Source organism: Myotis nattereri, assembly GCF_964212035.1.
Source record: "Myotis nattereri genome assembly, chromosome: 8".
Classification (NCBI taxonomy): domain Eukaryota; kingdom Metazoa; phylum Chordata; class Mammalia; order Chiroptera; family Vespertilionidae; genus Myotis; species Myotis nattereri.
This window is the reverse complement of record NC_138083.1, coordinates 33694370-33764096: the sequence shown is the minus strand read 5'-3', so window position 1 is coordinate 33764096 and position 69727 is coordinate 33694370. Positions and strand designations below refer to the sequence as shown.

At 53.0% G+C, this 69727-nt stretch overlaps 2 protein-coding genes and 1 pseudogene across 5 annotated transcripts; 1 reads left to right on the top strand and 2 right to left on the bottom strand.

Moving 5' to 3' along the window:
- Nucleotides 1–1836: 1836 nt before the first annotated feature.
- ID1 (inhibitor of DNA binding 1) lies at nt 1837–3867 on the bottom strand. The gene is made up of 2 exons (XM_081097736.1): nt 2533–3867; nt 1837–2289 (listed from the first exon to the last, which is right to left on the bottom strand). Exons 1-2 carry the CDS (start codon nt 2944–2946, stop codon nt 2248–2250), a joined length of 456 nt encoding a protein of 151 aa, XP_080953862.1. The 5' UTR covers nt 2947–3867; the 3' UTR covers nt 1837–2247.
- Nucleotides 3868–27803: 23936 nt separating this feature from the next.
- Nucleotides 27804–66860, bottom strand: HM13 (histocompatibility minor 13). Of its 3 annotated transcripts, none has more exons than XR_013996292.1 (13): nt 66549–66860; nt 56862–56960; nt 51996–52078; nt 45895–45983; nt 43890–43975; nt 43659–43784; nt 42915–42972; nt 39890–39973; nt 37024–37060; nt 35093–35195; nt 30935–31020; nt 29031–29233; nt 27804–28206 (listed from the first exon to the last, which is right to left on the bottom strand). XR_013996292.1 is itself a non-coding variant. In XM_081096749.1 (13 exons), exons 1-13 carry the CDS (start codon nt 66774–66776, stop codon nt 28107–28109), a joined length of 1326 nt encoding a protein of 441 aa, XP_080952875.1. In that variant the 5' UTR covers nt 66777–66860; the 3' UTR covers nt 27804–28106. The 3 variants fall into 3 exon arrangements, 2 of the variants coding, with proteins under 2 accessions (XP_080952875.1, XP_080952876.1); XM_081096749.1 differs by having other exon boundaries at nt 29087–29233; XM_081096750.1 differs by lacking the exon at nt 29031–29233 and having other exon boundaries at nt 66549–66842.
- LOC308523616 (small ribosomal subunit protein uS15m-like) lies at nt 62100–62990 on the top strand (annotated as a pseudogene). The gene is made up of 2 exons: nt 62100–62168; nt 62281–62990. The product of its transcript is annotated as a small ribosomal subunit protein uS15m-like (transcript).
- Nucleotides 66861–69727: the final 2867 nt, after the last annotated feature.

Here is a 69727-nt window from a genome sequence, read left to right as displayed (position 1 = left end):
GCTTGCGGGAGGGGGGGGGCACACCCGGGAGGGAGTGGGGGCGCACGTGCACCTCTGAGGACACTCCAAGGACACCAGGCGACAATTAACAATAATGTAGAACTGGCAAACACTACGGGCTAAGTGCTCTACTTCATTTTTTCTCTACAAGTTTATGAAGTCAATGCTATAAAACAGCAGCGGGGTGGGGAGTGGGTGGGAAGCAGCGAAGGACTTAATTTACCTCCAATTATTGTGTCCTTTGATAAAGTTCCTGCGGTGCTTGGGGAAGGGGTGGTGCCTGGCTTTTTTAATGTTTCAATTACAGTTGATACAATATTAGTTTCAGGTGTACAACGTGGTGGTTAGACAAGGGCTGGTACCTGCCTTAAAGTCAGTGCCCACCAGACGATAAGCTTTTATTTATTTGCTGCTCATCGCCGCTGAGCCTGTTTCTGTTGTAAACCCAGGATCAGAATCCTGCTGTTAGCCCCACAAGAAATCCTCTATGTAAAGGGCTGAGCTCAGAGGCAGGCTCATGGCAGTAGGTGCTATGTCTTTTATTCTATTTTTATTTACTAACACAGCCTATTAACAGTCTTGAGCTTCTCTGGGACAAGCGTTTTGCCCTTTTGGGGACTCGGTTCCTCCCTGTGTAATGCATGGGAGCTGACCTGGTAGGGTACATGGAGTTGGTGTCCCCAGGGCCAAACAATTGCCAGGAAAGTTGGCACTTGAACTTTTCAGGAAGGGTTTGCCTGGATACAGCAGCCCCCACCTCCACCCCAGACCAGCAGAGACCCAGAAATGCCAGCCAATCTACAGAACAATTACACACTTAGGAACCCCGTGTGGTTCTGCAGCCCCCAGACACACCATCTCATCCATCAAGCCAGCCCCATGCAGAGATGCCCACAATGCATTTAGGCAGAACACACAAGCCCAAACAGCTGGAGGTTGCACACTTATCTGCAGAACACATGTGCACATATTTGCCCTTCTGCATACACCCCAGGCCTGGACACCAACAGAGGACCCAGCCCCACGGGGGAGCTACCAGTTCATGCATGTCACACACACAGGCTCACTCTTATGCACTCCCCCATGACTACAAACTCCACACACGTGTCCAGGCAGATAGGCCCTTGCCAATGACACCTTTTTCCTGCTCAGGAGCTGGGGACTGACTCACCCACTCCTCAGAGCCCACACAGGAGCCCTGGGGGGGAGAGAGGAGGTTCCTGTGAACGGTTGGCATAGCCAAGCCAGGGTGAGGGGGCCGGCTCCGGACCCAGAGCAGGTGGCCCTGCAGCTGTGCTGAGGCTGGCCCTGCCAACCTGCTCACCCACTTGGACAAGCCTAGAGCCCCCGGGCAGCCTGCTGGGACCCAAGGTTAGGCGGCCCATTGGGGAGGCACCTCCTACCGGGGAATGGAGCAATGGAAGTCCTGCCTCAGACAAGCTGGGGCTCTGGGTAAGTCCCTTTCCTCTGGATCTCACTTCCTCCATCTTGGCAAGTGTGCAGGTGGGCCCAGTGACCTGATTCTCCAACTCAAATACCTCTCAACCCGGAGGGGCCTCGGCAGGTTGATCTGCATTATAAAAGCCTCCCCAGCTGCCTCAATGACCTCTTTGAGAAACCCTGGAGTATTTAACTGTATGACAATAGGGAACAGGAAAATGACCGGTGATGGGGGAAAGAATACTTTAAAAGACACCGGAAACACAGTTCAGGTCGGTGAAAGGGACAGTCCAGATGTGGCCTTCCAGCCCCCCCTCCCAGCGCCAGCTGCACAGAGGGTCAGGGGCCACCCCCCCACCCAGGCCCCTCCCCTCAATCCAAAAACACCGCAACTTTACCATCATCTAAAGTATTTGTTTAATAACAACAGAAAAAAAAAAAACAACCCCACAGAACTATTGTAAAACAATATTCTCAGTCGGTGATCATTGTAATATACAATACAAAGCAATAATTTCCTCAGAAATCTGAGAAGCACCAAACGTGACCATTTTTTAAAATGTCTGCTTTTCAAAAAATAGAAACACACGGGGGGGAACTCCCCCAAGTCTCTGGTGGCTGATAGGTGTGGAGGGAAGGTCGGCCTGTCCCGTCAGTCCCCCAGCCCTGGGCTGGATCCACAGGCGCCCAAAGGCCGCTGATCCGTCTTGCTCCTCCCCAGCTGCGGCAGGCGCTCGGGAGGGCCAGAGAGCGCTCGTTCCTCTCGCCCCTGGAGGGCTGGGGTCGGCGGGGTCTGGAGCACGCGCTTCAGCGACACAAGATGCGGTCGTCCGCCGGGACACACGCCGCCTGTGAATCGAAGAGAGAAGAGGTGAGACGGGCGGGCGGGCTGGAGGGGACGAGGCTGCAAGCCGCCCCCTCCCCAGCAGACACGAGAAGGAGCGCTTCTTGCCATGTCCTTGGGAACCCCGACACAGCCAGGGACCCCAAAGGATAGGGTCGGCGGAGGGTCCAGTTCCCCCTCCCTCGCCGGGACTCAGTTTCCCCATCTGTAGGAAGAGAACGATCTGGTGTTCCAAACTCGGACCTCACCTCGGCAGCCAGGGCGCTGATCTCGCCGTTGAGGGTGCTGAGCGGAGCCCGAGCGGGCAGCCCCCGGGCCCCGGGGGTCCCGACTTGAGATTCCGAGTTCAGTTCTAACTCCAGGTCCCAGATGTAGTCGATGACGTGCTGGAGGATCTCCACCCTGCTCACCTTGCGGTTCTGGGGCAGGGTGGGCACCAGCTCCTTGAGGCGCGAGTAGCAGCCGTTCATGTCGTACAGCAGCACGTTGACCTGCTGCTCGTCCAGCAGGGCGGGCAGGCGCGCGCCGGGGCCGCCGGCGCAGCGGGAGATGGCCACGCTCTGCTCCGACAGGCAGCGCACCACCTCGCCCGCCGCCTTGCCGGCCTTGAGCGCGCAGCTGGGGCCCGCGGCGGCCGCGGCGCTGCCACTGGCGACCTTCATGATTCTGGCGTCGGGGTGCGCGAGGAGGCGGGAGCTGGGCGTGCAAGAGGAGAGAGACCTCCGCGCGGCAGAGACGGTTGTAGAAGGCACGCTCCGCACCCCGCAGCCGGGTCATTATAAAGACGCCGCGTCCCCGCCCCGAGGGGCGGGCCCAGACGTTCAAAAGCAGCCAATGAGAGGCCTGGAGGTGTGGCCTCGAGCGCCTCCGGGCCCCGCCTCCCGCTCTACTATTGTACCCTGGAGGGCGTGGAAAGGGGACCCCGAATCTCAGAGAGAGAGTGGGAAGGCACGGGACAGGGTGGCTACCTGGGGACCTCGGGGAGGAGGCAAGGAGGCTAAATCGATATTGCCGATAACAAAGAAACCAAGAATCCGTTTTCCCGGGTTCGTTTTCTCACCTCTCCAGCTCCATTTTACAGATGAGAGAAACTGAGCCCGGATGAAGAAGCGGCTGGCTCTGGGTCGCCCAGAGAGCCGGGGCTTCTGGATCCTGTTGGAAGACGACTTCTGGGACCCTGATCTCGCGAATATTTGGTCCGAAATTAAAGCGGGCCCTCCTTTCACACTCTGAACTGGGTCTCGTCTCTCTTTCCCAATTGCCAGGGAGTGTTAATGTCCTGGGACCAGGGGGACTTACCCAGGCCCCTCGGGGTGGGAGCACTTAATTTGGGAAAGTCTTCCCCTAGGACTGGGGGCTGGGCCTCTGAGACCTGAGCTGGATAGATGGCTTCCAGAGTGGGGCTGCATCTCCTCATTCTACTCTGAATTTGCAGCCCCTTGCAAAAATTCCCTAAATCTGCATCAACTAGTGATTTTTAAATTTTTCTCCCTTTTTTCCGGAGGTTTCCCCTCTAAAAAAGATTTCGGATCAGGTTCTCCCACAGCGCGGCAGCTGCAGAGCTCGAGTCCCCCTCTCCTCCCACCCTCCCCCCGCCGGGCTTCCCGGGCTGGTCTGTGTCAGCGTCTGAACAAGAGGCTCAGACCGTTAGACGCCAGGCCCGTGACGTCACCCATTCATAAAACCTGGACGGGCTGTCAGGCTGGCGCCGCGCGGGCGGTCGCCATGGAGACGGCAAACCCGGCTCCCGGCGCTACTCGGGGCCCCGCCAGTCACCTGCGGACCTCCGGCAGGAGGCCTGGGAATGTGCTCCTCACGGGCGCGGTCGCCGGGCAAGGGTCACCTTACCTCCCCGCCCCACACCTGGAATCTCCCCACCAGGCCCACGGCGTGGGCCGCTTGGGAGGTTTCCTCACCGCCTCCTCCCCATCCAGTTCCCCTTACTGCCTGGGGAAAGGGGCCCGAGTTCCGATTCCAGCTCTGCCGCTGGGTGAATTTAGTTGTGTCTCAAGCCCTCTGAGCCATACTATCTGCCTGGTATTTTGATGATAATCACACAAGGGACGATTTATTGCGTTCTTACTTCCTGCTAGGCAGGCACTGTGTGAAGCGTTTGCCGGGATCATCTTCTGGAGTCCTTGCTACAACTCCAAAGAGAGGAGCTGTTTGGTTTCTTCATACAAAGGAGGAGACTGAGGCTCAACAAGCCTCCCAGGAGCCACACTGTAGTAATGGCTGCATTGTTAATAACAAGGGCACTTCATTGTAATGCAGCCACGTCCAGTCTGCCTCCAGAACCCGAGATGGACCAGAGCTGTGGAAACCGCATAGCCACCCCAAGTGTGAGGGGGCTAAAATTCTGCGCTCACACAGGAGGGGGTGATATTACCCCCCCCTACACACACACACACACACACAACAATTAATTCACTGGGTGTCAGGTTTCCTTTTTCTACAGAAGTTTGCAGAAGGGGGTCAATAAACCAGCCCACTGCATCCACATGAGGAAACCAGGAAAACTGATCAGGGAGACTAGCTTCAAAGGAGAGACATCATCAATTAATTAGCTGGACTCCCCATCCTCTTATGACACCCCGCATGCTCTCCAAACTCCCTAGGCTTGTTTTGCAATCCTCTAATGATTGGAGAGAACATTTTGCTGTGCAGAAGAATTGCTAAAGAATTGGAAGGACAATGACCAGCGGGAGAGGAAATTATAATATTAATTTACTATTGAGTGATTATTAACTGACCTAGCAATTCTTTTTGCTGGTATCAATTCCAGACACACATGCGCATGCGCGCGCGTGCACACACACAGGCACAAAGATGTCTGCTCAGCCCTGGCTGGTGTGGCTCAGTTGGTTGGGCATCATCTGTGCACCAGGAGGTTGCTGGTTGGATTCTGGGTCAAGGGCATGTGCCGGGGTTGTGGACTCGATCCCTGATAGGGTGTGTGCTGGAGGCAGCTGATCCATGTTGCACTCTCACATCCATGCTTCTCTCTCTCTCACTCTCAGTGCCTCTCTCTCTAAAAATCAGTAAACTACTGTTTTTTAAAAAGAATGAGACATTCCTTTTAAAAAACTGTCTTCCCAAAGATGTTCGTTGAGGTGCTATTTACAAGAGGGGAAGTTAAAATAACCTAAATATCCAGCAACAGTGGTGTTATATAAGGATGAATGGAACATCAGTGCTGTGCACTGGCCCTGCGGCAGGGGAAGTTTGGTTCTGAGAGATATCTAGATGCTGTTGGAAGAGGAAGCAAGAGTTAGACTGGGGGTTAAGGTAGGACCTCTTGTAAGAAAGCAAACATACTGCGCCTAAGTACATGTGTATCTGGAAATGAATTTAAAATGAGAGGAAATTATGCTGCGGAAAATTTCAAACACAATACTGTGTGCTTTCTCTCAGATGAAGTTCTAAAACTCACAACTAATGTACGATGAAAGAAATCAGAATGGGGGCTGCCTCTGGGAGTGGAGGGTGGGAGTTGCCAGGCAAGGGGTGTGAGGGAACGTTCTGGAGTGATGGGAATGTTCCCTGTCATGCTGAGGTGTGCATGACACCCCCAATTACACAGTGTAAGAGTTAGTCAAAACACATTGAATTATATAGTTTTGTGCATTTCACTGTATTTAAATAGCACCTCAATAAAAAATATTAGAAAGAGAAAAAAAAGGATAAATACCAAATTACTACTGTTACCACTGTGAAGAGGAGTGAGGGGAAGGAGAACAATGTGAAATTAGGATTTCACTTTTTTATCTTCACATAGGTATTTGATTTTTCCCCCCTTAAGCAGTCTTATTGAAGTACTAAGAGGCCCAGTGCATGAAATTGTGCACAGGGTGGGGGTTCCCAGCCTGGCCTGCACCCTCTCGCAGTCAGACCCTCTTGCAATCCAGGACCACTGGCTCCTAACCGCTCGCCTGCCTGCCTGCCTGATTGGCCCTAACCACTCTGCCTGCCTGCCTGATCGCCCCTAACTCCCTCCGCCTTGGCCCCTGCTGTGGCAGCTTCGTTGGGGATGACTTCTAAAGGGTCATTCGGCTGTCTGGTCTAATTAGCATATTACTTTTTTATTATTATAGATAATTGACATACACAAAGTGTATATATTTGAAGTGTATGACTTCATAAGTTTCTCTCTCTCTTACTCATGAACTATTGCCACAATCAAGACAATTATATACTTAATCAACCCTAGAAGTTTTCTTTTGCCCTTCGTAATCCCTCCCCACTCTTCCACTCAGTGTCCAGGTAACTGGTTATCTGTTTTATTCTATAGTTTGCATGTTCTAGAATTTTATATAAATGAAATACAGTATATATACACAGTATATACATACATAATGTATATACAGTGCGTACTCTTTATTGTAGCTTTCTCAGCCTACTTTTTTTTTCTTAACGCAGAACAATTATTTTGAGATTCATTCATGCTCATTCATTTTTGTTGCTTAGTAGTAGTGTATGGATATACCACAATTTGCTTATCCATTTACATCTAAGTTGTTTGTAGTTTTGGGTTAGTACAAATAAAGATGCTTTGAACAGTTGTATACATGTGTTTATATGAATCTGTGCTTTCAGTTCTGTTAGGCAAACAGTAGTGGGATGATTGGGTCACCCAGTAGGTATTTACTTAATTTAATAAGAAACTATTCAAATGTTTTCCCAAGAGGTATATCGGCAGCGTGGAGGGCCCAGGTCCCCCATGTCCTCTCTAATGGCTGATGTGGTCAGTCGTTCTCAGCAATTCTTTTTTTTTTTTTTTTAATATATTTTATTGATTTTTTACAGAGAGGAAGGGAGAGAGATAGAGAGTTAGAAACATCGATGAGAGAGAAACATCGATCAGCTGCCTCCTGCACATCTCCTACTGGGGATGTGCCCGCAACCCAGGTACATGCCCTTGACCGGAATCGAACCTGGGACTTTTCAGTCCGCAGGCCGATGCTCTATCCACTGAGCCAAACCGGTTTCGGCTCAGCAATTCTAATAGATGTGTGTACTATCTCACTGTGGTTTTAATTTGTATTTTCTTTTTTAATTTTTAATTTTTATTTTTATTGACTTTTAGAGAGAGAGAGAGGAAGGGAGAGGGAGACAGAGTGAAACATCGATTGGCTGCCTCCTGCACGCCCCCTACTGGGGACTGAGCCTGCAACCTGGGCATGTGCCCTGACTAGGAATTGATCTGGTAGCCTTTCTTTCTTTTCTTTTTTTTTTTAAATCTTTAATTTCTTTATTGGTTAAGGTATTACAAATGTGTCCTCATCCCCCCATTAGCCCCTAACTCCCCCCGCCTCCCTCATGCTCTCATCCCCCTGTTGTCCATGTCCATTGGTTTGGCTTATATGCATGCATACAAGTCCTTTAGTTGATGTCTTCCCCTTACGCCCACCCTCCCCTACTTTCCCTCTGGGGATTGATAGTCTGATCGCTGTTTCTCTCTCTATCTGGTAGCCTTTCAGTGCATGGGATGAAGCCCAGGCAATTGAGCCACACTGGCCAAGGCTTTAATTTGTATTTTCCGAGTGACTAAAAATATTGATCATCTTTGTAGGTGCTTATATGTCATCCATATATCTTCTCTGGCAAGGTGTCATTCATTCTTTGCTCATTAAAATATTAGTTTTAGATAATTGTAGTTCACATGAAGTCGTGAGAAATAATAGAGAAACCCCTTATATCCTTTACCCACTTTCCCTAATGGAAGCATCTTGCATAAATATAGTACAATATTACAAGAAGATTTCACATGAAATTCAGATTTCACCTGATTGACATGCTTCCCTTTGTATGTGTATTTAGTTCTGCAGTTTTATCGCGTGCAGATTCCTGTGAGCACCACCAGAGTGAAGACACAGAACAGCTCCATCACAGGGATCCCTCGGCTAAAGATCCCTTTAATCATTTGTCCATTTCTGTTCACTTGGTTTTTGTCTTCTTATTATTGAGTTTTGAGAGTTCTTTATGTTTCGAATACAAATCCTTTATCAGATATATGAGTTACAAATATTTTCTCCAGTGTGTCTCATCTTTTAATCTCCTTACTGGTGTCTTTCGACGAGCAAAAGCTTTAGATTTTGATGAAGTCCAATTTATCAATTTTTAATATTATGAATCGTGCTTTTCTTGTCATATCTAAGAAAGCTCTACCTAATCCAAGATCACAAAGATTTTCTCCTATATTTTCCAGAAGGTTTATAGCTTTAGGTTTTTATAGTTTTAGGTCTCCGATCCAATATACATAGGTATTTCTTGAATACATTTTTTAAACAGAAGTGTATTCGTGAAATATTTTGTGTAATAAAAAGCCAACTTTAAATGTTTAGTATATCTCACTCTGGCCTGACTGATGGTTGGGATGAGGTGGAATGTCAAAGACACTTTGCAGACAAGTAGGAGAGAGGGTCAAGGAACAATTAGAACCACCCCCCCTCCTCGCCCTCCCCCCGCTCCCGCCCCAAATAACATTCATGAGCATCCACTTCCTGCCAGGTCATGTGCTAACTACGTGAAGACTATATTATGGCCTGGCCAGTGTGACGCAGTGGTTGAGCATGGACTTATGAACCAGAAGGTCCCGGTTTGGCTCCAGGTCCGGGCACATGCCTGGGTTGCAGGTTGGATCCCCAGTAGGGAGTGTGCAGGAGGCAGCCGATCAATGATTCTCTCTCATCATTGATGTTTCTCTCTCTCCCTCTCTCTCTAATAATCAGTGGAAAAATATCCTTGGGTGAGGATTGACAACAAAAAAATAAAAATAATAAAAAATAAAAATACTTTATTAAAAAAAAGGATTCCTTGAGATTAGGATCCCAAAGCTCCTGTGATGGTCTTGAATGTAGTAGGTGCTCACTAAACAGTAGATAGGAATAGTGTCTGTTCAATTTCAGGCCAGGCCCCCAGAGCTCATGTGGTTTGCAGTTTTACTTCTGGGGTTTTTTAGTGAGCCATGTGAGATGAGCTTTCAGACCCCATGACATTTTCCCTTCACGGTGTTCCCCTCAAACTTTCCAAGTGAAATAACGACACCCCCTATACACATACTCATCCTAGGTCTGTGGGGGGAAAATGGCTTCATTTCATTCCAGAAAATGTTCAGTACTTCCAGACATGATTTTTATCTCTTACATTTTTAAGGCCTGACAAAGAATTTAAACAAAGACTGTCTATTTATCTTGTTGCCAAATAGGCATTTTTCTGGCCCTCTCTCGGGCAGTGTGAATTGAGTGAGCATTTGCCTCCCAGTCCTACCACCCCTCTTTTGGTGGCCAGGAAGTTTGGAGGCCTCTTTATTTTTATTTTTTAAAATATATTTTTATTGATTTCAGAGAGAAAGAGAGAGGGAGAGAGAGATAGAAACATCAATGAGAGAATCATTGATCAGCTGCCTCCTGCACGCCCCCTACTGGGGATCAAGCCCACAACCTGGGCATGTGCCCTTGACCAGAATGGAACCTGGGACCCTTCAGTCCACAGGCCAATGCTCTAGCCACTGAGCCAAACCGGCTAAGGAGGACTCTTTAAATGAACCTACATGGCCCTCAACCAGGATTCAAGCTAGTAGTCTCTTGGGAGGCCCTTTATACACACCTGGCACCGTCTGATTTTCACAGCTGCTCCCGGACGCTGGTAACAGCTGTATTATTTTTATAATGCACCATTCCACAGATGGGAACATGGGGGCCCAGAGAGGGAAAAGGACCAGCCCTTGACACCTTCCAATCCTGGCTCTATCATCGACAAGCTGTACCTCAGTCTCCTCATCTGTAAGCTGGGTTCACGTTCACTGTTCTCTGTGGAGTGGTTATGAGAGTGAAATAAGCGGTGCCGAGAGGCACCGGCAGCACCTGGTGATGAATGGACATGTGTTTTCATGATTTCTCAGTCACCACATCACCTTTTCGGCCTCCGAGGTCTCTCCTCGGCCTCCCGGGCTCGAGGCCAAGGCTGCCCTTTTCTAAGGGCTCCGTCTGTATCAGGCAGAGCGCCAAGTGTTAACCGGCGACTGGTAGTCATAGGATATTCCTTTCACAGTTGAGGCCATTGAGGCCCAGAGAAGTTGAGTGACTTGCTTCCGGCACACAGCTGGGATGTGGCATTGAACCCAGGCGGTCTGTCTCTGAGGCGGTGGCCGTGGGCTGAAGGCTTGTGTGCGTGCGTGTCTACACTGCGGAGCACATCCTCGTTGATGCGTGTTCATGGCCAGCATGTTCCCCGCTGCCCCTCCCGGGAGTCTTGGCCTTGCAGGCTCCAGGGCGGGCCTGCCCTGTGCCACGTGACCCGTCCTGGCTGCTCTGGCCCTGGCCCGGCAGCTGCTCCCCAGATGTGCCCACAGCGCGGTCTTCCAGCCGCCAGGCCGGCGCCTCTGGGCTGGGACTGCCGGAGCTGCGGGGGAGAGACCTTTGGCTCTGGCTGTTCCCACCGCCCCCCCTTCCCTGCTCCTTGTAACAGGAGACCACAAGCACCCCCTCCACACTCTGCCCCAGCACTCTGCGCTCAGCCAACACCGCCTCTCTGCCCATCACACAGAGAATGAAATCCAAACCCCTCCCCGCCTGCACCCCTGTCCGCCACCGCCAGCCCCCTCTCCTGCCCGGCCTTTCTCTCCCCGGCCCTGTGGTCTCCTTTCCTAAACTGGCTGGGTCCTACCTCAGGGCCTTTGCTGTTCCCTCTGCATTCATCCCAGATCTTTACAAGGCTTCTCATTCTTCAAGTCTCGGGTCAAATGTCACCTCCTCAGAGCTCTTCTTAGAACCTCCTTTGGCTATTTATTCACTTTCTTTCACATTCCCCTGGTCTTAATTATTTATAGAATTTATTACCATCTGAAAAGATCTTTGTTTTCTTGGCGATTGTCCATCCTCCTCCATCCCCACGCCTGCCCCAGGCTCTAGGAGGGCAGGAACCATGGCTCCTTTGGCCACTGCTGTGTCCCCAGAGCTGAGCACAGGGCCTGGCCCAGAGAGGGTGAAGGACTTGCTCAAGTTCCCGGGGCATAGTACTTAAATGGGAGAGTATGTAGGGTCAGATCTGTTGAGTTAAGGAATTGTTACCCTATGGTCCTCAGTTTCCTTATGTGCAATATGGGGACAAAATTTGACCTTAACCTACAGAATTTTTTTTTTAATATATTTTATTGATTTTTTACAGAGAGGAAGGGAGAGAGATAGTTAGAAACATCGATGAGAGGGAAACACCGATCTGCTGCCTCCTGCACATCTCCCACTGGGGATGTGCCCGCAACCAAGCTACATGCCCTTGACTGGAATCGAACCTGGGACCCTTGAGTCCGCAGGCCAACGCTCTATCCACTGAGCCAAACCGGTTTCAGCTTAACCTACAGAATTATGACACTTCGGGACTTAGCACACGGTAAGCACTCAGAAATGGTAGCAGAATAGATAGTTTTGTGTCCTTCCAGGGGTCTCATTTTCTATCCCCCCGCCCAGCAGAAGGCCGTATATGGGCACTTGAGGGCTGTGGAGGCTTCAAACTCTCTGTCCTTAATCAGTTGTGAGACCTCTGCCAAGTCTCTTATCCATTCTGGACCTCAGTTTCCCCATCTGTAAAATGGGGATGGTCCCTGGCCCTCCATCTTAAGGGTTTTTTGATGGGCTCTTGGGTCATTTCAGGGAGTGTAGGGTGGTCCAGGTTTGGGTCCATCTTTTGCCTCTCATCCTGTTTTCCAAAGAAGGCCCAGAACAATGGACAGGGAGGCTGGAGCTGCCAGTCTGGGCCCCTCCCAGGGTTCCCTGAGAGAGAGGGTGTGGGGCCTTCCTTTGGCCTCAGCAAGGACCACTGCTGCCCTGGGACTCAGGGGCCAAAGGAAAGGGCAGAGTAAGGGCCCTTCCTTCTTAGGTCACTCAGCACAGGCCGAACTTGAAAGTACTACACACACACACACACACACACACACAAACACACACACCTACACAACCAACACAGCATATACATGTAAACTGACAACTGATGCATCTGCCAGCAACACTTTAATACACACACCCAGCAAAGTAGCTGTCCGAATGCACAGCACAGCCATACACCATGACATACAACCACACCCTGACACCCAGGTACACAACCCAGACCCAAACGTGCACAACCAACACAACAACCAAAATACAGAGACCAAGGAGGCAACACATCAAAACACCTAATTGTCTCTCCTAACAGAACCCCGCTAAAGCTACAACAATAAACACAACACACAGATACACACACCCTACACTGCAATACACAGTTACTACACATAACACTTACACCCATATCAGTGCTGCTCACACCAGGATGCAGACACACGTGCTCACATCCTTAGAGAAAACAACCAAATACGAACCAGCTTCCCCTATGCAACCACACCCACCTTCAACAGCTCTAAGGCTGCCTCCAACTGCCTCTCAAAGTCTTTTTATGTATAGACATCGCTCCACAACACACACACAATTCAGAATCCCGTATAAGCTCCAAGGACCCACAGCTACTCAACCACACCCACCCAGACCCCAGGAACTCATGCCCTGAAATGCAGGCCTGAGCCCTGCCCAGGGCAGAGGGACGAGAGTTGGTCTGACTCTGGCAGCCCCAGAGGCTGATGCCACCAGCCAGGAAATCCCAAATCAGGGCACTCACAGGGCCCAACAGAGAGCACCCCCATGCTGCAAGTCCATGACATGGAAGGAGGGAGACGGGGCAAGAGGCCTCCTGAGGGGGCTCCCATGGTTCCTCATGTGCCCCTGAGGCTCCCTCCCCTGCCTCCTGCCGGGTGCCCAATCCAGCTCTCCCTTGACTCACCTGCCTCCCTTGCACCTGGCTCCCCCTTCTGCCCTGGGGCCCGGAAAAGGGAACCAGCTGAGGGTGCACCTCTCAGGCTTGCCCAGCTCCCCATCCAGGAGCTTGGAGCAGTCCCCACCCTCTTCGCTCACCCCAAACCTAAGCACTCTGTCACCGGGGGTGGCACCTCTAGCTGCACCCTTGCCTCAGGTCACAGGTGTGGCTACACTCCTCAAATACTATGACTCATGACAAACTCTTAAGTCTTTTAAAAAGTCTTCTATTTTTTTGCTGATGCAAACACAGGGCTGATCTAGTTAAAGGAAGTTGACCACTGAGAAACACTCAATGAAGAAAGGGGTCTCTTTCCTAGAAGTCAGGAGAGCGAGGTTTCTCAGAGAGCCAACGAGCCCCGGGTTCCCGTCCAGTCCCTGCTTCGGAGCCGTGCGAGTGTAATCACTTCACGTCCTCGTGTCTCAGTTTCCCCGTCTGTGAAAGTGGGGAATGGTATGAGTTCCCGTCTCTGTGAGGACGAAACGAGTGAAGTCACATAAAGAGCTTAGAACAGTGCCCAGCAAAGTCAGTATTCAATAGACACTAATTATTACTATTCTTTTTTTTTTAAATATATTTTATTGATTCTTTACAGAGAGGAAGGGAGAGGAATAGAGAGCCAGAAACATTGATGAGAGAGAAACATCAATCAGCTGCCTCCTGCACACCCCCTACTGGGGATGTGCCCACAACCAAGGCACATGCCCCCGACTAGACTCGAACCCGGGACCCTTCAGTCCGCAGGCCGACGCTCTATCCACTGAGCCAAATCAGTCAGGGCTACTATTCTTTTTTTAAAAAATAAATCTTTATTGTTCAGATTATTACAGTTGTTCCTCTCCCCCCCCCCCCCCCCGCTGCCCCATAGCTCCCCTCTACCGGGTTCCCATCCCACCCCATCCCCTTATCCCCCCTCCCCCTGCACTGTCCTCATCCATAGGTGTAAGATTTTTGTCCAATCTCTTCCTGCACCCTCCGCACCGCCTTCCTCCCGAGGATGGTCAGTCCATTATTACTATTCTTATGGTGACTGACTGTTCCACCTCTCCTAAAGGTAACCCCTGTTAAACAATCGGATACATGCTCCACCACTTACAGAACTTTAGAATCATTAAAGGCCAGCTACTCATCCCAGGAGCAATTAGTGCACCCCCACTTTGTACTAGGCACAGCAGTGGCCGAACAAGAGGCCGAGGCAGCCACTATCAGTTGGAAGTAACCAAATGGGAATCAACAAACACCCCCTGTCAGGTGGGTGGTCCCTGGAGACTGACTGCAGTGTGTGGGTTTGCTGTCATCCCAAGGGGGGGACACTTCTTTAGGAATTAGAGAGAGAAGCCCCTTATTCTGAGTAGATGCAATGCGCCTTCTAGGAACAGGCTCTGTAGCACCTTCGCGTTCCCCACAGCCTGCTCAGAGGCCCTGCAAACAACGTTGTTGCCCAAGGAGTTCCCAGTCCCATAGGAAAGGCCATCACCCCCAGGTTCCCAGCGCTGTGGCCGAGAAGCCAGGCAGGGGGAGGCCCAGCGCTGCACATCTGGAATGCACGAAGGACACAATTGCCACATCAAACTAAAAGGGCTTCAAAGGCTGCAAATAGAAAACGCGGTGGGGCTGTGGGAAACGCTCCCCGCCGCCGGTGGGTGTGCAGACTGGTAGGACCACTTGGGAGCCCCGTGTGGGGAGACCGAGTAAAAGTGAGCGCCGGCACACCCATGACCCGCCGTCCACTCCCACGGTCATGCCTGCAAGGTCTGCGCCCAGGACGCCAGACGCGGGCAAGAACACCGGAGCTGTGTCTGCGGCGGCAACCATCGAAACCCACCTGCTTGCCCAAGAGCGGGGCAGGGAATAGAACGACAGGGGGCACAGCCGTTATCAGGAATGAGCTAGACCTGGGCACACGCAAGAATAGGGACAACACAGAATCGTTCTTTAAAGTGTAAATTTGAAAACACGAAACGACGCTGATACAGTGATGTGCAGTAAACGTGTAAGAAAACATGGGCGGGAAGGACACATGCCCAGGTTGGGGCGCATGAGCCAGCAGATAGTCTTGGAGCAAAGGCCCGCGTTCTCGGAAAAGTTTTCTTCTTCGGAGAAAGGCTGGGAGAGGGGCGACTCCAGCAAACTGCCGGTGGCTGCGAGGTCTGGGTGGTGCGAATATGGGATCAGGGGCACAAAACATTGTATTTTAAAAAATCATTTTCATGTCGCAAAATAAAAAATTAGGTTAGGGACGAGAAAAGCCCATTTCCAGGCGAGCGAAATTAAAGGTCTGCGGCCCAAGATCAGGGGTGCGCGGGGCCCCGCGGTGGCGGTGCTGGGGGCCGAGGTGGGCTGGGCGGCGGCAGGCTGGCGGGGGGCGGGGGGGGGGTGGGGGGGGTAAGGGTGGGGGTGGGGGGGAGGATAGCGCCAGCGGCTGCCCTTCGCCAGGGCTGCCTGGGTTCCGTCTGTGGGCCCAGCCGGTGGGGAGAGGCCCGCACCCAGGGCTTTGTTCGGGGCGCGCACCCATCCGAAAGACATTCCTGCGCACGGGGTCCCGCCCCGTGGGGACGCCGGCGGCTGGACCCGCTGCGCCGGACAGATGGGCGGCCCCGGGTTCCCGCGCCCGACCCGTGGGAACCGAGCCCGGCGGGCGGGGGCGAGGGCGCCGGGAACCGCCCCCGGGAGCGCACAGATGGGGCGGAGGCCGCGGGCGGCGGCAGATGGGTGCGCGGCCTGCCTGGGGCCGGCGACAAAGGCCAGGGCAGATGTTCGCGGCCAGATGTTCGCTGGGTGGGGGGAGCCTGGGAAAAACCGGCTCGCTCTCCAGCCGCCGCCCTCCCCCCGCGGCCGCTTGGGGGCGGGGCCGCGGAAGGTGCGGCCGGCGTGGCCGCCGCCGGGGACGTGGGGCAGCGGGCGGCGGGGGACAGGGCCTCGCTGGAGGACGCATTCCACCCCCCACACCAGCACCCTCCCTTCCTCCTGGGAAGGACCAGAGGGACGTCCCAGGAAGCCGGCGCGAGCCTCCTACCCCGTGTGAGCACCGCCCTGCCGCCTCCCCTGTCCGCGCGGGTCCTGCGGGCGGTGTCAGCTCGCACCCGCGTCTGCAGCGCCCCCACCCGCAGCGCCCCCACCCGCAGCGCCCCAGCAGCGCCCCCACCCGCAGCGCCCCCACCCGCAGCGCCCCCACCCGCAGCGCCCCAGCAGCGCCCCCACCCGCAGCGCCCCCACCCGCAGCGCCCCCACCCGCAGCGCCCCAGCAGCCACGGTGGCGCTGGCGCTGACCAGGCACGTGGCGGGGCTTGAGGTCCTCATTCCACGCTCACGGCCGCCCGCCCCTGCGGGGTACAGTGCCCCCCCCACCGCTTCCCACTGAGGAACAGGGAGCGTGGAGGCTCAATGACAAGTGGGTGGTAAACACTATGAACAAAAAGTAGGAAAGGAGGGGTCGGGAAGGTGAGAGGGGGGAGTGGATTGTAATCTTTTTATTTTTTAAAACACATTTTTATTGATTTCAGAGAGAAAGGGAGAGGGAGAGAGAAACATCAATGATGAGAGAATCATTGACCGGCTGCCTCCCGCACGCCCCACACTGGGGGGATCGAACCCACAGCCCAGGCATGTGCCCTGACCGGGAATTGAACCTGACCTCCTGCTTCATAGGGTCCAGGCTCAACCACTGAACCGGCCGGCCTGGGTTGTAATCTTAAATGGGTTTGAGGGCAGGTCAGCAGAGGCCTCTCTGAGAAGGTGATGTTTCAGTAAAGAGCTTGCTCTCTCACTTCCTCAGCTACTGGGGGAAGAGGTCTTAAGGCAGAAGTGTGCCTGGTGTTAACAAAAATAAAATAAAGAAGTGTGCCTGGTGTGTTCAAGAGGCCAGCGTGCCTTGAGCTGGGTGAACAAGGAGTGGGGTGCTAGGAAGGGAGGCCAGGGCCATGTGGGGTGGGGGAAGGGCGTCACCAGGCCACAGCGAGGCCTTTGGCTTCTGGTCTGGGTGAGGCAGGGGCCGGGGAGGGTTTTGAGCAGAGGAGACTGGGTGCCCTGAATCTCAAGGTCATTCTCCCCGCTGTTGCGGGACATGGCCCTGCCAGCGTGGGCTTTGTGTCTCTCCATTTGCAGTTCACTTAGATCAGAGTTTCTTAACTTGGAGGCTCCTGGGTGGGTTTCCAATTTGGGTGATTTGATGCGTTTTTGGAGAGGGGGGTGGGAGAGGATCCACAGCGTCTAACACATTGCCAGAGGGGCCTGGGAGGAACATGGAATGTGTTCACAGCAGCCTTCTCCCTCTCCCTCATTAGAGGAACCAGTTAGAAACGACCTAAACGCTCATCAAAAGGAGAATGGCTAACTAAACCCAGGACACCACATGGCCCTGGGAAAGCCATGAGCTGGCACTTCCACTTTCAGAAATTGACACTAAAGGATCACTCACATGTGTGCCAGGATGCCGGCTGGGGAAAGCCTGTGTGTCCATCGCTGGGGGACGGGTTGAATGAAGGCTGTTTTCTCCGTATAACAGCAGACACGCAGCCATGAAAGAGAACAAGGAAACTCCCTGTTACCCTGATCGGCTGAGGTCGCCACGGTACATTGTGGGGGAAAAGCAACACAACACAAGTTGCAGGGGGGATACACAGGCGGCCATCACTTGTGTTTGAAACAGAAGAAGCAGAAAAGAAAAAAGATCAAATACACATTGGCTTGTATCACTGACCACCGGCTGCCTCCGAGGGAGACAAGCGAAATGTCTGCACATTTTAAATTTTGTTTCGTGCACACGTTTTACCTATTCAAAAGTGAAATTAAATTGAAGCAAGAAGGAGAGAGGTCTGGACCCTTAAAAGTTTAAGGGAGAGTGTAATGCCCCTGGGGCTCCCCCCCCCCCCCGTGTGATTTCAGGGGTGGAAGAAACTCCCCTGGGTCCATGATGGGGCCTGAGGACTGCTCACAGTCATTGCCACCTGGGAGAGGGACTGGGCTTGGAGGTGTGAGCACCTGTCACTGCGAGGGAGCTCAGAGACAAGAGCATTTCTAGAATTTACTTTTTTCCTTTTTAACAGCTTTGAGATTCTTATTATATTGAGATATAATTCATATATCATACAGTCCACCCATTTAAATATACCATTCACCCAAACAATGAGTTGTGCAATCATTACTACAATTTTCAACAACCCGCCCCCCCGCCCCCCCCCCCCCGCAAAAAAAGCCCACACCCGTTAGTAGTCGCTATAGACTTCCCTATTCTGGACATTTCATATTAGTGGAATCATATAAAATATAGTATTTTGTGACTGGCTTCTTTCAGGTCACATAATGTGTTCAAGGTGTCTCTAAAACATACTTGTTAAATGCCCAGGACCCCAGCAAGGTGTAAAGGGGTTACCTTGGGGGCGGGGGTGTGGGATCAGGTAGAGGATTCAGATGGAAGGTGGACCCTCCCCTTTTTGTTGTATGTACCTGTAGGATTTGCTTTTTTGTAAAAAGATATTCCTCGTATTAAAGCTGTGTAAAGTGACAACGCATATTCATCACAGAGCATTTGGAAATACAGAAGGGCTCTAAACAAAATTTAAATACTCCTTAATTGTATCCCTACACCCATAAATGCGTAAAGAAAGCCTCCATTTAAATATTTAAGGTGGGGGCTGGATTTGCACCAGGTGCAGGAGAGGAAACGCATACACTGGGGAGCAGCAGTGGTGGGGTGGGGGAGCCTGTGATTTCCATGATTCCATTTAAAGAAGCAACGATCTGCCCAGCCTGTGTTGCTCAGTGGTTGAGCGTCGAACCTTGCACCTAGAGAGCCAGTTCGATTTCTGCTCAAGGAACATGCCCGCTTTCGGGCTTGATCCCCAGTAGGGGACAGTGCAGGAGGCAGCGATTGATGTTTCTCTCTCTCCCTCTCCCTTCCTCCCTCTGAAATCAGTAAAAATATATTTTTTAAAAATAAAGAAGCAATGATCCGTTTTTCTGTTACCTGTGGTGAATGCCTCCCTCTGCCTCTTCCCCAGCCTCTGTGACTTATCACCGGTGGAATTACGTCTTATTAGGGGAGCATTTTGGTTCCTGGAGGGTATAAACCAGTGATGGTGAACCTTTTGAGCTCGGCGTGTCAGCATTTTGAAAAACCCTAACTTAACTCTGGTGCCGTGTCACATATAGAAATTTTTTTATATTTGCAACCATAGTAAAACAAAGACTTATATTTTTGATATTTATTTTATATATTTAAATGCCATTTAACAAAAGAAAAATCAACCAAAAAGATGAGTTCACGGCCGAAACCGGTTTGGCTCAGTGGATAGAGCGTCGGCCTGCGGACTGAAGGGTCCCAGGTTCGATTCCGGTCAAGGGCATGTACCTGGGTTGCGGGCATATCCCCAGTGGGAGATGTGCAGGAGGCAGCTGATCGATGTTTCTCTCTCATCGATGTTTCTAACTCTCTATCTCTCTCCCTTCCTCTCTGTAAAAAATCAATAAAAATATATATATAAAAAAAAAAAGATGAGTTCGCGTGTCACCTCTGACACGCGTGTCATAGGTTCACCATCACTGGTATAAACCAATAGGAAAACAATTCCAGCATCACTCAGTTAAAGAGCATGTGGTAAAAGTTTGAAGTCAGCCAGGCACAGGTCCTGGCAAACAGTCGGTGCCTTGGGCCTCCGTGTCTCCTCCGGCAAATGGGGTCCTAGCAGCGCCACCCTCAGGGTGTGGTGGGGACGCACTGTGTCGATGATGCAACGTGCTGCACCCTATCCGGTCCAGCATACAGCAGCGCTGATGACTGACAGCTTATCCTTCATCTCACTCTCCAGGTGTGTGCAGAGCCAAGTCCCCTGTGGCATTCTCCCAGCCACACTGTGACTCAGGACTATCACCTCCATCTGCAGATGAGGAAACGGGGGTGCAGACGGCTGGAGGTGGCCGGGGAGTCCAGGACAAGGCGCTCTAACCGGCTGACTCCCAGGATCAGGGTGCCAGTGGGGCTGGGGCCTGGGAGGAGGGAGCTCTTCTCCACCCTCCCTCCCTTCCCTGGGAAAATCCAACAGGTGGTGGGGCCAAGGCTCCGGGGGCCATTGTGTGCTGGCCTGGGAGGGTCGGAGGGCCCAGTGTGTGTCTGGGAGAAGATGGATGCCTTCATTACCATGTGAATCCTGGGAAACTGCCGCCGGGGCTGGGCGGTGGGTGGGCGTGGGCTGCAGGGGCCTGGACCACACAGCGGCTGGGATGGGGGTCCCGTGGAATCCTCAGGGACCCATTAAAAAAAAACAGATAATGGGATTTTCCCTCTTGTTTAATTTCTTATTTTAGTTCATCTCCATCCTGTGGGGCTCAAAAGAGACACAGATTGAAAACAAAAAGACTTTTTTTTTTAAAGGAAGAAAAACCCTTTTTTCCCCTCTCAGTTGCAACTTTCCCACCGATTGCTCTGAACATTTGGGCCTGAATAGTTAAAGTCCCAGCTTTTCCCAGCCTGCACACTAACCAGCGTCTCCGTGGGGCATTTCCCAGCGCTATTTACTGAGTGGCTTTTTCATTCAAGTAAAATATGTCCCAGGTAAATCCAGGGTGATTAGCAAACAGTTGCAGAAGTTGTTGAGCAAGTTGGGGGAAAACAGGTTTTAGACCTAAAACACAAAGGTGTCATCAGTTTAGTGGAGGAGGAAGGACTGGCCAGTGTTTACAAAGGAGGCAGGCGGCAGAAAGGGAGTAAGAGTAGGGTGAGTAACGACAATAACCAGTAACTCGTTCCCCCATTTTACAGATGAGAAACTGAGGCTCCAAGTTCGACGGCTAAGGCCACACAGAGAGAGGATGGCCGCGTTATAACTTCAAACCCTGTTTCTCTAACTCTGCGCTCGACCTGGAGTTTCTCCATGCAGCCAGAGAGCAGAGACGCAGGGAGACCCACGGAGACCCCGAGACTGGGGAGTGACCCAGGCGGAGGGCAGGATGGACCACAGAACCAGACCTGGGACACAGCCTCACACACACATACACGTGGGCAGAAAGTCGAACAGCACACATTCACCAGCTCGTAGAAGCAAAGCCTTTCCAACAGCCCTTTCCAAACGCACACACCACCACGCCCGAGCTCCCTCTCACACACACGCCAGTGCAGGCACTCGCTCACGGATGTTCTCACAAACACACACTCAACACATCAAGACAGATTCAGACCGTGAGCACGCGTTCACAAACACAGCCCGGGGGACACGCACTGACAACACGCTCCCACATAAGATTTCAAGACTCTCACGCCTACCCATACACTCCCTTGCACTTACACATTCTCACAAGAACACACTCTCTCTCACGCTCATAACTGCACAGAGAGCCTCTCCGGCAGAGAGAGAAAGGGTCAAGCAGAAAGAGGCTGGGCCCCGCCCAGCAACTCCACACCTTGGCAGCTGGCTTTCCAACCCAGGCCCTGGGTTTTCTCTACCGTCTGTGACACGTGTGTTCAAGTGCTTTCAGCTCCCCTCCCCCACTTCAGGGCCCCAGCTGGACCCCCAAGTGGCCCGAGAGCAGGTGGGCAGCCAGCTCTTAGCCGCCATGTGGGGCAGGGGTGGGTGTGTGCCTGCCGGGGACAGGCACGTGGGGGCTGGAATGCGGCACCAATGGCCTCAGTCTTATCTGGGTCTTCTCCCCCAGCCCCTCAGGGCTGGCACCAGGCAGGCACAGGGTTCAGCCGTTCACCGCTTTGAGGAGGGCAGGGCAAAGGGGGGAGGCAGGAAAGGCCCTTGGCAGACCCTGGCCGGCCTCATCCGCCGCCACACAGAGGTCTGCCTTCTCATGCAGATTCTTGTTTGGTGAACTTGAAAATGACAGAGCTTGGCTGCTCTCTGGGTATTACAGGAGATGACAACTGACCAAAATGGGAAGCGGAAGGTTGTTGACTGTGAAAGCAAAATCGATATAAAAATAATATGCACCATGGATGTGATTTGCATTAAAAAATACATGGTTGGTATAAAAAAATCTGAAATCTATGTAAAATTGTTAACAGCAGTAATCTCTGGGTGGCAGGAATTTGCTGTTTTATTTCCCTCCCCTTTTTTAAACACATATTCTAATTTTCTACAAGGCACAGATGTAGATCCTGGATAATAAAAAGTTTTTATAGCCCTGGCAAGGTGGTTGGTTGGTTGGAACATCATCCTGTGCCCCAAAAGTTGTGGGGTCCATTCCCAGGCGGGGCACATATCTAGGATCCTTTGGCGGGCAACAGATGTCTCTCTCTGCCCACCCCCCGCCCTTCCTCTCTCTCTCTAAAATCAATAAAAACATATTCTCAGGCAAGGATTTAAAAATTAAAAAAATTAAAGTTTTTATAAGTGAATATTTCATGACATGAAAAATGACAAAGAGGGTGGTGGCCTCATGTGAGCCCAGAGCTTGGGAAGGCTCTTGACTGCTGTGTGGATCTCTGTGTCTTTATTCCTTCATCTGGATAATGGAGGCTCATCTGGGGAGTCGTGTGAGTATTAAGGATGTAATGCATGTAAACACCTGAACCAGGGCTTGGCACACGGTGAATGCTCAATAATGGTGGCTGCTGTTCTTCATTGTACAGATTGGACACCTCCCGCGTCCCTGCAGGGATGGGTGTGCACGTGTGCAGCTCACATTCACATAGGTCTGCGTTTGCGCATGGGTGCCTCATGCACACTGACGTCTGCATGTTGCATGAGGCATATTGCACTTGCGTGGGGGCATCAGGCACAAATGTGTGCAAACAGGATCACGGGCCCGTGGCTCTGAGACCACCATTCTGGGTGGGGGCAATCGGCTCTGTTTTCTACCCAGCACTCTCATCGCCCTGGTTCCCTTCAGCTCACAGCTGCTGGGAATTTAGGCTTCTTCCTGGCACCTGAGCAGACCCAGGGCCGTTGAGGGATCATAGGACATTTTAAAGGTTGTCAGTGATATGGGTTAAACAACCTCCAAAGAAGAGGAGATCAGTTAGCAGAATTGGGGCGACTGGGTTTGTGGCCCTGTCATGCTGCTGAGGGACGCCTGGGCCCATGCTCTGGCCAGCTCTCCACCCCCGTGGCCCTTGCCCTTTTATCACTCAGAGCATCACCGTCAGTGGCCTGGAGCCCCATCCCTGGCTTCCTGGTCTTCTCCATGTCTCTTTCCTTTTTAAAAAACAGGAAAAAGTTTTTACTGATTTTAGAGAGAGAAAGGGAGAGGGAGAGAGAGAGAGACATTGATCAGTTGCTTCCCACATGCACCCTGACAGAGACCAAACTTGCAACCTGGGCATTTGACCAGGAATCAAACCAGTGACCTTTTGGTGCACGGGATGACACGCAACCAGCTGAGCCACACTGGCCAGGGCTGGTCTTTTCCATTTCTGATGCTTAGAAGGGACTGGCCAGAACCCTTCCTTGGCTCCCCACTGCCTCCAGGATAAAACCTGAGTTCCCTGCTTTGCCTTGTGGGGCTCACCTTTCCCCATCTCTTACTCTTCTTCACTCTGCTGGTCTTTCCCCTCTGCTCAGACTGGGACCCCCTCCTGGCAGCAATGAAGAGTAAATGATGAACCCTAGCTCGTTTGGCTCAGTGGATAGAGCATCAGCCTGCGAACTGAAGGGTCCTGGGTTTGATTCCGATCAAGGGCACATGCCTGGATTGCAGGCTCAATCCCCAGTAGGGGGCATGCAGGAGGCAGCCAATCAATGAGTCTCTCTCATCATTGATGATTTTATCTCTCTCTCCCTCTCCCTTTCTCTCTGAAATCAATAAAAATATATTAAAAACAAAAAGAGTAAATGAGAGAGATGAACTTCTCACTCGGCTTTATTTATTTCTTATTTTTTTCAATATATTTTATTTGATTTTTTTTACAGAGAGGAAGGGAGAGGGATAGAGAGAGAAACATCATCGATGAGAGAGAAACATCAATCAGCTGCCTCCTGCACACTCCCTACTGGGGATGTGCCCGCAACTAAGGTACATGCCCTTGACCGGAATTGAACCTGGGACCTTTCAGTCCGCAGGACGAGGCTCTATCCACTGAGCCAAACCGGCCAGGGCTCCTCACTCCTCTTTATATTTGATTTGGAGTCTAGCAAATTTGCATTCCGATCTCATCTTTGCCATTTCAAGCTCTTTGTGACACTCGGCAGGTTTCAGCCCGAGTTTTACTAGTAGATAGATGCCTCCTTTGCTAGATGGAGATATGTTAATATTTCTTTTTGCTAGAGGTGGATTCATTTTTATTTTCAATTGTATTTGTTTTTAAAAAATATGTTCACTTGGCTCAGAACTTCAATGATTATAAAATATACTAAAGATTACACATACAGCAAACATTTCTTCCCAAGACACCCAGTTCCTTTGAATCTTTCTTGGCCTCACAGCTTTTACACATCTTGTACACGCTTCCATAAGTGTCATATCGAGGGCCCACACTACAGGTGCTCGCCATGGCTAGTTCACTCCGCGCTCACAGCCACCCGGCAGGTCGATGCCGAAACTGAGGCTCAGAGACCGGCAGCCACTTGCCCGAAGTCACACACTGAGAAGCAGCGGACCCGAGACAACGTGAGCGTGTCCACTTATATGAAGTGCCTACTGTGTGCCAGGTCCCCAGGACTGTCCCAGCCTTGGGACATTCAACAAATCACTCAGCTGATAATGAGTGCCCTCATCTTCTGGGCGCTCGGCTGGGTGCTGGAGACGGCTCATCGAGGGAGCCATTTTCCGAGTAAGAAAACCAAGACACAGAGGGGAAAACCGCTCTGAAGCCCCAGAATGATGACCAGCCCCGTTTTCCCGGTGGGGAACTGGGGCACAGAGAGGGAGGGGCAGGCCGGGAAACCCAGGGGGAGAGGCAGAGCCAGACTGCAAAGCCCAGACGGCTACCCGGTCGGTCTCAGCGAGCGGCCGTGGCCCCGCCCCCGAGGGGCGTGGCCAAACCTGCCCCCGCCCCTCCCTCCCTCCCGCCCCTCCGGCCGCGTTCCAGGCCGCCCGGGCCGCGTTTCCTGCCTGCGCCGCTGGGCGGGCGGCCGGCCCATCTGGCGGCCCCCACGGGGCGGCGCGGGGAGGCGGCCCAGACTCGCTGGAGCCGGGCGCGGGCCGGCCCCCCTGCCGCCCGCGGAGCCCAGGTGTGGCCGCGGCGGGGGAGGGGGTGTGCCTTCCTTCCCGCTCGGCCCTTCCTGACGCACCCGGGCAGGATGCAGCCGCTCCGCCCGCCTCGGCCTCCGCCTCCCACCGCCCAGCCTGGAACCGTGGAGCGAATCCGAGCTCTGGGAGAGCGGGCGCCCACGCCGTGTGCGACCCCGGTCAGGTCTGCCCCCTTTGGGGGAACTCAGTTTTCTCCTTTGTGCAAGGACAGCTGGACTCTGGCCTTGCCCCGCAGGGACCCCAGACAGGATTGTGGGAGCCGGGGCAGCTTTTCTGTCCTAGGGGTTGACATGACCCATTTATTCACCCATTTCAAGTCTGTCTCCCCATCACCACTCCGCCCGGCAGCACCGGCGGGGCGCTGGCGCCGTGCTCCCCGCCGCCCAGCTCACACCGGTGCTGAGGCCGGCCGGACGGCTCCAGGCTGCACCTCCCGAAGGGGGACCTGCTGGGAGGGGCGCTCTCCTCCATTTCTCGGCTGCGGGAACAGGACCCAGTGGGCAGGCCCCTTCCGGTCCCATCGTGCAGCCAGCCCTTCTGTCAGAGCGGCCTTTCTTCTCCCAGGTGCCCCCCGGAAATGGAACCCAGCGCCCAGCGTCCTGTCAAACGGCACCTCCGGCGAACGTCAGTCGCGGTGCCTCGGTTCCCATCCCCGCTGGGCGCTCAGTGTCTCTGCTTCAGTCTCCCGCCTCCGTGACCCCGATGGCACCTGCCTCCCAGGGTCGCAACAATAGCATTTCTGAAATACACACACGATGCTGGACACGCGGTCTTCCCCCGCCGACTCCTCCCGTCACTGCAGTTAACGGAGACCGGGGCCGCGGAGAGGGGGCAGGACGCGGGGTGTGAGCCATTTCCCAAGAACCCGCCCCCACCTGGGGTGCGGCGGGAGCCAGGCCTGCCCAGGGCCCCGCCCCGACACCCGCCCTGCTGCGCGGCGAGCAGGCCCACCCCGTGCCCAGCCCGGTGCCATTTTTCCACGGGACTCTGGCGGTGGCAGCGCACATCTGGAGTCTAGACTCGGAGGCTCTGCGGGCCGGGCCTACCGCCCAGGCTGGGCCACCGCGGCCCGCTGTTTGCTCAGCTGAAGCTGGTTAATTGGAATTAGAGTGGCCTCTGCGGTGCCGGCTGGCCGGGCGGGCCGGGGCGCCGCTGCCGAGGTCTGTGGAACATCTGGCCCGGCCAGGATGGTCATTAGGCGGCGGGCGCCCGGCGCCACTGCCACCTCAGCCTCCGCCGGGGGCCGGCGGTGCCTCAATGAGGCCTTTGTGGGCCCCGGGCCGCAGAGCCAACCGCACTGTGTGCCTGGGCCGCCTGCCCCTGTGCCGCCCTCAGAGGGGCCTTGTTCCAGGACCACACGGCCGCCCTCCGGAGGCGGCTGGAGTCGGGAGAGGTCCGAGGAGCCCCTGAACGGGACCCCCTGGCCAGGACAAGCCCGAGATTTCCCACCCTGGCTTTTCTGTCCACAGAATCCTCGGCCCAGAGGTGCCCAGCACACCAGCCGGTGACCAGGCCCGGGGGGGAGGAGCTGCGCTGCGCTCAGGCACTTTGGGGGACGGCGTCTGCCCAGTGGCACCCCCTCCTCTCGGGTTCTGTGACCCCACCCCAGGCGGGCAGCCGGGTCCACGGGTTTCCTGCAGGCCATGGAAGACCCTGTTCCTGGGGGCTGCAGCCCGTGGGCCTCGATGCCCTCAGGCGCTGGGCCCAGCCCCGCCCTGTTTCTCTAATGGCTCTGGCCCTGGTGTTGTGACCAGCATCGCTGTGGGAAGCAGGTCGCTCCAAGACTCAGGGTCCTCTGGCCCTGCAGGAGTCATTTTGGGAAGAGCCCAGGAAGGACAGCGCTGCGCCTGGCTCCCAGACGAAGCCGTGTCCACACCGGGACCAGGGACGCTGGTTCTGGCCGGGCCGGCCTGGCTCAGTGGTTGAGCGTCAACCTATGAACCAGGAGGTCAAGGTTTGCTTCCTGGTCGGGGCACAGGCCCAGGTTGTGGGCTCGACCTCCAGTGTGTGGCGTACAGGAGGCAGCCAATCAATGATTCTCTTTCCTCACTGATGTTTCTATCTCTCTCTCCTGCTCCCTTCCTCTCTGAAATTGATAAAAATATATTTAAAAAGAATTAAAAAAACAACTCTTCCCTGGGGACCACGAGGCCCTGCCCATTTCTCCACTTTACAGATACTGGTGCTTTTGCTGAGTGAGGTCAGCCTTCTGGTGCCAACCCTCCACTTCCCTGATGGGCTGGGTGGCAGGTGAAACATCCAGCACCCGTCTATCCTGCTTGCTGCCCCCTAGTGCAAGGAAGGAAAACCGGGTGGCTAGTGGAAGGAGGGCTCGTGGGCCCCCTCTGCTGGCCACATGGCATCCGTGGGGTTCGGAGCCAGGACTGGGTAGGCAGCTGGGATGGGGCAGAGGGCCCAGAGGTCAGGGCACGCCTCCCCCCCCCCCCCCACTTTGCATCAGTCCAATCCCCAAGAAGGGGCTTACAGGTCAGTTTCTGGGTGGGAGAGTGAGAGCTAGTAGACCCACCGTAAGATGCTAGGAGCGCAGGGGTCTGCGTGGGCAACGGGATGAGTTTTTAATGTGAGGCAGTCAGTTCACGATACAAAAATCTAAAAATCAGACCCATTTTCCCACCTGGCACCTGGGGCAGAGGGGACGCTGGGGGCTTCCATTGCCTGCAGGTGATAGGGAGGGGCAGAGGAAGGCCAGAGGAGGGGAAGGGGAACCAGGCCACAGAGGCGGCACTGCAGGGTCCTGCTGCCCCGCCCTCCTTGGGGCACCCTCTGGCTCTGTGCGCCTGCCTGGTCCATCCCCGCCTGCCTGGTCCAGCCCTCGAGGGTCAGGCACAGCACATCATTTCTCCTTCTTCTCCAGCCCCTCTGATGCTGACGCCTCTGCTCCCTCTTTGGATTCTGTCACAGCTGCTGGATCCTTAGGATTTGACTCTTCATAACTGACAAAAAGCAAAACAATAAAGACACACTTAGAGGTGAGGGAGAGAAGAATCCTTGTGCCCCGCCAGCCCCCCAAAACCCGGGGCTCACGAGGAATGCCAGCCCTCTCTCCACTGCCCAGCCTCCTCCGGTGCTTGGCCCGCCTGCTCTGTGCCCTTCCCAGACAGGCGGCTCTGCTTTCCAGTGCCCAGTGGTGCCAAGAGGTGGCAAGGGCAGTGGCAAATGGAGGAGTGGTTGGGCTTGTGTGAACCAACTTTAAGCTTCTTGAACCTTCTGCTGGAGACAGTGGGGAAACAAAGGGGCAGCCAGGATGCGGCTCTGGGAGATGGCTGACTCCCAGGCCACATGGCAGAAGTCAAAGAACTCAGCCCCAGGGGTGCGAGCGGGCAGAGGGCTGCTCTACTGGCAAGTGGCAAGGCGCCACTCTCGAAGGCGGATACCCTGGCTTAACTCTTACTATGGGCTCCACTTATTGAGCAACTGAGTTCATGCCAAGGACAATGCCCACATTTCCTCACTAGATCACCCCCTGAGGCAGGAATATGCCCACTTACAGATGAAGAAAGAGGCTTTGAAAGGAGAAAGTGACTTGCCCAAGATTCCGCACAGCGAGTAGTAACAGTATCTACTACTGTATGACGGAGGTGTTGACACCCACTCTCTCCAGAGCCCCGCGTTCTCGGTGAGGACACCGAGGTTCGGGCTGCCCGGTCCCTGGCCCCACAGCCGGGTGCAGGGACTGCCTGATGGCTGTGGAGGAGCAGCCTCCGGCCCCTGGCAATGCTCCCTACCCCACTCACTGGGGCTGGGGTGTCTGCCCTACCTTGGGCCCTGGGGCAGTGGGGGGAAGCGGGCAGGTGGGCACCCGCTGGGCATTACATGGCGCTGGGATTCTGCGGGCGCCGGCGGTGAGGGCCAGCTAGCTTCTGCTGCATGGAGTCGGCCAGACTGGCTGGGGAGCCCGAGATGGTGGGGAAGTGGGTGAGCCTCGGGGTATGAGGCAGGATTTCCGCTGAGGACTCGTAGCTGTGAGAGACAGACAGACAGAAAAGAGAGATGGCGAGGAAAAGACTAGAAGAGGACAGAGCCTTCTCTTCCCAGGAGCAGCGAGCAGAACTGTGTCTTTCTTTTACCTCTCTGCACGTTCAGCTTCTCTGGACAGAAGCCGCTATGACTTGGAGAATAAAAAAGAAAAGATGTACTGATACAAGGGGATACTAGACGTCCACGGGCTGGTGGAAACATTTCTCAGATCTGCTGCTGGGTGAAAAGTCAAGATGCAGGTGCTCCGAGAATGCCACCATCTGCGCAGGAACACGTACCCGTGCTTGCTCTTAGGTGCAAGGGTGTCTGAGGGTAGACACACTGTGACAGAGCTGGCCTGTGGGGTGTCTGGGGCATTGAGGGTGTTGTCCCTCTCAGTTAGGGAATTTTGTTACCTATTGGAAAGTAAATGAATGAATGAAAAAAAGGGGGGCATAACAATAAAGGGAAAAGTAAAACAAAGGATAAGGCGGAGAATTAGGGAGAGAGTTGGACAGAAAGAGAAGAGAGAGACCACCTACTTTTCCACCTCAGTCTAAGAACCTCCTGTGGGGTGGGGCTGGGAAGGGAGGGCTGGATGCCTCTGTGTGGAACATTTAGGGAAATCAAGTCCAATGAGTGAAGGGGCCCCCTCTGTTCTAGCTGGGGGTGTTCAGAGCTTGACTCCATGAGGGTACAATAGGACTGGGACCGGAGAGGTTACCCAAGGGGTGGGTGGGGGCTGAGACTGGACAAGAGCCAGAGGATGAGGGCAGGTGTTCAGCTCAGAGGTCAGGTCCCACCTCTGCCCCCAAAGCACCCTGATCTGTTCCCAAGTTCACCTGCAGTCTTGTCTCAAGAGTCCATAGACTTTACCAGAACAAGAGATAAGAGCAGGCAGGCTGGAGCCTGGGGCTTCTAGGCAGGGCAGGTACGGGGGAGGGGTGAGTCACAGGCTCCCTTGGAGGCAGCCAGGTGCACAGAAGGCCCTGGCAGGCGCTCGAGGGACAACATAGAGGCTGGCAGGTGGAGCTGGGTGGAAGGCCCGAGTGGGCAGCTCCGATCGCAGCTGGCAGCTATTTCTGGGTCCCTGGCAGGCGGGGTCAGTGGTGCTGAGGAGCAGACACCTGTTGGAGTCACGCAGGCCTGGGGGTGTGGGTGGGGCTGTGCATGGGCGTGGCTGGTGTGTAGATGTGACTGAGACAGAGAACCCAGCTAGCTGTGGGTGACAGCTACAGGGGCGGCTGAACGGGGACTGACACTTGACTTCTAATCTGGGGTACTTGCCACCACACGGCAGCCTCCCTAATACTCCTATGTGCCGACCGAGGCCAGGGGAGGGGAAGGACATGCCCAGAGTCACAGGGTGGCACAGCACAGGTGGCACGGCACAGTCCGTGGGAACTCAGGACTCCTGACAGTGAGGCAGCCCGGGGGGGAAATCCTACACCAGCCAGTCCCTTCTCACGAGCAGCTGGCCTTTGGCTGTGGGAGCTGTCTGGAGAGGCCCGAGGCCTGCCCTCTCCTGGCTCCGGCCCACAGAAAGGCTCTTGCGGTGCCCACAGGCCAGGCACCCACCTGCTGGTGGAAAGGGCGAGGGGTGGGGCTGGTGGTGGGAACAATGTTCCCCTGGAGACGTGTACAAACAGCTCCACTGGCTGCCTGCAGGTGCACCTGTGCAAACGTCTGCTCCCTGCCCCTTACCTGAACATCTCTGTCACTTCTCCCTTAGCCAGTGCCACCAGGACAGGAAAGCCGATGCAGGCGGGGACCAAGTACAGGAGGGCAGGCTGCAAGAGGATATAGGCTGTGAGGCAATGCTGGGCAGGATACCTTCTCAGGGCCACGCACCCTTTCCTTGGCATGACAGGGACAGCTACTGCCCAGGTTCACAGAGCCAGTCAGTGTCTGGGCCTGAATCTGGGCTCCTGACTCCTGGACTGGGGCTGCTCCTCCCTAGGAGGGAAGGCAAGAAACCCAAAGAAACTCAAGCACGCAGGGCTCGAAGGGTGCCCGGAGCCTGGCTGACAGCATTCCAGTCACCTAGGATTTTAGGTTCAAACATGTAACCTCTTGGTTGGTCCTATTTCCAGAGACCCTCCTTCCCTAGGTTTAATGAAATTAAATATTTAATTAATATAATTAAACAATCAAATAGTATATTTAATATGTATAATTAGCCCTAACCGGTTTGGCTCAGTGGATAGAGCGTCGGCCTGTGGACTGAAAGGTCCCAGGTTCGATTCCGGTCAAGGGCATGCACCTTGGTTGCGGGCACATCCCCAGTAGGGAGTGTGCAGGAGGCAGCTGATTGCTTTTTCTCTCTCATCGATGTTTCTAACTCTCTATTCTTCTCCCTTCCTCTCTGTAAAAAATCAATAAAATATATTTTTAAAAATGTATAATTAAATCCTCACTTGAGGATATGTTTTTATTGATTTTAGAGAGAGAAGAAAGGAGAGGGAGAGAAAGAAAGATCGATGTGAGAGAGAAACACTGCTTGGTTGCCTCCCGGATGCACCCTGACTAGGAATCAAACCCGCAACCCTTCAGTACAGGGACAACGTCCCAACCACCTGAGCCACTGGCCAGGGCCTAGGAGTTTGCATTTTGGGCACATGCTCCAGGAGACGCTGCTTCAGTAACAAGATGATGATGGTGACACAGCTGTTGTGGGTGAGCACCTGCTGTGGCCTGTACTGAGACTCCAGGGGAACCTGGGTTTGGAAGATGGCAATTATTCTAAGAGCCCTTGTTCACGGAACACCTACTGTGCACACTGGACTCAGGCCTCCCAGCCCATCTCCTCCCCTGTGAGTGTCCTCCTGGGCATAGAAGGCTGATGCTTTGGGAGGAGAGGGGGGACAGTCGAGGCCTCAGAGGTCTAAACAGTAAACGGGGATTGAGTATTGGGCATACTAGACACTAAAGCCATTCTTTCCCCTGCAGCATCTGAAAGTTGGATGTCATTCTACTGTTCAACTCCCCATGGCCCGCTGTGCTCCCTTCTTCCTTCTGCACCTCCGCCTGCCCTGCCCCACTCCGGCCTCACCGGCCTCACTCCCGGCCTCACCATCCTCTCCAGCCTCAGGACCTCTGTGTGTATAGCTGCTGCTCTTCCCCCTTCGCCTAGATCTCTCCGTCAGTGCTCAGCTCAGCTGTTACCTCCATGGGGAAGCCTTCCCTCGCATGGTCAGGTCCTCTTGCTGGACACGCTCAGGGACCCCTGGAATCTCCACAGCTGCCTGCTCGTGGCTGGACTGCTGGCACCCAGAAGAGGCCCTGGCAAGTACTAAGCAAATGGTGTCTTCCTGGATGCTCACAGTTAGGAGGTGCTGGGAGATGACTGGGTGAGGGAACATCCTTTCTAAAGCCAAGCCGGCCCCTCACCAGAGAACAGGGCTCCACAGCCTTGGGAGTCTGACCTTCAGACCATTTTTTGGCAACCTTCATGGGTGGGCTGCGAACCACACACACTTCACAATTACATTATCCTTGAATCTAATAACACCATAAATATTAGGATCTGAGTTTTATAGACGATGCTACTGAGGTTCAGACGGAAGCAATGACTTGCCCAAGTTAACACGGGGTGTCTATGAGAGGGTGAGCTTGGATTTGAACCTGGGAAGCTGAGCTTCTCCCACTGTAGCAGGTCTCTGCTATGAGCTAGGCTTTGGGCCAAGAGCAATAGAAATCACAATGACAAAGGTCTACACCAGAACGTGTGAGGCAGCTAACGCAGCACTCAGAGCCGATGGGAGCGGCTCCTTTGGGAGGCAGGGAGTTCGAGATTATCAGGAGAACAAGCCTTCTATTTCCTTTCCTCTCAAGGCACCAGGGAACCTCTCCAAATAGTCAGTGCTGAAGAGGCTAGATGTACAAGCAGCTCAGGGCGGTGAGCAGGGGTTAGGACTCCTGGCTTTTCATCAATCTTGGCTTTGCTATGTGACCACAGCTAAACCACACCCCTCTCTCTCTGTACAATGAGGTCACCGATCATCTCCAAGGGCCTTTCTAGAAGGCGTCTAGACCCCTGGCTTAGTGTGGCTTTTTGGTAGCGGTTCAGTGGGTTGAAGACGGCATAGGCAGAGGACACCCCTACCTAGGGAACCGCTGGCATTGGGACTGCCTGTGTCTGGGAGAGAGAGAGACCTCACAGAACAGGCCCCTTACGTCCTGATCCCTTTCTCAAGATTTTTAGGGAGATGCCCACATGGGTGACTGGGGAGAATGGCTGGGCTGCTGCTGGGGAGTAGTACAGGCCTGGGCCTAGGGGACAAAAGTCCAGGGTTCCAGCTGGGGCCCAGCTTGACTTGCTGTGTGACCCAGGAAAGTCGTCTTTTCTGTCTGGGCTACAGTGTCCCCCACAAAGAGAAGACCACGTCTCCTGCCTCTGCTCAGCTGTGTGAGAGCTCCCAATGGAATCCTCTAGCCAAGGCAGAAGGCAAGCCTGCCACCTGGTGGCCGCCGGCGGAATGGCTCTGGGCTTGGAATCGAAGGTCTGAGAGCAGAAGAGACACCCAAGCTCCTTCCCCAACCCAGGTTCAATCACTCCCTGCAGCCTCCTTGCCAAGTGTAGGTCACTCTCAGCTTGCACTGACCCGAGGCTGTTTAGAGCAGAAGCGATGAGAGATGGCTCTGCACTGGGTCTTGGTTTCTTCACCTACGGGGCAGAGGGCCGCGGCCCTTCTGTATAACAATACTAGTACCTACTTCACGCACACTGTAGACACTAAATACTGTAACAACTAAACAACTGAATGAGCGAAAGAAAGGGTTTAGAGTGCCTGGCACAGAGTAACTGCTCAACAAAGTTCCTGGCTGGTGCCCAGGAGGGCCAGGGAGGCGGGGGACAGCAATGACAGCTAGTACAACGTGGGCCAGGCATGATTCTGAGCACGTTACTCATATTAACTCATTTAACTTCAAGCAACTCCAAGGCGGCTACTACTGTTTACCCCTGTTTTGTTTTTATCCACCTATGAGGAACATCAAGAGTAAGTTCAGCAACCTGCCGGCGTCCCACAACCGCAGCTGGTGGGTTCTAGACCTCCATCAGGGCTCCCTTAGCTCCTTTCCACACTGCCCTTCCCAGAGCCGGCAGCTCAGAGCCTGGGCTTGGTGTCCCCGTGACACAGGTTTGAATCTCAGCTCCCCCACATACTTGCCGCCTGGCACCAGAACTCGTTTCGTCTGTTCACAATGACCCTCGGGCAGTGCCGAGCAGAGCCTGGCACACAGAAGTGCTCCGTTTCCAGTAAAGAGCAATTCTGTCTGCTTGCATTGTCTCCCCCTCTTCAGGGCACACTGACAATGGCTCCAGCCCCCACCCCACCCTGGTTCACTCTGTGGCAACTCAGTACCCATTTTGGTGGGACAAAGAGGCAGAGCCTGGCCAGCTTGGGGAGTGAGGGAGGGGACCCCCAATACCCTATCACTCATCTGGCAGGGCGGGCACTGGGCTGACACACCCAACATGCACCCCAACCCCATTCTTCTGTCTCCCTGCTACTGAGGCTGAGGAGTCACACCCACTCTCAGACTCCCTGCAGCTGGGGCCACGTGACATGGATCTGGTCCATGAGATGTGGGCAAGTCTTCTGGGAAGGTTCTGGGGAAGGTGTTGCCCTTCTGATGAAGGCAAACAGGCATGGCTGGTACTGTTTTTCCTCCTCCTCACCACCAATGTGTGTGCTGCCTGAAGCAGAGGCAAGAACCACGAGTGGAAGGTGGAGAATCAGACACGCTTGCTCTGACAGCAATGGGTACCGCCCACCTCTGTATACAACAAATGCCCCCTATGACGGCCCTGTTACCTGCGTGAAGCATTCCCGATACACTGAGGGCAGCCCTGCTCACCTGGGCGTGCTTAAAGATGTGCATGATGAAGATGGTAAGGCCCAGGCCGAAGATATAGGCCGCAAAGCTGGTGTAGAAGTAGGTGTGGGTGTTCTTCTTCAAGCTTCGGGAAAGGACGGAAGGAGGGAGTGTTAGATGCAGCATCCCTCTGAGAGAGGAGCTGGGAAGACCCTGGAGGCGTTGGGGTGGCTGGGAGCTCTGGGCTGGGACAGTCCAGAAGTGGGCACACACTCTGGAACTGCTCCAGCTGTGTCTTTGGACAAGCCACTTTCCTTCTCTCAGCCTCAGTCTCTCATCTGCAAAATGGGGATCTATCTACCACAATCTATCTCCCTGATGGTTGTGAATATCAAATGCTATAATCTAGGACAGTGGCTTAAGATTCTAGCCAGCACAAAAATCACCTGGAAACCTGGTAAAAAAAACACACCACAAGAGTTCTAGGTCCAATGACCAGGGAGTCTGATCTAATAGGTCTGGGGCAAGGTCCTGGAATCAGCATTTTGAAAAACCCAGGGGAATCTGATACAGGTGGGCCATGCTTTTAGAGAAACTGTAAAGCTATTTTAAGTGCAGGGCACATAATAATTCAGTTCCCTGTTGTGAGTAATAGATGCTGCCTGCATAGATAAAATGCCAGTGGCTTCCTGGAGGTGATTCATCCAAGATCAGCTTCAGAACAGCTGAATCACAAGCAGCCTGGCATTGCCACGACATGACTTTCCTTTCCAATGCCAGCTTGTGACCTCTGCGTGTCACCAGCACTTGGGACAATGCCTGGTAACATCTGCGAAATGAATGAGAACTTCTGACCCCCTTCTCTCCTTGCCTTGGCGGCTTCTAAGCCTTGAGCTGCAAGTAAATTGAGAGCCACTCTGTTTGGAGGCCTGGGGAGCAACTGACTCCCTTTGGGAATGTTACACAAACTCTGGAAGCAGCTCTATTGGGCTTGCTTATCCTCAAGTCCAGGCTAGGAGATCTGAGGATGCTGGCAGCTGAATGTGCGTCTCCAGCAATCAGTCCAGGGACTTTTGTGGGTTTCTCTTTATGTCATCTCTGAACAGCCAAGAGTAGCTGGCTGACATAGACGTGCCCCAACTTACAAACTGGCCCTTTCCAAAGGCTGGCTGTAAGTCTGTGGTGGCACTACACAAACAGCAGATGTGTGCGAGTGGGGAAGGTTAAGTTTCGCATGCAAACGGGATTTCAGTGGCGCTGGTACTGAGTTTCTCATGACCACTGTTAACACAATTACTGCTTTTGCAATATCGGGTATAAAGCACCTCAAAATTAAGGGCACACACTGCAAGCTCCCCCCTGGGTGATTGAATGCCACCTGCTGGCCAGGGGCAGTATTAACTCAAGCGCGACCTTCCCTGTGCTTTAACTGGTCACTCAAGCTGGCCCTTTCCTCCCCCTGTGCTCCCTTCCTACAATGGACTGAAAAAGTCTGAGGAGGTGAGGGTGGGGACAGCCGGAGCAGCTGGGCCATGGCGACCTGCCCCAGGCTGATAAGAAACTCGAGGGCTGACTGCAGCTAGATCTTCCTGGGAGCTCCCGAGGTCAGACTGCTCAGCGCTCTCCAGATCTGCGATCCTGAGGCAGAATCTTGTTCAGCACTAACCTAAGGATGAAGAACCTCAGCTTTAAAGGTCAGGCCACTTGCCAAAGTCCCAGCCGGAGAAAGCACTTTGGGTTTAAGTCCTTTGGCCTGTGATACTTAACTTTTTTTTTTGTCACAGGTTCTTTGAACACTTAGAACCTCAAAATGCAAAATGCAGATAAAGTCAGAACTGCTCCAGCTGCTGGGGGGGTGGAGGGCCTGGTCCCCTGAGGTCCCGTCTCTGGGCTCCTGGAAGGCAGTGGAGAACCCCGCTAGGGGAAGGCCCCTCACTCACGGAGCTGGATGGTTAGGGTCCTAAGGCGCTTACCTGATGTCAAAACGCAGCAGCAAGGCAATGAAGATTCCTGTCGGGAGGAAGCCAGGGTTAGGCAGTGGCGGGGAAGCCAGCACGTCAGAGCTGGAGCCCTTTGGCTTGGCCAGGGAGGAACTAACACACAACTGGGTCCCCGGCCTGGTGTCCCCAGTCACAGAGCGATCACTGGGACGCAGGGAGTGGCCAATACGCCAACTGCAAGCAGAAATCCTGTCTCCCTGCCATCAGGCCACCTAGAACCACGAGAAGGCCCAGGACTTGGCTTTGGCTGGGACCACACGGACCTGGCACCTCGAGCTCCGTGCTGCGCCACACTGGCTCCTCCGCCCAATGTTCACCGAGGGCTGCTAGAACCAGGCACCACAGGCAACAGGAGGGTAAGCAAACCACTGCACCCGAGTTCCGCCAGGGGACACGGGGTACACTCTGCTTGCCCAGAACCAGAGCCGATGCAAGATTAGAACAGTGAGAGGGCGCGTCCTGCCCCAGGGAAGGTGTATCAAGATGAGACCCAGGCTCAGGGGAGGGTGGTGGTGGGGGGAAGAGTTCTTTGAGGAAGTGACATTTGCAGGGAGAGGGAACAACATGTGCAAAGATCCTGAGGAAAGAAGGCTCAGGGGCTGTGGCAGAGGTCAAGGAGCCAGTAAAGCTGCAGCCCAGAGCAGGAGATGCAGGGGACAGACCAGCCATGCAGGGCGCAGGGGCACGAGGAGTTGGGTCTCTATGCTGAGCAAGGAAGCACATGGAGAGTCCCAGTGGGAGAACAACGAAGCATATTCAGAGAAAGGCCCTGCGCCGGCTGCAGGGAGAGGAGAAGCAAGGAGACCACGGGAGGCTCCGTGGGAACTCAGGCGAGGATGGGGAGCTCTGTCCATCCACTGAGCTTCCATTTGTACTTTAAAACCCAGCCCAGACACCCTGAAGTCCCAGGACACACGGCCCAGCCTCTGCATGCTGAACACACCCCACACCAGCCTGTCTGTCTCCCTGACGGGTCTTCGGGCTCAGACAGGGCAAGGGTTGAATCTCATTTAGTTGAGAGCAACCTCCCAGGAACCAAAACATTCTTTGTTAATCAGAGGCACCGACTGACAACATATACTTAACTTTAAAGAGGGAATGAGCTGGTCCCCATTTGTAGACTGTGAGTAGGGAGTTGGTGGGTAGAGAGCAAACGCTGCCTTTCTGTAAGCAAAGTGGGGAACTCAGTGCCCCCTGGCGGCTGGATTCTGTAACTGTTCCCCAACTGAACCGGGGTCAGAGCTTTGCCAAGAGCTTTCACTACTCCTACTGCATCTGGTCCTCAAAACCACCCAGCGACCTGTTCTCTGGCTGTCACCGGGCTCTGTGGGCACAATCGGCTCCCGTGACTGAGACTGCTGAAAGGCAGGTATCTGTGGGCACACACAGAAACGCAGCTGTCCCTCCCGTGCGGGCCGCACGCCCAGATTACAACCACCACGGACACTGGGGAAGTCCGTGTGGGTGCCCGTGAGGGCCACGCTGCCGTGAGCTGAGTGCGCTCCGGACTCGGTTCTCTAAGGGAGCTGCCTCGTCCCGGGGAGGACGTCTCCCTGCCTCACAGCACTGCCCGTTGTGGAGACACCTGGGTTCAAGACCACCGCCGCCCCCCCCATGCTCCCAAGCCATAGGCAAGACTCCCCGAACCTCAATTTCATTGGTAAAATGAAAACACCTTCTATCTCATCGGGCTGCCGGAGCAGCAAAGGCAATGTCTGAAAAGCACGGAGCAGAGTGCTTGACAAACGGCAGCTGCTGTGACAATCTCACTGCTGCAAGGACTGTTTTAACAGCAGCCCTGACGGTGTCACCGATTCTGCTGTCAGACAGAGCTGGGCTCAGCCCCAGCCCTGTGGCTGGCTAGTGTGTGAAGTAGGGGAGCCCCCTCACTTTCCTCATTGGCCTGAGAGAGAAAGCCTCTGCCCCGCCGACAGATGTGTCACAGAATGAAAGTATCACCACAGAAGTACCTGTACATCCCAGGTTACCAGCATTGCTATTACTCTCCGCAGTGGAAAATAAATAGGCTTTTAATTTGTTGCAAACTTTTCTCGTATTAAGCACTGGGATACTTCTAACCCCCCGGGACTAGGAGAACAAGTATGCCCTTTGGCTGTCACCAGGCCCAGATCTGTAGACACACATCCAGACCTTAGCCGCTACCCCTGCCCTCAGAATGGCAGCTCAGCTTTGCCCACAGTCTCTTTCTTTTTTGTTGCTGTTAACCCTCACCCAGGATATTTCCCCCATTTTTAGAGTGGAGGGGAAGGGAGGTGGGGAGGGAGAGGGAGAGAGAGACACGCATTGATCCGTTGCCTCCCACATGTGCCCTGACTAGGGCCAGGGATTGAACCTGCAACCCAGGTTCGTGCCATTGACCAGGAATCGAACCCTCGACCCTTCAGTGGGGGGGCTGATGCTCTAACCATTTAGCAACACAGGCATGTGCTGCCCGGAGCCCTCCCAGCGCCTCTGTAATGCCTGCAAACACGGTGAGGGGAGCGCAGTGTGTGGGTGTGAGATGGGTCAGCTTCTTTCACGACTGTCATGAAATGTGCCTTTCCGTGCACGCCAGTCTGTCACACATGCCTATTTCTGTAGTTCCTGAGTGACACCTGCCCACCAAGCCAGCTCAGTGAGGACGCTCTTGGCCCTGAGGTCCCTCCAGTGCCCAGCCAGGGCCTGGCACCCGCCTGGTGCTCGATCATGTGTGTGGGGAGGATTCCTTCACCAAGCCCTGGGCTGAATCACCTTTCTCCTCTTTCCCACTGGGGAAGGCTGTCTGTCTCACAGCGTTCCTCCCTGGTCCAGGGAGCCCTCCCCTGCCCCGCCCGGTCACCTGGGATGACGATGTCGCCGAGTCCCAGCATGGCGAAGTTGTTTGCTTCGAGGCCCCTCTCCAGCAGGTCCTGGGGAAACACCACTGTAGGGGAGGCAGGGAGGCGAGGAGTTGGTGCTGGCCCAGCTCACTGACTCCTAGCCCACCTCTGCTGTGGGAAGCTCACACACCTGCATTCTGGGTTGGGGGTGGGGGGGTGGAGGGGGTGGGGACGAGAGGATGCTGACGGGCTGATGGGCAATGTCTTCATCTGAGACCACAGCTGGTCAGAGCAGGGAAGACTAGGATCCTCTGGTCAAAGGCTTAATGCCCTCACGGAGTTACACAGCAATGGAACCCTTGGTTAAATGGGACTGACCCTAAGCCAAGTAGATAAAAGAGCCCACGCAGTGCTGAGATGTGACAGGCTTTCCGTCTCACTGCGACAGGGCAGTGGCAGTGGGGTTTTGTTCTAAAGCAGGGGAACCTGGGCTCTGGGCTCTTACGGCATCTGCTGAGGGAGAAAAGGTCACACACCTACACACTCTTTGCTGAAAGCCTCGCTCAGAAATCCCTCTGCGGGCTCCTCTGGATAAACAGACTGAGAGACACGCCCTCCCCCATGTCCAGCTGTGGCTAGAGGCGGCTGTAACTGGATTTTATCCTCAGGGCCTTGAGAGCAGAGCAGTCAGGCGTGAGCTTCAGGGTCAGAATCCTGGCTCTAATGTGTGGCTTTGCACAGGTTACCTAACGGCTCTCTGCCTTAGTTTCCTCACCTGTGAAATGGGCGTGACAACAGAACTGAGTCCATGGGTTGTGGAGAGAATTGGATGATTGGCACATCGTTAACTGCTACCTCATGCCTTCTTTACTAACCCAGTCCTGACTTTGGGTGGGGCAACCTTTCCAGGTGATGGATCAAGTGTGTGCTGCAAGGCCAAGATGATCAGGGCAATCCTGGTCCTTGAATTCCCGACTTCCCTTGCTGCTGAGGGAGGCGGGGGTGGGGGCCGGGAGGTCAAGTGACCCAGCTCTGGGCAATGATCCGTAGGCAGAGGCACGCTGGGGGTTGTGGGTAAGCTTGTGCTCCCCTGATAAACGTACAGACGCCCTTCCCTCCCTGCGGACTTCTTCCTGCTTTGAACGCAGTTACCATGATGTACAGATTTCCCCATTCAATCTCAGTCCTGGTACCATCCAATTCTGAGTGGCAGATGTGGAAACCAGGGCCCACAGAGGGGCAGTCTCTTCCCTAAGGTCTCACAGCGAGCATCTGTCAGATCTGGGATTCAAGTCCAGGCAGCCTGACTTCAGCATATGTGCAGGCAACCCTCTGCGATACTGCCTCTGAGCGCCACTCCCAGCAGAGGAGGAGCCGGCCTTCGCCAGCCAGAAAACCAGACTCTAAGCACCAGAGACCAAATAGGACAGCCGTACCCCCGCTCACCTGTCATATTTCCCCTACTGAGCAGTGTCCAAGTCCCTGGCATGATATCCTTGCCTTCCCCAAATCTGGCCTCTTTCCTGCTGCTCCCCTAACTCATCACACTCGCTCCCAGGGCCCTCCACGCAGTTCCTGTCTCCAGCCCTTCGCTGAAGCTGTGCTCCCCAACCTTGCAAATGCCCACACTGCCCCTGCATGCCTGGTAAAGGCTCATTCCTCCTTCATGATGCAGGAAATCCTTTCCCGACACTTTGGCTGGTTCATCCATCAAAGCATGTGGGGAGCTTCTCTGGGGAACTGTCCCCACCGGACACCCTTGGTTCTGGAAGGCTGCTAACTAAAATACCTCCAGGAGAGCAGTGGCCTGTCCCCCTGACCCTCCATCTCCCCAGCAGGAGTGCCTGGCTCAGGGGCCAGGGCAGGCTGCATACATTTACTCAAGCTAAAGCTGGGAGACACTGGTTTTCCTCGGGTCCCTGAGCTGGGACCAGGGCATTGAGGAGCAGTGTGTGGCCATGCTTCCCGCTCTGGCTCATGGAGATGTCCTGTCTGCAGTAGTGGAGAATGACTGTGGGAAAGACAGCTCTTAATTGACTCTCTGAGGCCGGCTTCACTCTGACTGCGGAGCCAATGCTTCCATGGAGCCCACTCACTGTTCGTGCCTTCCCAGCGGCACCCTCCCCTTCACCTGCTGTCATGCCTGGCGCAGCCCCCAGTGTGGGTCTCCTGACCCCGGAGGTGACTCTTGAGCAGTCTAAGGCTTAAACTCTAAGCTAACCATGCTTTCTCTTATCCCCCTTGCTGATGACTGGTTTGGATTTGGGCCTGTGACCCAATTCTGGCCAGTGAAATATAAGGGAAGCTGCAGGGCCGATTTGGGGAAAACATTCCTCTTTGATGAAGGAGAGACAAAATTCCCCCTTTCTGCCTCTGCACATGGCTGGGTGGGGGATCCACACTGGGAACTGTGGCAGCCTCCTTGGGACCATGAAGGGGTGAGCTTAAGGGACAGGCGGGCATGCTGAGAAGGTGGGGTGGGAGGACTGAAGTCACCTGGCTCTTGGCGACTCCACTGGGGTCATTAACCCAACCCCGAGGCGCTCTCCCACTGGGCTTGCTATAGTGAGCATGAACAAAATGTCCACATTGTTTAATGATGCTTGTACCTGGATTTTCTAATATTTATAAATGATGGATACAGGAAGAACACGACCAGGCAGTGTGAGACCCATGGGAGATGGTGCCCAACTGCTGGCATTAAAGGGGTCAGTGAGGAGCTGCAGGTCTCTGGAGTGCCCCTGAGTGCTCGCCACAGGTGCGTGAGACCCCTCTCTATGCTGGTGTCCACTCCAGCCCACCCCACAGCACACTGCACTGTGACCAAGTGCCTAGAGGCCAGGGTTTGGGCAGGTGGCTGGGTGTGAACACGGCCAGATGAACCAATGACGACAAGGAAAGGAGGCTGGAGACGCAGGAGAGCTTGGAGGAAGACCAGGTGTGTGGGAAGAGCTAATGGACAGTAATGACCAGAACAGGGACCCCAGGGGGAAGGGCCACTCGGGTGGGGGCAAAGGGGCTCCCCATGTGGGGGTGGTCACTTACATTTTATTGGTGCTTCAAAGGACCTGGCCACTGTCACCATTACATTGGTGCCAAATACCTAGAAGGAGAAGAAAGGCGCCTAGAAGGGGGTGGGGGCCGGGAGGGGCAGAATGGCTGACCTCAGGCGCCTCGATGTCCTGCTGAGATCTGCAGGGAGAGGACAGGGAGCTGGGAGGGGCTCCAGAGCAGATGTGAAGTTGAGCAGGTGGTCCCCAAAACTGGCCCTGGGGACACTTCAGGGGGCTCTGGTTCTGGGCATTTCAAAGGTGTTGGAAAAGGGCCTGTGACGTCCCTGGCCAGGCACCCTGTTGGTCCAGGGCTCTGCCCTTCCAAGAGATGCCCCTGCAGTCTCACCCACTTAAGAGAAGAGGCTGCCTGAGGCTGGAGAGAGGGCACCTGACGAGGCTGCCCATGACCCCACAGCAGTGCCTCTAGGTGCGAGGGGGCAGGTCTCAGCCTAGGGCTGTGTGTAGCCAGAGCGTCTGGTCAACAGCAGCCTCTGCTTCACACATCAGTGCCCGTGCCAGGCCCACTGATAAGCATTAACTACCCCTGCCAGGGCCACCGTGAGAAAGAGACGAGGTGGGCTGCAGGCACTGGGACCTGCTCTCTCCTCTGTCATGGATGAAGGCAGCCGAGCCCAGAGGGACCTTCGCTGGGGCCTCGACTTCCAGGCCACAGCTGCTGCCCTCCGTCAGATGACCGCTGCCCAGGCCAGAGAAAGGGGAGCAGGGAGAGGCTTACCCAGAAGACATCATAGATGAAGAGGCCGCCTAGCAGTATGCAGCCGGTGCTGACGTTGTTCAGGTGCAGGAGCTCCACCCCGTTAAGGGAGAAGGCCAAGCCGAAGAGGTTGTTGGCAATCCAGTGCTGGGGGAAGGTGGGAGTAAGACCAGTTCGTGTGCCCCCCTGCCCCGTCCCATCCAGTGCTGCCCCTGCCCCCCACGAACCTCATTTCAGGCCCTGGCTACTTACTTTCCTCAGCAGGTACCAGACGCCAACGATGCTGCTCAGGCCCAGGCACACCAGGTCCTTGGTGTCAAACTCATAATTGATGATCTCTGGGCAGAGAGGCCGGGTAAGTCCACTCCCCAGGGGCGGGGCTGCCCCTCCCCCTGTCAGCCCCTGGACGGAGGAGGGCATGGCTGTGGGCACTGTCACAGGCTCAAGGGAGCCACCCCCAGTCTCTCCATTTTCCTAGAGGGGGGAATGGAGGCTCAGAGAGCACAGGCCTGGCCTGGTGCGGGGTCAATGGGAGGCGGCCGGAGCACAGTTCACACTTGTAGGTGGGTGACCCTGGGGGAGGCCGTTCCCTTTCTGAGCTTCAGGTTCCTTATCTGTAAAATGAGGATCACATCACCTCCCTGATAGGCTGCTGTGGGGAGCAAGTGAGATGGCCCTTATGGAGCTCCCAGCACGGGCACAGTGGGAGGCCAATCAATGCCAGCTGCTACAAGCCCAGGCCTTCAGCAAGGTTCCCGTTCCTTCAGGAACCTTCCTATTTTGCCGCCAAAGGAATCAGGAAGGTTGCTGGCAGCCCTACGTCACTGGCAGAGGAGGAAGAAAGTAAGAGATGGCGCCTGGAGGAAAAGCAAGAGGGAGTCCCCGAGTCGGCTCCTGTGGGGAGCCCTGTGGCAGAGGCAGTCTCCTCACCAGGAAGCCCAGGGCCGCAGAGCACAGCCACTGGCCCAGATTTCAGAGGGTAGGAGGCTGCTGCTGGGCCCCATTTCCGCTTTCCCCTGGTGATTTTTATCTGGACACGTGGCCAACCAGCTTCTGGCCGCCGTTTCCAGCTTCCCCTGCTGCTAAATGGCTGTGGCACAGCTGCCTCTCCTTCCATCTGGTGGGCCTGGGGAGTGACGGAGCACCATCCGAGGCCCAGGGTCCTGGCATGAGGCAGAGCAAAGGACACAGAGCGCCTGGGACCCTGAAGACTCTGGTGCAAGCTTAGCCTTTTTTCTTTTTAAATCAACAGATGCACTAGGGATGCAAAAAAGTCACAGAAAGTTGCTGTTCTTTAGAAACAAGGTAGAATGTGCTAGGCTCCAGTAAGAGAGTGCGACATTCACAAACGCAGATTTTTACATGAGAAACCCCTTCCGTTTGGCCAAGCCATTGTAATCCTGTTACAACATTCGAACCCACAACCTAACTAATCCCAAAACCCAGGCTTCCCCCAATTCCCTGTAGTTTTCACTTTCTTTTTAAAAAATGTGTTTATTGATTTTTCTTTTCTTTCTTTTCTTTTAATAGAGAGAGGAAAGGAGAGGGAGAGAAAGACAGAAACATCAATTTGTAGGCTGGCTGCCTCCCACATGCTCCCTGACAGGAGGTCAAACCCGCAACCTGGGTATGCGCCCTGACCAGGAGTCCAACTGGCAACCCTTCGGGGCATGGATGACAACCAACCAGCCGCCCTGGCCAGGCCATAGTTTTCACGTTTTACGAAGCCGTGGAGCCCTGGACGGTGTGGCTCGGTTGGTTGAGTGTCGTCCCACGCGCCAAGTCCCGGTCAGGGCACACGCTCAGGTTTCGGGTTTGACTCTGGCTGGGGCTTGTGGGAGGCAACCAACTGATATTTCTCTCTTTGTCTCCTTCCCTTTCTCTCTTAAAAAAAAAAAAAAAGCCATAGAATCTCCCTTTCAAATCTTAGGTAGGAAAGTAATTCTACTAAAAATAGCTACAACAGCCAACTTTTACTGAGTGCTTACTACAGCCTGGCAGTGTGCTGAATGCTTTCCACTCATCACCTACTTGCCTCCTAACAACATACCTAAGTGGGAGGTAATAGATCACTTTTATTTTACAGATAAAAAACCCCAACAAAACACCCAAGGCTCAGAGAGGTAAAGGCGCTCCCCCAGAGTCCCCCGAGCAGGCAGTGTGACCCAGAGCCCACCTTCTCCATCACTCGCTCTATCCAAGAGCCCCGACATCGGAGAGACGAAGGGGAGTGGAGGAGGAAGCGGGCAGCACTGACCTTCCTTGTTCTCCCCGGAGCCCTGCGTGAAGAGCAGCTGGTACTGTCGATTTGGGAAGTTGGTTGGAAAAAACTTACTCATGAAGGGGCTGGAAGAGAAGACAAAGCAGATTGGCAAGCAGAGCCCCCGTGGGCACCCAAGACCCAACCACCCCAATAAAGCCCCCATTCACAGCTGTGCTCTCCAGCAGCCTCACAGCGGTCCCGACAGGCAGGTGTTATTGTGCCCATTTTACACATTTGGAGACCGAGGCCCTCAGAGGGTAAGTGACTGCCCAGGGTCACACAGGGAGTCAGTCTCTGAGCTGAGATGTGAACCCTGGGCTCTGGTGCTTCCATACTGCCTCTAGGTTATCACCCAAGAAACACAAAGCAGCAGACTTGCATATAAAACGGAGTTTTAAGGAGAGCAATGGATCTCAAAGTCTGGTCCATGCAACATCTGTATGAGAGTCCCTTGTCAAGAATGCATATTCCTGAACTCCCTTTCCAACCTAAGTTAGATGACCTGATGGTCAACCCACTCCCTTGACTTGTGAGGCCTGAGATTTTTATGAACTCGTTGGACTTGATCAGCCAGACAATTCACAGCCCCATGGGTGGCAATACCCTCACGTTAACCCAGCATGGGGTTGGCCCCTTCTCTTGTAATCCAGCATACTCTGCTTCCTGGCCAGGCAGGGAACAGACACTTTCTTTTCTGGATTACCTACAGTGCTGGGGTCCAACCCCAGCAGGTCCAGGGGTCCCCAAAGGTGTGGACGGAGTCGGCGAAGAAGGAATGACACGGAGACAGCGTTCAGTTGATCAGCAGCCTAGCCAGGATCTCTAGCCAAGTTCTGGTCAGGATCTCCAGCTAAGTTCTGTGCCCATGTTCTCTTGCTAGGTTCTCCAGGTTCTCCAGCCAGGTTCGGTCACCAGATTCTGTAGCCAGGTTCTTCAGCCAGGTTCTCCAACCAAGTTCTGTAGCCAGGTCCTGTCCAGGATCTTTTGCCATGTTCTCTCCAGCGAAGTTCTTCTGTCTCTAGGTTCTGTGTAGGTTCTGTGTCTAGGTTCTGTGTCCTGTTGTCTTGTTACATCTGTATTTATACCAGCTGATTTCAATCCTATCAATCTCTATTCCAAAGGTTAGGGCGTTTCTAATCTCCATTCCAGGGAGTAAAGATTATGTAGCTTAAGCATGATTGTTCGTAGTTAAAGTGATTAATTACCCGCCTGGCACTTAGTTAAGGGGTTTTATTCCCTCCCTAACTTCAGGGGAAAATCCCTACCTGGGGAAACAACCTTTCTCAGAGAGGTGACCTTGGTTAAAACACATAGTGCCAAGAAGGTGAGCAAACATATTAAGAACAGTATGCCATATATGCCAGGTCCCTTGAAACAGCAAGGATGGACCGGCTCCCGGCACTACAGAGCAAGATTAGCTAGCACATTAGGCTTCTGTGTATAGCCTGGAGTGGCTACAAGCTTGAGTGGCTCAGCCCTGAAGCCTAACCAGCCACACGCCAGCTGTGTGGCCCTGGGTGAGCCACGTTAGAGGCTCATCTCCACAGCTGTGTGGGGGGACACTACCATCTGTGTGAGGTGCTGCTGTGAAGACAGGAGAGAGGGCAGGGAGAAGCTGGGCCAGCAGTGCATCTACAGTCAGAAAGCAAGAACTGTGAGTTTCCCTCATCATGGAGCTTGTCTAGACTCTAAGCTCGAAAGCATTTGGCAATGCCAGATAGACTGACATGACTAATGAGGTGGGCAAATCCAGAACAGTGTTCCCAATGGCAGGTAAATGGAGGCAGGCCAAGAGGTAACTAGGGCACAGTGGTAAAGGCAGGGGAAAGGGAGCCCTCTAAGACCCTGGGGCTTGGAGAAAGATGTGGCATTAAGGATCTCTGGGCTCAGTTTCCCCACTTGTCAAACAGCCAATCCCTCCCAGTCTGCATGGCTGTGGCATGATGAGATGTGGCAGGCCCAAGGATGGAGTCGGGAGTGGGCTTCCACAGCGGGCTCTGAGGAGGTGGAGGCGGAAGCTGGGATGAGTGAGGATGATTCAGCTCAGTTTGCTGAATCACCTTTGGGAAAGTCTAAAGCCAGAGTGTACGTGTGGAGGCAGAGAGAAGGCCCAAGGAACTAAGCCCTTCACTCCAGTCTGGCCTCTTCCTTAGAAACTTGATGCTTGCCTTCTCAACCAGCAGAGAGCAGCAATTAAGAACATGGACTCTGGAGGCAGACTTCCTGGGTTCAAATCCCAGCTCTGCCACTTATTAGCTGTGTGACCTTGGGAAAGCTACTTAATTGCTCTGTGCAACAGTTTCCTCACTTGGAACACTACAATGTCCTCCTCATAGTCGCCCGGTGCCAGGAGGCTGCTGGCAAATGCTTGCTTGAAGGCCTTCAAATGCAGACTATTGTTCGAGGCAGATATTTTTTTCTGGTCCTTGATGGCTCACATCAGAGCTAAAGGTCACTGCTTCCTGTTGGCAAACCACATCCTGCTGCCCTCTCCCCTGGGGGTGGAAGGCACAGGACAGAGAAACTGGTGACATGGCCTCCTCTTCCTAGAGTGGTGAAGTTTGGCTTTCTGGGCTTTCTGACTCCTTTTTTCCTCTAAAGGTGAGCTGGGTGGGGAATGAGCTCACAGGTGATAAAAAAAAAAGTCGAGGTTCCTTGGCAGACAGGACTTTGGCATGGGCTCGAGTCTCAGTGACTGTGCAAGGCAAAGGCAGGCTACAGGCCCTGCCTCCCCCAGACCCTAACCTGCGGTTTCTCCTGAGGACTGAGGTGGGCCAGGAAATGGTGGTGGAGATGGAAGGGATCTCACAAGCCTTGGGGCTGACGAGGCTCGGGCTCAGGTCTTACAACCTCTCAGCAGGTCTCCTCTGCCAAGCCTCAGGAGCCGCAGGCCCACAGGGAGAGGGTGGCTGGCCGGCCCCCCTTTAAGCTCTCTCTTCCCCCTCTCATTCATCCCAGTTTCTCATCCATATCACATTTTTCAGAGAACAGCTTTGGCCCTATATGGTGAGAACACCTCTTCACCCATGGCTATCCACTGTTACTGTATTATTAAAAAATTTTTTTTGCCTGGCCGGTGTTGCTCTGCGGTTGAGTGTCGACCCACGAACCAGGAGGTCATGGTTCAATTCTTGGTCAGTGCACATATCCAGGTGTCAGATTCAATCCCCCAGTAGGGGGTGTGCAGAAGGCAGCTGATCGATGGTTCTCTCTAATCACTGATGTTTCTATCTCTCTCTTCCTCTCTCAGTTCCTCTCTCTGAAATAAAAAAAACACACACGTCTTTAAAAAGTTAAAAAAAAAAATTAATTTGCGAGAGAGAGGAAAAGAGAGAGAAAAATATCGAGTGTTGTTCCACTCATCCTTGCATTCATTGGTTGACTCCCGAATGCGCCCTAATCAGGGATCAAACCTGCAACCCTGGCACATCAGGGCTGATACTTCAATCAACTGAGCCACCCGGCCAGGGCTTCACTGTTTTTATATATAAATTCTAATCTTCCCATGTCAAACTTTGTGCTCTAAATTTTATCAAGAAAATGATTCTTCTTTATATATTGATGGATTTTAGAGAGATGAAGGGAGAGGGATAGAGAGATAGAAACATTGATGAGAGAGAAACATCGATAGGCTGCCTCTTGCAAACTGCCCACTGAAGATCGAGCCTGCAACCCGGACATATGCCCTGACCAGGAATCCAACCCTGACCTCCTGTTTCACAGGCCAACGCTCAACCACTGGGCCACACTGGACGGGCAAGAAAATGGTTCTTCTGATAATTTGTAGTCACTCACAAATGTTACCATGTGCAGTTTTAGCTCCTGTTGGTTCTATTTTCTGTTGATAATTTTTATCAGTAAAAATTATGAATTCGTTAAAAGGCAGACGGACAAAAAGGTAGTTGGACAACTGCTTCTTAGATAATCCAGGACAAATTTGGGTCCATTTTCCTCAGTTATTGTTCAAAAGGGTACAAATGATACAGGTTCAAAATATTCTGCTTGAGCAGCTGGATGGAGCTCTCTTGCAGGGTTATTGGAATAAAAGTGAAATAACCAATGCCTCAACACGTGGCCTGCCAGTGGCTTTCAAACTATGTGTTCTCTCACTCTGTGATGGTGGGTGGGCTGGGGGAGGGGCGGGGGTTTCAAGCTATTCAAAGATGGGTGAGAACTGGAACTGGAAGAGGGTTTGCAGTGGGTAAGATGCTAATCAGGATGGGCCCCAGTGTATGGAAGTGACTTCCTGGATCCCACCCCACCCATGGTCTACCAGGAAGGGAGGTCTGTCTTTGAGGAAGAATAATTAGGTTTGCCACTATCTTGCTAGGGTCAAATTACAGAGGTGCCTTTGAGTCTGTAGGATGGAGGCTGGAGTAGAATCCTCTCAAGGTGCCTAGACAAGATTTTGTGGGTGAAGGTAGGTGGAGTTGAAAACACTGAACTCAGTTAAAAGACCAGAGTTCAAGCCTCTGCCAGTGTGGCTCAGTTGGAGGAGCATCGTCCTGTGCACCGAAAGGTCACTGGTTCGATACCCTGTACGGGCACATACCCAGGTTTCAGGTTCCATCCTGGTTGGGGTGTGTGCGGGAGGCAACCGATTTTTCTTACATTGGTGTTTCTCTCTCTCCCTCTCTCTTTAAAATCAACGAAAACATTTAAAAAAAGAAAGAAAAAAAGAAAAAAAGACCAGAGTTCAAGTTCCAGCTGTGATCGTGGGCCAGCAGCTCACTCGTGAGGTTGGCACTGGGCTAGACCTGCCCCTACCAGGAGGTACCTGGAGGATCTCCATCTTGCAGGTGAAAAAGCTGGTGCTCAGAGAGCTGGAGTAGTCTACACAAATATGGAGCCTGCAGAGCCAGGCCATCTGCCTCTTGAGCTCACACTCTTGACTAACACTGTTCTGCCAACGTGCCTAGAGGAATGGGGCCAAACTCACCTTGGCTTTCAATGTCCTTGTGAGCAGATCCTTCTCTTTTTTTTCTAGATTCTCTCCGACTGCTCTGGGAAGATTCTGACTCCCCCCTCACCATGCACAGACCTTGCAGCTCCTGGCCTCTCCCTCCTTTACCCCTCTGCCAGGTTTCCTACCTTCCTAGCTGAGTTCACTACCACTTCCAGGGCCCAGATGGAAACAGATGGGGAGGCTCTCATAGCTGGGCGGGGGGCACACTCCCCTGTGGTAAGAGGGCGAGGACTGCCCAATGCTTGCAATGCACAGAGAATTGGCCTGTCCAAAATGCCCACAGCAGCCCCCCGCGATCACTGTCCAGGTCCTTCATCACCAGGGAACTGACACCAGCATGCGGCAATCTAAGCAGTGACAGTGGGAAGAGGATAGGCTCTGGGGCCACACAGACCTGGCTTTGAATCTTGCCTCTGCTGTTTATCAGCTGTGCGGTCTTAGCAAATTTGTTAACCTCTTTGAGCTTTGGTTTCCAAATTAACACAGGATTAAAAGCAAAAGCTAACCTTATAAGGTTTTCTGGCAGGTTAGCGGTTATTGAGCACAGTAAGTGCTCAGTAACAGATCCAGTGATAAAAGCCTTCCACACGACCCATGAAGGGTACTAGTATTTTCCTTCACACTCAGGTGAGGAAATTGAGGCCAGGGAGATTAAGTAACTTGCCTAAAGTCACAGGGATATTAAGTGGCAGAGTCTGGATTCAAAGTCAGGTAGTCAAATTCCAGAGCCGCACTCCTACCTTCTCACTACACCGCCCTCTCTCATGAAATAAGATCACGTGTGAGGCGCCTTGCATAGTGCTTGGCACAGGGGCTCTAACAGCTGGCAGGGACACTGCTATTACTTGGCTCAGTACTGTGACAAGTAAAATGACATTACTGCTCACAAATACTACTTTCCCAGCAACCGGGGACACTCTTCTCACTCCTTGTAAGGAAACTGTGGCCCAGAGAGGTTACGATTCTTGTCCTAGGTCTCCCACAGGGTCACACGGGGAAAGATTCCCTTGGGTCTCTCAGCCAGGATTCAAACCTGGCTCTGAATGATGCCAAAGGTCAAGTTCTCATCCAGGAGCCTGTACTGGCTCCTGAAAAAGACGCTCCAAAGACTGCAGAGATGCCTTCTGACCTGATGGTGTGGGACAGGGCCAGGATTCCAAGCACGAAGAAATACATGGACAGCAAGAGGTTGATGTACTCCTGGGAGAATATCTGAGATGGAAATACGAAGAGAAACAGAAAGTCAGGGTTGCCGGCGCCTGGCAGCAAACTGGAATCCGCACTTCTCTTCTGAAGGCTGGTCACACCCCTCTGGAGTTGAGGCACAGCGTCAGGGAGAATCTGACAGCGTGGGGTACCTTTTAGTTTCTGTGGCCATGGGGGGAAAAGAGAGGACCATCAGATGCACCTTCAACGGAGCCCGTGGGTTTGCACTTGGTGGCCCCATTACCTGGAGACAGGCAACATTAGGGTTGTGTCTGGAGTCCTGCAGAGGAATCGTGGGGGAGGGAATCTGAGGTTCAGAGTCCCAAGAAAGCCATCTGGACCTAAGGAGGTACCCTCCAGTTTCCTTCTCCATGGCCCCGAGACACTCGAACGAGTCACCTGCGCCCTGCCCCACTCTCTACATCACACCCCCACACAACTCCTCCATGGTGATGCCGCAGTCATGGCAGCCAGCGCTGACAGCTGCTTCTTGGTCTTATGTTGTTAGTGAAACTGAGAAGTGTTCTCTCTCAGTGCTCTGAAGCCAACGGTCACATGCTGTTCATTCTAGACTCTGGGAAGGCTCTGTCATGTTCTGTTCTGCCCCATTCACAGCATCGTCTTCTGAATTTGTTATTAAGAAGGTCTCTAACTGGGAGGCAATAATGGGCTGTCGTGTGGGCCCCAGGGACACTGGGCTCTTCCAAGTGGGGCTGCTCTGGAACCTGTTTAAACCTGCCCATCGGATCATGTTGCTCCCTGCTTACAGCTCTCAGCAGCAGCATCCCTCTGCTCTCACAGCTCAAGGCCTCCATCCTCACCGTGGCCTCAGGCTCTCATGGTGACCAGCGCAGACTTCTCTGCGGCAGCCCACACCACGCCCGCTCTTGCTCTACATGCTGCCTGGATGCGCTCCTCCCGTCACCTAGGCCAACACTACTCACCATTCTGCTCTCAGCTCAGAGCAGCTTTCCTTGACATGGCGAGGAAATTCCTCATTAATTCAGCTCATGTTTACTGCCTACTACATGCAGGGCATCATGCTAACCACTGGGATTCAGGGAGGAATAAGGCAGAAAAGTCCCTGCTTCATGGAGTTCATGTGCCAGTGAAGGAGAAAGAAGCTCAAAAGAAACCAATGTGCACTATAACAGGTGGTGCTGGGAGCCAAGAAGAAAAGCTAGCAGGGCAATCAGGTGAAGAAAGAAGTATTTAGACAGGTGGCCAGGGAAAGCCCCCCTAACAGGATGACACCCACTTCTTTTGGGATAGAACCTTTAATGAAGGGAACAGCTGTGAGGATATTTGGGGAAAGGGCACTCGAGGTAGAAGGAAGGATGAGTGGAAAGGTCCTGAGGTGGGTACATGCTTATGTGTGCAGGGAATACTAGTGAGGGCCTGAGTCTGGAGCTGAGAGAGCAAGGGGAGATTGTCAGGGGATGGGGCTGGGAGGCAGGAGGGAGACAGACTCTGCAGGGCTGTGAAAAGGCTGTGGATTCATCTGGGTGAGACAGGCTGGAGTTGGAGGGCTATGATGTGAGGGCCTGGGAGGATCCCTCTGCTGCTGTGGGGGAGACAGTCTAGAGCGTAAAAGTGGAAGCAGAGCCCAGTGAGGAGGGCACTGCATAATCCCGCGGAGTAGGATGGTCCCCTGGGCTGGGATGGAGGGAAGTGAGCAGTGGTCAGATGTAGATGTGTTCTGGAATTGCAGATGCAGGATGTGCCGAGGGGCTGGCTATGAGGCTGAGAAGCAGGGAGCAAGATGGCTCCCGGAGGTTTTGGCTCAGTGGCGATGTGTATGGAGGGTCTGGGCAGGATGGTTCTGAGCTTCCCTGGTGCTACAGACCTCACCTTCACAGCTCTTCCCAGGACTAACCTCCCATTTACCTATGTGATCACTTAATGAGTGTCTGTCTCCACCACGTGATAAGAAACTCCTTGAGGGCAGGGATGGGTTGAAGGTTTTTCTCACTCTGGTGTCCCCCGCACCTAGCACGGGGCCTGGTGTGCAGCAGGCGCTCAATCAATGTTTATAGAATGAGTGGATGGATGGGCAAATCAGTGCCCTACACTGTGAACGCTATGAGAAAAAGACCTATGAACACAGACACATGGATTGTGCTTTACTTGACGACGTGGTGTACCTCTCACATTGAAATATGTTCTGTCAATGGAGGCCCTTGGGAAAATCTCTCTCTGGCTGCACCTCTGAGCTTCTGGTTGGCTTGACTGTGTGGACTAGGAATTGTGCACCAGGTCTCGCTTTCTTTGTGCCCTGGCTGCCAGAAAGTTTCATTTTCGTGAGCTGCCTCAGAGCAATCAGTTTTGGATGAGATGGGATCAAGTAAACTGTATGATTTGAGAAATGTTATAAACTCCAGTGCCCCACGCAGGAGAGGAGGCAAGGGGCAGCGAGACAGTCACTGTTAAAGAGACCAACCAACCAGCTGTCAGTCTGGAGCTCAGGAGCAGGCTGGTGGCTGTGTGTCCAGGCAGCCGCCTTTCAGAAATGTTGACATGGACGTTGAGACATGAGGAAGAGGTGTACTGTGTCCTCTGGCACAAGGCAGGCTGGGGCTTACCTGCCAGGAGAGGAGGACAGGCCGAGCAATGAGCAACGGCACCCAGTGCCTTAAATAGAAATGTGCACACCCCCGCTGCCAGAAGTCCCTTCCTGGGGAATCTGGCCTAAGGAAGGAATCCTAAGTACTAAAAATGTTAGAAGGTCTGGAGGCAAGGGCCTGGATGTGTGTTCCTGGCACTTACCACAACAGAGACTTGAGAAATACCTGCTAAAAGCAAAGTCAGAGGCAATGGGCTAAATGTACACAGAGCCCCAGAGAGATCTCAAAAGTACCGGGGAAAGCAGAAGGAAACAGAGGGAGATGTATTGCATAACTCTATTTATGGAAACTAGACAGACCCTCATCAATACACACTGATGCACCAACACCATATTTTTTACAAGGAGACACACATCTAAGGACACAAATCAAACCATTAGAGCTGGTACCTCTGGCAGAAAGAGAAATGGAGGTGGGCACAGGGGGTACGGGGGGCGGGGGGCGGAGGGGTGGGGTGGGGCGGGGAACAAGGAGGGGGACCTGGCTGGATTGATGCTGTTGCACTATGAACCAAAGCATTTGGTAAATGCTTCACCTGAGGCCCAGGAAAAAACGAAAAAACAAAGAAATACAAAAATGGATGAATACCTATTGCTACTTGACTCACTCTTATTTATTGGTAAGAGTAAACATCCAAATGATTTTTTCCGTTTAAAGTGAGGGGGATGATATAATCAACCATGGTGGATAGGCTTGGGGGACAGTCTAAAACCATTAAAAAGAGTAGTTCTGATCCAACAATGCGGGAGCAATGGACCAGGAAACAGGTATTAGCAATTCCATTTTACTGGTTAAAACAGAGACTCTGGCTGCTACCCGATGCAGGCGAGGACACGGGAAGCAGCACACTTGGGACTGTTGGAGGGAATGTAAAAAGGGTGCCATCTCTTTGGGTGGAGGTGGCACTATCTGTCCAAATGACAAACAGAGATGCTATCGGACCTGGCAATGCTACTGCAGGTACACCTGTCAGTACGTGCACGTGCCAAGATATGTGCCGAAGGTGTCCCGGCAGCACTGCAGTGACGCCCAGCACTCAGCGCCCTCAGGACACGCCCATACAACGGAACCACAAGCCGCTGTTACAAAGAATGGGGTAGGTTCAATTGTCTTGATACAAAAATATCTCCATGATAAAAATCATACTATGTTTGAAACGTATTTGTTTTTAAATTTTAACATAAATGTAGATCTATACAATCTTTTATGTAAAGACTCATAAGAAATTATACTGAGGAGAGGATTATGGCTCATTTACACCTTCTCTTAGATTGAAAAAGGTTTTTAACCACAGACATGGTATTTTGAAATTGTAAATTAAAGGTTATCCTTGAGGAATTTTCACTGATCAGGAAAAAAGTGCTTGTGTGTGATGTACTATTAAAAAATATGCTTATCAGAAGCCTGAAAGGAGACAGGCTAATATGTCAAAGGGGATTACATTTGTGTATTTCTCTTGATATTTTCCCCTCCTTTACTTTAAGTTTCCTTTTTATATTTCTTTTATAATTAGAAAATAAGATACATTATATTCAGTATAGTTTAAGGAGAGTTTGCAGTAACATGAGAAAATGCTTATTATGATGTTATTAATGGGAAGTGAAAAAAGCGGCTACAAAACTGAAGACACCACATGGTCACAGTCACGGCAAAACCATGCACAGGAGAAACAGTGGAAGGACACACCTCCAAAGGGGCTCTGTGACTGTCTCTGGAAGAGGGGTTTTGGATGTCTGCTGTTTTTCCCTTTTTACTTTTCTGTGTTTTCCAGGTTTTCAACACTGAGCCTGTGTAACTTTTATTAGGAAAATAAACCTCGATAAATTAAAAAAAAAAAAAAAAAAGCAATTAGTATGGTAGAGGTATGTCTGAGACACAAGCTATACCCCAGCCCAACATAAATAGTACCATGAAACCAGATGGGTATCATGCAAAAAACCCAAAAAGCTCCACGCAGAAAAGAAGTCAAGATTGGTGGGATACTGTCCCAAACGCCAACAGTGGCTGCATCTCTGGGAAGTGGCTCTAGGGGTGAATTTTAAGGATATTTTTCCTGCTCTTTATTTTCTATAAATGAACATGCATGTCTCCTGGGATGGAAAAAGTAAAACAAAAGAAAATAAAGTTACTGAAACCAAATGACACAACAGGTGGCAAAGACTTACTTTGAAAAAGAGGTAGAGCCCCAGGAGCGTGCAGCTGGCGATGATGGGGAAGCGGGCGGCGTCCCGGCTGGTGATGGTCTCTGGCATGTCCGAGGCGTTCTAGAGGAGAGAGCAGAGGGACCCACTGAGCAGGGGTGTGGTTCTGGCCTCCCAGGGCTGGACACTGGTGAGGATCTGATGCCCCAGGAGCTCATTAACCTCCTCCCCCCGCTCTGCCCCGGTTCACTCAGGTGCTGCAGGAGCCCATGTCTTCTTAACTCCAGGCTTTGTAAATGCTGTTCCCTCTGCCAGGGGAGCTGCCCAGTCACTCTGGGGCAAGATGCTCTGATCCCACTCTGTTGCCATTGAGGAAATCTGGACCCTGACAGGGAAAGCCCAGGGAGGACCCCGTGCACAGCTGGCTTATCTGGGAGAAGATCCATGGCAGAAGCAGTCACTAGGTATGTAATAACTGAACAACAACAAAAAACAAAAACTGTGGAACTGGTGACAGCAGAGTTGTCCTAGAACTCATGAGAAGGATTTCCAGTTTTCTTAGGGATTAGCTAAGAGGTAAATATGATCCATCTCTTATCCAGTAGGTAGTGAATACTGAGTGGCAATAAACCAACAACCCACAAAACTGGCAATGGCTGGACCCACACACGGGAAGGCACCAATAGTGAGAAGCATCTTGTGTGTGTGTGTGTGTGTGTGTGTGTGTGTGTGTGTGTGTGATAATCCTCACTGGAGGATATTTTCCCATTGATTATTCTTACAGAGAATGGGAGGGAGGGGGGAGAGCCAGAGAGAAACATCGATGTGAGAGACATAGATTGGTTGCTTCCTGCTTGAGCCCTGAGTGGGGAAGGAGCCTGCAACCGAGTTACATGCCCTTGACCGAATCGAACCCAGGACCCTTCAGTCCTCAAGCTGATGCTCTATGCACTGAGCCAAACTGGCCGGGATGAGAAGCCAATCTTGACAACACTTAAAACTCAAGAAATTTGGGAAAACCGAATCTGGTAAGAGTGAAAGCCGCAACTAAATTTACAATGGCATATGCCGTAGTTGGCAGGAATGTGATCTGGGTAAAGAGCTGACAGAGGATAAATGTTTACATGAAAAAGAACTGAATGCAATAAAAATAATTTCAGTGTTATAAATATGGAAAAATTGGAAATAGAGTAATAGTGCAACACAGGAATTAAACAGCTTTATAGAATTCATACCAAAAGGCTCTCTAGTGAAAACTCAACAACAGTAGAATATTAAACACACAAAGTGGGACGCATTCGGAATCACGGTGCTCTCCAGGTCCTCTGCTAGGCAAAACCCTCAGTCTTCCAGGACCCAGCGAGTGTCACTGCCAGGAAGCGTTTCCAGATTCCCCCACCGGGATAAGCCTGCTTCACAAGGCAACTCTCCCTGCACTTTATGCCTAATTCTATTTTATAGTGAAGCTACCGAAAGTCCTAGCAACACCAGATTAGACTTCTGCTCATGCCAAAGAGAAGTTCTCTCCACAAGAGCCACAGACTCATTAGGGTGCCTGAGATTCCACCATCACATCCATCCGGTGAATAAGGCACCAGCATCCCTAAGAGAAGGGATCATGTTCAGCTGCAGTCTCATTAATATTTTGGCTCACAGCTGCCTCTTAAAAACCAACAGGACAAAACAAGCTAAGGGGGAAGCTGCCTGGAGAGGTAGATTTGGCCCAGGGAGGCCCTCACGCATCACGACGGAAGGTTGCAGAAGGCGAAGGAGATGGGGCACAGAGCAGGAAGCCCATGAAACGATCACTAGGAGATGGCCGGGTGGTGAACTGGGACGCTTACATGTCACTCGTTTGTGTACAAACTGGTCCAGCCTCTGGGGGAGGGCCACTTGGCAGGCTTGCCAATTCGTAACCTACACACGCTCAAGATACAAAGAGAGGATCCACAGATGAGGAACTACAAATGGCTCTCAATCACAGGAAAAATGTTCACCTTTACTCTTTTTTCTTTTTCTTTTTTTAAATCCTCACCTGAGGATATTTTTCCATTGATTTTTAAAGAGAGAGTGGAAGAGAGAGGGAAAGACAGAGAGAAACATCAATGTGAGAGAAACACATTGACTGGTTGGGGAGGAGCCTGCAGCCTAGGTATGTGCCCTTGACTGGAATCTAACCTGGGACCCTTCAGTCCACAGGCTGACACACTATCCACTGAGCTAAACTGGCGAGGGCCATCTTCACTCTTATAAGAGAAGCTCAAATTACACTATACTGAGATTCCATTTTTTCATCATCAGAATGGCCAAATCCACGTTTGATAAAACAGGGAGCTGGTGAGACTACAGGCAAAACGGGCTGACCCACACCGCTGACAGGTCTTCCCGTGGAGAGCACGCTGGCCAATAGCTGCCCAAAGCACATACCCTGTGACCAAGCAATTCCACTCTGGGAATTTTTCCTAGTTATAATTCATGCACGTGCAAAATGATGCACATGAAGTATAGCCAAGGTATTCATTGCTCTCTTAATGGCTTGCTGGGTGACTGAGACCAATCACTTCTAAAAGGGGCAAGGGGCTTAAACCAAACGAGATATGGGATGTGCAAGAGCCTGGCAAACTGTGAAGTGCTGTGAACACGAGGAGCTGCGATGATCAGGGAGGCCCCCTTCATTCACAGGCATGGCTGAGGGCCCAGGCGCAGGGCTGGAAGGAAGAAGCCTCCTTATGGAGCCCCCAGAGGCAGCTCTGTGGGAGTCACTCTCTGGCAGCCTTGCTGGGAGGTGGCGGTGGTGTGTGTGTGTGTGTGTGTGTGTGTGTGTGTGTGTGTGAGCAACACTGGCACTGAGAGGCGGGGCGATCTTCCCTCCCTCTTCTCTCTCAGCCCTTGGTTTCTGCTTTTGGCAGGAGTGTGCTGGGGGACTTGGCCAAGTTCCTCACCCGCTCTGTGTGCCTCCACAAATTGTTTCCTGCGTAGCAGTAGTGTGAGCACACACTCAGAACACCCCCCCCCCCCACCCGCCCCGCCCCAAACTAGCTCCTGACCTCAGAGTTCACAGGCAAGTCGGCCTAGACCTTGGCAGTAAACAGAATATCACCATACACTGTGACACGTGACAAAATAAGACACGTACGCTGGTCTGATACATGGCACGCATGCCAAATAGCTGAGAGGGCTCTGATGTCAGAAAGCCGTCTGCTTCCTGCTGCCCCCCCAGCTGTGGGACCTCGGGAGTTACTCTCTCAGAGCCTCCACTTCCTCAGCTGCAGTGTGACTTGTCAGGAGACTCGGGTTTTGCACTGAAGTATTCGGTGCTGTGCCTTGAGCACGTCACTCAGGCTGTCGAAGCGATGTGTATTACTACATGCAAGGGGATCGTGAGAAAGCAAGCAGGACACTACGTCTGCGTGGCAGCAGGGGCGTAACAGGAGTGGCTGGAGCAGATGCCACTTAAGCAGGACCTTGAAGGCCAAGCACATGGTGTGAAAGTATCCAGGGGACTCTGGCGTCACCTACCAGTGTCAGGGCTCATTTCCACATATTCCTTTCATTTCAGCCCAGTAGCCTGGGCGGGAAGAGGCTTCACATTATTTGGTGACAAACCAAGGTTGAACAGATGCTCCACCATCCAAAGGAATTAGGTCTCCGCCGTGGGTGACTGTTATAAATAACCCATGCCGTAATGCTGAGTCAAAATGGGAGAATGGAAATTCGACCGACAGTAACAGTAATAAGGATAACATTTACTGAGAGCTTCCTAGGGGCCAAGCACCGTTCTAGGCATTTTACGTGACTACATCCTCACAAAAACCCTACAAAGCAGGTACGCTTAGTAGCTCCATTTTACGGATGAGGAAACTGAGGCTCAGAGAGGTGCAATAACTTGCTTTGAGGTCATACAGTTGGAGAGCAGCAGAGCCAGGATTCACACTGCGGCCACTGGTTCCGGAGCCCAAATGCTTGGCTATTACTCCCTAGGTACCCTCTACCTTTCCTATCTAGAAATTTCTGCTGGAAAGTTGTGACAAGATGCTCAGGGAGGGCCGAAACCGGTTTGGCTCAGTGGATAGAGTGTCGGCCTGCGGACTGAAAGGTCCCGGGTTCGATTCCGGTCGGGGGCATGTACCTGGGTTGCGGGCACATCCCCAGTGGGAGATGTGCCGGAGGCAGCTGATCGATGTTTCTCTCTCATCGATGTTTCTAACTCTCTATCTCTCTCCCTTCCTCTCTGTAAAAAATCAATAAAATATATTAAAAAAAAAAAATGCTCAGGGAGCCTGAGAGCTTTCTGAGGAACAGATCCTGGCAACAGAACAGTTAAATGTCATAGTTACAAAAATACTAAATGCGGTTAGGATTCTCTCCTAATTCAATTTGGATTTTTTTAGACCAGACACTCCTATGCGAATGCAATAGCTCCTGACACACGAAACATAATTAGAGAGTGGGGAGGGGGGGAGCTGACACAAGTAGCAGGCATAAATTTAGCTTCCAGTGACATTCTGGATGTTCCGTTATCAGGGCGGAAGCAAAAGCGGTGAGGAAAGACAGATGCCCAGCTTCCAGCCATTGGTTCAGCTCAGGCTCTGGGATACAGCTGCCAGCCAGGCCCTAGAAATGCTCTGGAACCCATGGACCATTCTGTGACTGCCATTCCAGCTGATGACTGAGGGTCTTCTCTCCTCCTTACAACGTCCACTCACTCATCCGGCCACAACTCTGCTTCCTAAGTATTTCCTGAACTAACCCCGCACCCCAACCCTTTGCCTCCCACCATCTCACCAGCCTCTTTCCTTTCTCCCTCCTGCCTATTACTGCCCGGCCAGGAGAGCGTTCTGAAGCTCAGACCTGACTGTAGCACATACCTGCGCAAACATCTCCGCCAACGGACTACTAAGCGGTCATTCATTACACAGGAAGCCAGGGACTGGTGGCAGGTGTCTAACCTGGTATAACCCCTTTGGTGGACAATCTGGTAAAGTTAAAACACTTTGCCTCTGACCCAGAAAATCCATTTCAAGGAGTTAATCCTACAGATACAGTGACAAGTGTGAAATGACTGTATGAGATAGATTTCAGCCTGGCCTGTAACAGCAAAGGGCTGACACACCTCAACAAACCGCGGAGAACTCTAAGCCAAGGTTCTCACACTTGAACACACATCAGATTCACCAGGACGGCCTGTGAAAACAGCCTGCTGGGCCCACTGGAGTTTCTCATTCAGAATTTGCAGTTCTCAGCTCATGTAACCCGGTCAGCATGGTGAAGGCCACAGCGCAGCTGCCCGCTGGGGTCAGAAGCCACCATGCTGCTGCAGGCGTGTGGAGGGTGCTAGTTCCGTTCGGCCCCAGGCCCCCTGCCCTTGGGCTGCCGGGAGGAGGGTGCACCTGGCTTCCATCTGACTCTGGGTCCTCCCCTTCCTTCCTCTCCCCTCCCCAAGGTCTTGTCCTCCAGCCGTCTGCGGATATGCCATGGATGTGCCATCCAGGAACTAGTCCGACCCAGCCAAGAAGACATCCCGCCCCTTCCACGCTGCTCCAAGATTACCAGGACGTTCTGGAATTGAAAAGGCTGATGTCGAGAAAAGACTCTTTTCTTTGGAAAAGGTGAACCGGAAGGAGAAGCTAAAAATCAAGCAATAACAACAATAAAAATCACACACACACAAAAGTCAAGCAAGAACAATGGATGAACAAGGTTGTGGCAAACGCTGAGGACACCAGCGCCCTGAAGGCCCTAAGTGTTGCCTTGACGATCAAGATCCACAATTATGAAGCGCACATGTAGAAACATGGAAGGGACATAGCCCTCAAGCGCTACCTGCTGATGAGCATTGCTCAGAGGAAAAAGATGCTCAAAAACCTCCCCACGACCAACTACAATGTCTTTGAGAAGACGTGCAAGGAGCTAGGGACTGAGTCCACCTTCCCCTCTGTACTACCGAAAAGCCCACTGCAGCTGGGTGACCAAGAGGCTCTGAGCAACTGGGTTTACCGGGAGGTTTAAAAGCTGAAGAAGCAACAAAGGGCTTTAAAAGCAGCAGCAGCCCGGAAACAAGGCCAGATGAACCCAAAGAGCTCTTCCAGAGTCAATCAAGGAAAACCAATACATTTTGTTCAAGTTAAAAAAGAAATTCCCAGGAGGTGCTGAGTCATGCTTTTGGCGTGCAGGCAGGACCACCACTCCATAGGTACTGATGTATTTATCACCAATATATATTCAATGAAAAAAAGAAAGGTGCAAAAAAGTGCATATAAAGTATAACAGTTATATAGCGAAAGTGGGGGAAAGCATGTTTATTTGTAAGGGCACAGAATCTCCTGGAAACAGGTAACAGGTCTGCTGCCGCTGGTGGGGGAGGAAGACTCACTGTGCGCCCCTCTGTTCTTTTGGAATTCTATACCATGAGCGTGCATTACCCTCCCTCCTTGCCGTAGGACAATGCGGTAGATCCATGAGTGCTGACATAGGAAAATGACCAAGACAATGTTAAAGAAAACACACACACACACACACACACACACTTAAGTTGCAGAGCATTATGCCCTATAAATCCTAAGTTTTAGAAAAATAAATTTACATGTGGATATACACACGGGCACACACATATAAACACAGAGAAACGTTCTGGAAGGTTCACACCAAACAGCCAACTGGGTTACTACCAAGGAGTGGTACTGAGAAGGCTTTTCCTTTCATTTCTGCATGGTTTGAATTTTTCCCCCAAGAGCACCTGTGCAGTACTTCTGTAACTATGAAGATTAACTGTTGCATCGTCTTCAGGAGTCAGTACCTCAGAAAGCCTGTGGCTCCCTAAGCATCTTCTTGTCCCCCATCCGAGCCCCTGTACTGGGCTCAGACACACTACTCCCCGCCTCCCTCTCTTCCTGTACCTCCTGCGGAACTCTGACCCTCCACGCAAAGACAGCTGCTGTCAATTCTAGGAGGCACATCAGCCTTCAGTTCAGTTGGCTGGGCGCACATCTGTTTCTCTTTGGTGACTGACACTGTGAGGGCAGGGCCTGGCCTTCTTCGTTCCGGCGCCACTGGTACCCAGCCCCGGGCCTTGCGCAGAGCAGGAGCCCAGTCCAGTTGGCTGAGGCGCTCCTCGGAGTGACAGGCTCGGCGCCTTTGAAGGAATCTGCTGTGCAGCTACTGCTGGGCCTGGGACCTGCTCTTTTCTGGGAGCACAGATCTCTGACAGGGATGGGCACCCATGCCTACTTCTTCCCAACACCCTCCTGGACGCCCCACTTCCTTCTCCTCCTCATTTGACTAATTTGCTTGTTACGGACAAGTTGGTCTCAGGGAGAATTCTGTCCTCACATGCCCTCTCTCGGCTGGCTTTGGGGTTTAACACTGATGGAAAATCAAAACTCTTGAGCCCCCATATTGACTTTCCTCTCTCCCTGCCAAATGACTGGGGAAGCATGATGACTCAGGGCAGGAAAAGGAAGTCATTTGGCCAGCCCTTTCCCTAGGCCAAAATGCCACCTGGGTATCATTTAGGGGCAACCTCCATGGGATTCTATATTTAGGGGCACCTGTGTATCAAGGAGAGGGCCCCAGACGAGGACCAGGAGCACCTGGTTCTGTCACTATTTGGCAGAGTGATCTTGAGAAGCCATTTCTTTGACCCTCAGCTTCTTTCTCCGTACAGTGGGATAATAAAACTGGCCCTGCTCGCCACACTCGGTTGCTGGGAGAATGAAGGAGGGTGAAGGCCTGGTAAACTTTAGAATATCCTAGTGGTGGGAAGCTAATAAGTAAGGACTGGGCCCTTTACAACTTCATGCTCTGTCTTCCAACCCCTGTTGTCCCACAGATGCTGGGGGGAGGCATTTGAGGCGACAGTGGATCTAAAGCTCTCTCCTGTCCAGACCCTCTGCTCCAGCCACCCCATCTTCTAAACTGCTTCGCACCCCTACTTACCTGGTTTCCTCATTCCTAGAATGTCTTCTCAGCACAAAATCGCCCTGCCCTGCTCCAGGAGTCCCCAGCTTTCTCCTTAAACCCTGAGCACTACCTGTAATGCAGTCACAGAGCTAGCTATTCCTCCCTTGTCCAGACACCTAAACTCCCTGGTCACAGGGCTCAGAACCACTCATCTCTGTAGCATCCCCACTCCCCTAGACAACGGTGCAAGTTCAGGGAATTGTGTTGCCTGGAGGGTGTTTTCTGAAGAGATTAGTGATCCCTATGCAGAGAAGCTGCTAAGAATTGCTCAGTTTTGGGAGCCCCTCAGATGAACTGCCCAGCGTACACATGCTGCCCCTCACCTCCTAGGTCCTGGTCTATTTCAGAACCTCTCCCTGCACCAAAGTGTCTGCCAGAAAGGTATTGTTAGGGGGGCTGACGGCCACCTGAACGCTGCTTAAAAGGGGCAGAGCAGAAAGGTAAATGGGGCCAACTTCCTGCCTATTCCCCTCGGCATCTGACCACAGAGAGAACCAGCAGCGGCGCCCTTGCGTCTTGGGGAAGAAAGGTGGCAGCTTCAGCCACTGCTCCAGTTGGGTAATGTTTCAAGAAGGCGGCGTGAGCAGTTTCAAAAGTGGCAGTTGCTCTGTGGGCCTGCCCTCTTGGGGTAAGGCAGCTTCCGCTCAGGTTCAATTCCAGGTCTGGGTGGGGAGGAGCGGGGGAGCTGCAGAGCAGGAGGCTGTGGAGGAGGGGATTGGGTGCCGGGAAGTGAGAAGCCATTGGTACCGTGGGCTAGACAGGGCTTAACTTAGGGAAGGGCGGGGGCCGGAAGAGGAGGTGGAGGTGCTGGGTTCTCCCTGGTGTCCCATGGGACAGGGGCTGAGGAAAGCCCGGGATGCCAACAGCAGCTATTTCTCAGCAGGTGGGCCATTGGTGGAGGGACTGCCGTGGGTGCATAAAGAGAAAGGCTACTTTGGGGTAGGGTCAGGGCCTGGGGCGGGAACAGGGTTTAGGCTCAGGTAAGACAAGGTTAGCTGGTTGTCAGGGAGCCAGTCAAAGAAGGTGTCTACACCTGGTTAAAAAGGGGGGCACCAAGTTGCCGGGTACTTAGGGGCTGGCCGACTGAAACTGGTTCCAGAAAGTGATGTGAAAAACTGTAAGCTGGGGCCATCCTCCTAGGTTTTTTAAATTATTATTATTATTATTATTATTATTATTATTTTTGAGGCAGGGACCAGGGCCTGATCTGGGGATTGTGGGAGAGCACACTACAGGCCACGGATTCCAGTTAGACAGGTCCCAGTCCAGGGCTGGGCCTGGACGCTAGACAATGCCCATGCCCTGGGATGGGGTGTGGCAGGGCTCCTGACAGAGGGATGACACCACCTGGACCACTCGGGAGTCCTCAGGACCAGCGCCCCAACAGGGGCAGAGCGGGATGATGCGGAGCCGGGACGGGGTGCCCGTCTCAGGTGGGATGAACAGCCAGAGCAGAGGCTGGGCTGGGTCCAGTTGGCTCGGAACAATCAGTACCGGAATCAGAGTGAGGGTCGGCTGGCAGCGCTAGAACCCAGGCCCTATCCGGGGCAGGGCCAGTAACCGGATCGCGGGACGGGGCCCCGAGGGTGCAGCGCCCCAGGCCATCGCGGGAGGTGGGCCAGGGGAGGGGAGGGTGGGGGTCAGGCGCTGGGAGGGGAGGTGTCTGTCTCTCCCACGGCGGGCGGGGCGGGCCCGTGTCAGCCGTCGCCCGGGTGGGGTGGTGGAAAGCACCGGTTTTGCCGCCGACCCTACCTTGCCACGGGCGCAGCGCACGGAGCGCAGGGCGCCGAAGAAGATGGGCAGCAGCGCCATGAGCAGGAGGCTGCCGTAGGCCAGCGCGATGCCCTCGGGCGTGGAGGGCGGCCTCGTGGTGCCGTTGGCCGGGCTGCCAGCCTCGGCGCTGGCGTTATGCGGGTCACTGAGGGCTGAGTCCATAACGAAGCTGCGCTCCGGGTCCGATTCCAGTTCCGGCCGCTGCATCAGGAGATGGGCACTGCGGGGAAAGCCACGTTCCCCTAAAGAAACAGGAAGTGACGTGCCTCCCGCGCCGCCAGGGCCGCGCACGCGTGCACGTCTCAGCGCCCGAGCGCCCTCTAGCGGAGGCGGAGGGCCTGGCGGCCGGTTGCTAAGCAACTTGCTAGATACGGTCAAGAAAGGATCACGAGACCCCTGCGGTGGGCGTCCCTCCTGAGAGAGATCAGAGTATCCTATTCTCAGCCTCAGTGGACTTCCTCAGTCGACCAGACTGTCCCAAAGATCCCAATCCTCATAACTAAGAATTCATTTACTCACGCATGCATTCATCCAATATTCCACTGTTCCTTCACTCCTTAAGTATTTGAATAGCCCATTATATGCCAGGCACTGTCATAGGCTCTGAGGACACTGAGAAGGAATAATGAATAGAATACTGGGGACTCGCTATAGTTATAAGAAATATTAATCATGCTCTGTTAACGGTGATGGCCTTGTTCTGATTAAAGAAAGGACCTTCTAACCTGACTGGGAATTTTACGCCCCGCGACCTGGGAGTCAACTTTAGACCTGGCAGTCAACCTTGGACCCGGGAACCAACTTGGAATGTGGTCCCTTCTCATTCAAGAACTACCTAATATCACGGAAGGAATAACGACCTTGTTGCCCAAACAATGGAGTCCCACCCCAGCCCAAATTGCATACTTCCCCAAGCATGTAATCCCGACTTCCCCATGTAATCTTTGCCCTTCTTCTCAAGAGAAGCAGCTGGCGTATGGAAGGTTGCAGAGCAGGTTTTTGTGGACGACCCGCTGCTCTCCCATACCGCTGGCATTATTGGAATAAACGTTCTTATATGATTCAACCCTGTCTCTGCTTAATTGGCTCAAGTAGTGACAGGGAGCCCGGACCCACTGGTTGTCCGGTTTCAATAATACAAGCAAATGTCTGTCCCTGCCCTCATTAAGCTTGCATTTTTAGTTTGGTGGAATGGGTGGTGGTGGTGTTGGGAAAACAATATATAACATGAACAAAATAAAATATGAAGTCTATAACATGCTAGTGTTTAGTCGTATGTTACATAGCATGTTAATGGAGATAAGTAATTTAGAGAGGCCTCCCTTTCTGGGAACCTACTACACTTCTGTATATGGCTTGGGCCAGGGTGGTTCCAGACAGTTCCACAGGGTGAAGTTCAGGTGGCTGTCTGTGTAGATGAGCAGTCCTGTGGGGCTCCCAGTGTGTGTGTGATCAGGGATGAGGAGCGGGTGTGGGTAGGAGTGACCTGGACTTGGCTGCAGGCCCGTGCTGTCTGGGGCTCCTGGCTTTGTTACTGCTGCCCTAGTTAAGAGCTGGGGAAAGTGTGTCAGACAAACTGGAGAAAGCTGCAACCTGCAGGCACCTAGCACTGGGGAAACTTTGAGCCAAGCAGTGGAGAAGAAAGCCTGCTTTCCAGAACCCAGGAAATGAGCCACCTAGAACCAGGAGGGGAAGATCCATTCTCCTCTGGGGCCTTCTAGTATAATCTACTGAAAAGGTTTATCGTGCCAGCTGGCAAAGGAGAATTTTTTTTTACTGTAAGAGAACATTTATTTGGTAAATTACACAGGTAAAAGTAATTCCTAGAAGAAGCCGATAACCCGAATGGTGAGCTGAGGTATTTTCCCGGGGTTGTGTCTCGCAACACCGAAGAATGAGCTCCGTGGACCAGAAGATTTAAGCAAAAGTGTGGAAATTTATTACAAGCCGATTGAGACTCCCCTCGAGGGGAGGGGGGCCCCAGTAATGGGCTGTCTGTTAAAGCCTTATAGTCCAGGGGTGTATATTTGCTACAAGCCTGTTTCTGTATCCATGTCGTCACCTGACTGATTCCCACATTGTTCTTGCCCAGCAACGGACCTGAACTGTCCCTGTTTCTGTGTGTTCTTTCTCTGTCCCTATGCTGAACTTTCCCTGTTTCTGTGTGTTCTTTCTCTGTCCCTATGCTGAACTTTCCCTGTTTCTATGCATTCGTACACCTTATTGTTGCAGGCCCTCCCTCGGTTTCCTGGCCTCCCGCTTTGAGTCCAGAAACATTTTGTTATTCCTGCTTGGTTGGTTTCTGTGATTAGGCTGCTCAAACGGCAGTGTCTGCCCTGGCTTATGTCCCACCTGCCTTTGTTTCCACTGGACCCCTGCCCTGCCTGCCTGCGTTTCAAGTTAACCCTCTCAGAATGGGCTTAGGAAATGAGTTATGGAGGTAAAGGAAGGGCCCTTGGAGCTTGGGAGAGAGGAAGCTAAAGGTGATGTGCCTGGAGGAAGGGAGGAAGGGGGAGAGAAGGGGAGAGGGAAAGGCCCGGGCAGGCCTGCTCCAGGGAGGGAGGGAGGGAGAGCACCCAAAGGGGGAATCTTGACAAGCCTCAGCTCCATTATCACAGAACTGGCAAAAAAATGGGTTTAAAGCTGAGAGGCAATGAACTGATAGACGGTACGGAGGGTGTAAAATCACACGGCTCGGTCCTAGCTTAGCTGGTGGTGAGGAGGGGCTGGAATATGCGGTTCATGGTGAGGGGAGACCAAGGCAAGGAGTCAGACTATGGGAGTTTGAATAGTAGGTTGTTCGCTGAGTACATTCCAGGCACTGTACTAACTTTATGGGTGTCTTCTCTGGTCCCAATAATGCTAGTAAGGGACGACTGGCCCACTTTTATCGATGACTAAGCCTCACAGAGGTGAACTAGCCAGCCCAGGCCATACAGTCAGCCGTGGGAGCGGAGAGACTCCGGGCTGTAAGACTCCAAAGACTCTGCTCTTTCCAGCATTCTAGCTACACAGAAGGCGGAGGCGTTTGGACCAGAGAAGCTTAGTTCTGGGCAGATGGTGTCAATAAGCTGGACATACCTCAGTGAATGGGAGAAGGCAGTGTGCCTGATGAAATCACCCATCAATAATTCAGGCCATTGGGCCTCATGGCTCTG

Coding starts and splice junctions, on each gene's coding strand:
- HM13 (XM_081096749.1), bottom strand. CDS start 66,776: ATGCAGCGGCCGGAACTGGAATCGGACCCGGAGCGCAGCTTCGTTATG. Junction 52,079..56,861: donor GGCTCTACCTCTTTTTCAAA/GTAAGTCTTTGC, acceptor TTTCCATCTCAG/ATATTCTCCCAGGAGTACAT. Junction 28,207..29,086: donor CCGCAGAATCCCAGCGCCAT/GTAATGCCCAGC, acceptor GCTTTTTGTCAG/TTATGAAGAGTCAAATCCTA.
- ID1 (XM_081097736.1), bottom strand. CDS start 2,946: ATGAAGGTCGCCAGTGGCAGCGCCGCGGCCGCCGCGGGCCCCAGCTGC. Junction 2,290..2,532: donor TCAGCGCCCTGGCTGCCGAG/GTGAGGTCCGAG, acceptor TTCGATTCACAG/GCGGCGTGTGTCCCGGCGGA.